General features: G+C 37.1%; 1 protein-coding gene and 1 long non-coding RNA gene across 2 annotated transcripts; both read right to left on the reverse strand.

Moving 5' to 3' along the window:
• Positions 1-8,809: 8,809 nt before the first annotated feature.
• LOC128013030 (uncharacterized) lies at positions 8,810-13,059 on the reverse strand. Its single transcript, XR_008183240.1, has 2 exons — positions 12,996-13,059; positions 8,810-12,870 (listed from the first exon to the last, which is right to left on the reverse strand). It is a non-coding gene; the product is annotated as an uncharacterized LOC128013030 (long non-coding RNA).
• A 638-nt stretch (positions 13,060-13,697) lies between these two features.
• On the reverse strand, positions 13,698-27,115 carry eef1e1 (eukaryotic translation elongation factor 1 epsilon 1). The gene is made up of 4 exons (XM_052596754.1): positions 26,975-27,115; positions 25,292-25,489; positions 18,022-18,117; positions 13,698-14,994 (listed from the first exon to the last, which is right to left on the reverse strand). The coding sequence occupies exons 1-4, from the start codon at positions 27,056-27,058 to the stop codon at positions 14,851-14,853; spliced, it is 522 nt and encodes a 173-aa protein (XP_052452714.1). The 5' UTR covers positions 27,059-27,115; the 3' UTR covers positions 13,698-14,850.
• Positions 27,116-72,089: the final 44,974 nt, after the last annotated feature.

Genomic DNA, 72,089 nt, shown 5'->3' on the forward strand with positions numbered 1-72,089 from the left:
TGAATGATATATTATGAGTATAATGCTGTCAAACGTTGTTAATTGCGATTAATCGCATCCAAAATACATTTTTTGTTTACGTAATAGATGTGTGCTTAATGTGTATATTTATTATTATGTATATAAATACACAAACATACAGAATATACTTTTAAAAATATTTAAATGTATATATTTACAATAAAAAAAATACAAATATTCAGACAGATATATTTTTGGATATATTCTTACTAGTGGGAGCAGGGCACTATAGTTCATGTAAGTGAGGATAAAGTCAACTCAAGAATCCTTCATACAGTGGACAGCCAGTAACATTGATAAAAATGTGGGACCAAAAATTATTCAAATTAATGTGAATGTTTTACACCACAAATAAACTGTGATAATGTGAATGTGTCTGAATAAATTGTGGTTTGACTGTAAATTCATAGAATTTATATATAAATATATATTTTTTTACATAAACAGCATATTTTTTCTTAAATATATACATGCATGTGTGTGTATTTATATATAGCAAATATACACCACACAAACATATTAATTAAACAAAAACTTTTATTTTGGATGTGATTCACTGTTTGACAGCACTAATTATCAACATTTATATATTTCGATTTGCAAATATATTTCCAAAACACTCTATTTGTTCACAGTTTGCATTTATATATTCAGATTTTCTGTAATTATTTTCTGTCTGGCCCTTCATAGTACAATGCTTCAGAATATAGATAATATTAATACTGGAATGTTTGGTATATGTAAGAGCTACTGAAATTAATATTTGCTCATTTTAAGAAAATGCCCTTTAAATATATATATTAATATATGTAAACTATAGACACAGATAGATAAAGTGTAATAAAATTAACACTTAAATCTGTAGCTATTTTGTTTGCTTTCTTTTCTTTAGTCTGAAAGAAAACATGGAAGCAAAATAGGCCAAAATCTTAAAAGTGACCAGTGCATGAAAAAACTGTGGTGCCTGTTTCTTGCTTTAAGTTTTTAGTCTATCCAGGCAACTGGCCCTAAGATTTAATTAAATCTTTACATTTTTAAATTAAATTTAAAGCTTGGCTTTCACAAAAATTGAATTGAATAATGTGCAGATCTTGTTTGGTGCGCTGACTGTAGATGAGCTCTTGACTCCTGGAGCGGTAAGCGAGCACAAAGTGTTTAGTAGGAGGTCTGAGATGAGCTTTACAAAACATACCCACCAGGGTCAACTCAAACACACACACACTCACTCACACACACACACATATTTCCCCCTCCTTGCCATATCAGGCCACGGAGCTCACATTACCCAATGGGTATCATTATTTTACAGTGAATGGCTTCTCTCTCTCCCTTTCCTCTCATTCTCTTGTTTACTCGCTCTCACTGTCTTTTATCTTCCTTTTCTCGCCGCGGAGGTGGCTGCAGGGACTCGGCAGGCTGGTGGTGGCACGGAACAGGTGGAGGATCTCTCGTGACCCGAAGCCCTGGCGAGAGCTCTCATCCTGGGGCTGACCAACCTGCCTGACTCTCTTGCTCTGCCTCTCTCTCCGTCAGTCAGATCCAACCCTGGGCAAAAGAGCAGGTCACCAATCCTGGTACCGTTTTACCCCCTGAGAGTCCAGCAGCACAGAGAGGAAAACAGCCATCACGGCCGGTGTCGGAGTTTGTCTGTGTGTTCTCTCGGGGGCTGAATGGAGTCCACCGGACCCCTCCTGTAGTCTGAGAATCAACATATGCACTTATCATCATGTGCTTTTCTGGAAACCCCAGCAACCCTGTCAGGCCTGTCTGGCGATGCTAAACTGTAAAGCTCTATGGGTGGAATCGTTGTGTCTTTCACAATCAATGTTCACGGCAGATCTGAGGGCCAGAGAATAGGCCTACGGACGGGCACGTGAGTTTGCACAGACTCGTCGCTGTCACTTCCCCCCGCGGATTTGCGTCGGTGTCCGAGTCAAACTGCCGGCAACAGGCGAAGAGATTCCCGAACCTGTGGAAGCACACAATCGAAGTGACAGGCCGGCGGTGGAAGTGGGGACATTCTCTGTGTGTGAGCAAAACAAGTCCGCTGGCAGCGACTCCCCCCGCCACCTCTCTCCTCCCCTCCGCAACTGAGTGTAGGAGTGCAGCGATCTCCTCTGACGCTTGTGGAAGTTTTAGCGGCCTACGGTTTCCCGCGTGGGATGCCGGGGGTGCCCAGGGGTGCCGGCGTTGGGAGCGGTGCCGTGCCGGATTAGGAACTCGCTGGCTGAGTTTGATGGCAGACCTGGAAAGACAAACCCTGCCAGGCACAAACTGCTCAACCACATGATGTCAGGAGGACGGGAAAAAAAATCTAGCCATGCAGCGGCAGAGCATGCAGACAGATGACACCCAGCAGGAAGCTGAAGCCAAATCTGTAAGCATCCACAATCCAGCTGGCTCGCCCTAGGGTACCTGTCTCACAGAGGAGACTCCACAACACCCCGTGAGCTGTCAAATTAACTCACAGATCTGGAAAGATGGAAGCGATGTGTCCCCACATACTCAACAGGGGCCACTATAAAGTGCTTTAATTTGCGGTTGCCTCTTCTGCTTATAAATTAAAAATATATAACATAATGAAATGGTAAAAAAAAAAAAAATACGACATACACATTTTCAGTTGACACAGAAAGGCAAACGTTCACATAAGCATGAGCGAGTGTGTACAGACTTTCAGTGAAGCCTGTGGTGCTTTAAAATCATTGTCTATTGCTCTGCAGTCACCTGGGAAATGTGTTAAGGAAAAATACTTTTTTTAAATGAGAATTCACCAGTTTTATAGTATTTTAAAGGTAATAGATCTCAAAATTTAGAAAATCACTTGCAAGAAAAACAGGCCTAAAGGTGCAGTGCCATTTAGAGCTGTTTGGCAAACTTTTGTGGACAAAAGCCAGTAATTTCACTAGGAATGACAGGAATGATTTCCACACAGAATTACTGCATGGCAAGAAGAAGCTGCTTGGTTTGAAAGTGACTGTGAGAGCTTTGCTTAATAAATTGAAACATTAATGACAACAGAAAAATGACCTGCAAAAATCGTGTCTTAATGTGACTGAACCTTAGTTCTAAACATTTTTATGCGTCATTGATGGAAAAGAACAACAGAAGAAGAAGAACAACAAAGCAATATAACAAAGTATATCACTCGAGAGAGAGAGAGATCGCAAAATTAAACATTGTATTATAAAAAATACACAAATAGAAACAAAAATGTAGAAAGTGAGAACACGACTCCAGCTCTTGACCTCATACCCTCATTCCACACAAAGCAAAATCACTTTCTTTTCCCACTTAGATTTTAAACAAAAGTAAATACATAGCCTACTCTCACATTTTCAGGATATGTTAATAATGGTTTGGCAAAATCCCTTTATGATACCGAAAAAACTTGAACCTCTTGGGGGGAAGTCCTGGAGGGGAATGAATTGCAAAATGTATGTAAACACACACACACACACACACACACACATACACCCAGCAGAAAAAGAAGATCACGGTCAGTTAGATATGTGTTGGGTCATTAGGAGTCTTGCAAACTACCAGTAATAATTATTTCCTCTTACCCTAAAGCAGTATTTTTTTCCAACCCCAATTTAATTCTAATACAAAAAGCCAACAAACAAGCAAACATCTCTGTTATTATTATTATTATTATTATTATTTGTAGGTTGAGACCAATTTTTGTATATTATCAAATATCATTGCACCACATATGTGATCAGTATTTATTTGATTCTGTACCAAAAACAATGCTTATTTCTCTATTTTGGTCTTGTTTGACCGCAGAATGGAAAGATCTAGTACCTTGGGAAACTGCATACTTGATTTTTTTTGTTCTTTGATGTCATCAAATGCTTTTAATGGTAACTTTCCCAAACAAATTATGGTTATGTACACTCAGCTAGCGTCAGCAATTATTTAGCTCTGATCCTTAAGCAGCCAATTAAATTATCCTACTCAATGTGTGTGAGGACATTGATGACAAATCCTTTCCCAATAGTTTTGAACATCTCAGTATTGCTCTGTTAGGACAAATGGACATTTTACAGTTGTTTAGTGATTTTATTAAAGCCAATTCCTGTTTTGTGCAGCTCAACAACATTTTGTCAAACATCATTACTGTGTTCTTGGGTTTATCCCATAGGGATAAGGGACTATAGAAATTTGATTACAGAAAAAAGAAAATAAATTACGGCTCTAGTTTGGGTGAGTTATCACACCTCTCTTTGTCCTTTCATATACTTCAGACCCAAATCATCTGTTTATTTACAGAGAAACACACCATGAAATCATATTAAAGACAATAACATACCACATTAAGTCAAGGGCCATGTTATCAAGCACCAAAGAGAATGTCACATGTTTATCTGTGAGTGTGTGGCTGGGGCAAAAGAGTCCTGGTAGGTCAGTCACAAGACGAGAGGTGAAGAAATAAAAATCACAAAGCAAAATCAATCAGTAAACAGGAATATTGCAGTTATTCACATCTTGGCTGTGTCTCAAAGCTGATAGGGGTGACTGTAGCTTCATTGTGCTGGTGTGTTGAGTTAGCGCCATAAAACACAGCTATAACCTTTCCACCCGCAGCAAACTCATCCCAAATATCTTTGATTATGGAGCAGTTCGGGCCCTCAGGGGCCACAGCGCTTCCAGTTCAAACACTTTAAGCTCAGGAATGGAAGCGTTGAGGAGAGCAGCCCAATAACAACTGTAGCGATGATGAGGGGAGTTAAGGAGAGTGATGAGGAGAACAAGAGATTATGCCGCAGTGCAATAACGGCAGCTTTGTCCCGCGTCCTCACGCCCTGCAGACGGGTGCAAATGTCGATTTCACGCCAGCCTCGAGCGTATGTGTTTTCAAAGGGCCAAGAATCAGCAGTTTGTCATGTGCGCTTAAATATAGCCTGAAAAATGAAGCTCTACAAGTGAGTCTCTAACAAGCGGATGATGGCTCATCGTAGGATATGATTCCCTTGAGCTGAATAACTGAAGGGCTGAACAGGATGAAGCATCCTCAGTCATGGATCCAGACGGCCCACAGGTCTTCCTCTGAGTGGAAAGTGAACACTTCCTCTCCTGAACCCTACAGCGCTGCACATTTCTCAAGTCACTGTTGGTGTTTCTAAAATCAGATGTAACTAATGTCATAGTATGGCAATTAACAACAAGTGTTTTTTTTTTGTTTTTTTTTATGGCGCTCACACACACACACACACACAATTTAGACACAGGTCCCAGTTGAAATGTTTGTGTCGCTGCATTTTTTGACAGCATATAACAGCAATCAAGTGCTACTTTCTCATATTTATTTGAATAGTCCTTTTCCTGATAAACACTTGCAGTTTAAAAGAAGTTATATTATATCAGATAGTCATTCTACAAGGCATACTTTTCAAGCTAATTTTACAAAAATAAATAAATCAACAGATCGATTGTTAAAAATTAAGACAAATATTGTGAAATTTGGTTGAGACACAAAAAATAAAACAGATGAATTGAATTTACTCAGTATTTTTCAGGTAAGTGTTTGCAATCAATTTATTTTAGCTACATTTAAATAAAAGTCTCAGAAATAAGTTTTGAGTAAAACCTTCAGCTGCATTTAGATTTCAGTAACAAGACTGGTACAAATTTGTCAAATTTATTTTTTGACAAAAGCTATTTGCAGTAAGTTCCATTTACACGTGTAAATAGATGCCATTTAGTGCAAATAATCGCAGATACTAACTTCACGTGTGTATTATATATAATGTGCTACAAAATGTATTAAAATCATAAATGGATGCCGTTGTATTTAGGACCTTACTTGAACCATGTGTCATGGTTAATATCAAATGAAAGGTCAATTAATGTAAGGTCAAAGAAATATATTTTATTTTGAAAATGAAAACATCTCTGAGTTGATATGTGATGGGGAAAAGGGGAAGGACGAAATCAGAAAAGGCTAAATAGGGAGGCCTGTATTGTTATATAAATAAATGTTTACATTTTCTGAAACAAGTGTGTTTGCCTGTGCACAAAACGTTGCCGTAATATAGGGTGTCTTGAGTTTATTGCTCTATTCTCCTTAAGCAATGAATAATATGCACATATATATATATATATATATATATAAAATGCATTTCATGGACGTTTTCTGATGCAACCTCTAAGCAATAATATATTCTTGTTAAATTCCGTCATGACGAAATGCACAAATATGCATGCGTGTCCTGTAGTCGTGGCAAGCATGAGTCACACTTGAACCAGAGTGGAGCTCCCTGTGATGGTGCTTTGTAGCAGAAATGTGGCTACAGAGAGTTGCACTGCTAAGTCATAAAGCCAACTTCCAAATCTTTCTTAAATTTAAGAACTCCTGATGCACTTTATTTGACAATATGTGCACTTAGTCTAGAAAGTCCTGAAAAAGTAACTACATGGGTTAAGTTTAGGGTTGGCTTAAGGGTTAGAACGTACTAATTAGCCAATTATTGTAATAAATGTACTAAGTATACAGTATACTTGCAGAATGAGAGTTAAAAAAAAAAAACTGCCCCAAATGTTTATTGTTAATGTCTGGTCTGTCTGGTCTTCAGGTAGGCTTGTTATTGAATACCACAGGGTAGGGGTTTGATTGGTCAAAGCTTGTATTTGGCAGGTGTATGTTGAGAGAGCACTAAGAGCCACAGCCTCATGCCTGCAGACAAACACGCAGCCAGTGAGCAGTGAAGGCCGTGCTGCAGGGACACAGTCATGCAGGACTAAAAGGTACATTTCTGGTTCATAAGCATGTCCTGTCAAGGTTAATCCATTAGAGACGGGCCGTCTGACTGCCAGCCGCTGCTGTGGCCACTGTATCCTCACTGAATACAGGAAACATCTTACACAGAGATGGGAAGATGTTCTGGACAGCTCATTCTGTATACCTCTTTATTACTGATCTGAAGTATCAGCAATGATTTGTGTTCTTCATACTAATGGCCAATACTGATATCTAGAGATTATTGAAGCCAGTAAAAGATATAAACTGAAATTAAAAGATTGTTTAAAAAAAAACATGCTCAAATATCAACTTGGTCTGTTACTAATAAAGAGTTTAATTCTTTTTTTAAAATTTCTTGATATACAAAATAGATATAATTAACCAGATTACTGAAAATATTTTGGTATGAAATACATGTAGCTTTATTATGTATCCTCTGAAGTTATAAAAATTATATTAAGTGGTAAAATCTATATTTTACCTTATAACAGACAGAATATATATATATATATATATATATATATATATATATATATATATATATATATATATATATATATATATATATATATATATTATAAAATGGTTAGGTTTCATCATTTTTAATAATATCAACTCATGTTTATTTGTTTTGTTAAATCTACATGATTTCTGCATTTCTGTGTTAATTACAGAAATATGATGAGAAAAAGTAAATTGTGGCTTTGAGGAAAAACTCTTAATTTCACTCCAGGTTTAAATAAATTAGTCTAGATGAATTAAAACCTGCATTATAATGAAGCACAAATTAAAAATTCACAACCGGTGTGACAAATATGCAGATTTGAACAGAAGATATGATAATGAGATGTTATTTGAGTGTTATCTGACCAGTGGCCATTAGGAGGGTAGACGAGGGCACTGCACTGCCCCTGACACATGAACCCGGATAAACAACTGCAGGCTGGACTCCAGTCTATCAGCCGTATGCCTCTGGAGCTCATAAAAGTATTCTCTTTGTCGTGCCATTTCAGTTGGAATTACTTTTAGTATCACTTCTCACAGCCCCCTCGAGACATCCTATCAGAAGACATTAACACAGGAGGTCTTAATAAAGTTCCCTGGCAAGACCTGTGGGGCAATGGGGCAACCAGAGGAGGTGGTGTATAGATGAGATAAGATACCCTCTTGTTTGTGAAGATAACAGAGAAGCAGTGCAATTTCAACTGTATCATTGTCATTATAATTTTTTCTTATGGACTGTAAATTGAGCCCTGATATCAGGTCATACTCTTTGATTTGATTTGTTCAGTTGGAACAGTAGAAATTATGCAAATGGGGGCAAAAAGTTGCCACTTGTGCAAACCACACACATTAAAATGTTTATGGGATATTTTTCACACCCAGATGATTCCTAAACAGAGACCAGCACAAAACATGCAAAAGATAAAATGGATATCATGGCCACTCATTACGATGAGTGGCCACTTTTTGAATTTGTTCTCTCATTTTAATTTAGTTGATTTGTAAGTTTACCTAAACAAATTAATGCGTTAATATGTAAAATATTGTTCTTGTTTTTTTGTTTTGTTTTGTTTTTTCATTGGTCACGTGCAAGGATTTGTGTAAAAGGACCAAAGCAAAGCTAGAGGCAAAAGAAAAGAATACAGCTTTTTGCACAAGTGCAAATTTAATAAATAAATCAATTAATAATAATAATAAAAAAAAAAATATATATATATATATATATATATATATATATATATATATATAAAATTTGAATTGATTTGCATCAGTTTTGCATCTGTTGCAAGCATTTTGATAGAAAATGATGATGTTTATGAAAAAAAAGAAAAAAAGAAGAAAAAAAAGAGGGAAAAACACATAATGGTTGTGATAAAGATGTTGACAGGCAGACTCCCATACTGCTCAAGGGAATATTCAGGCCCCCCCTAATCAATTAAATTTTACAACTTTCCTCCTACACAGATACCTATGATAGAGGAAACATTTTGTCAAAGACACAATGTCTTTGAAACAAAAACAAAAAAAAATGGGATTGCGTCAAAGCAACTGAACAACATTTATTAGGAAAACAGTGTGTCAATAATGCAAAATGGCAATTTAAGACAGTTCATCATTGAATTCAGTGATGTTATCATATCAGTCCAGTTTAAATAGTGTCTTTGCAATCATTTGCAATCAGGTCAACAATATCGCTGTAAATGAAGTGACTCCAACTAAGCAAGCCAGAGGTGACAGCAGCAACAAACAAAAACTCCATCTGTGACAGAATGGAGAAAAAACCTTGGAAGAAACCAGGCTCAGTTGGGGGGGCAGTTCTCCTCTGACCAGACCAAACCAGCAGTTAAATTCCAGGTTGCAGCAAAGTCAGATTGGCAGAAGAATCCTCTGTTTCCTGTGGTCTTGTCCTGGTGGTCATCTGAGACAAGGTCTTTACAGGGGATCTGTATCTGGGGCTCTAGTTGCCCTGGTCTCCGCTGTCTTTCAGGGCAGTAGAGGTCCGTTCTAGGTGCTGATCCACCATCATGTCTGGATACGTACTGGATCCATGTGACTGCAGTGACCTCAGAATAAGAGAGAAACAGACTAATATTAATGTAGATGCCATTCTTCTAATGATGTAGTCAGTACATCGGGTGTTATGGGAAGTGTTTCCGGTTCCGGTTTACCTAATTAATGCAGCTTAAAAATCCTTTAACGGATTTGGATATTAAAAGCAGATTAGTATGTTATGTGTAAGCCAGGTTAAAGAGATGGGTCTTTAATCTAGATTTAAACTGCAAGAGTGTGTCTGCCTCCCGAACAATGTTAGGTGGGTTATTCCAGAGTTTAGGTGCCAAATATGAAAAGGATCTGGCGCCCTCAGTTGATTTTTATATTCTAGGTATTATCAGATTGCCTGAGTTTTGAGAACGCAGCGGACATGGAGGATTATAATGTAACAAGAGCTCATTCAAGTACTGAGGTGCTAAACCATTCAGGGCTTTATAAGTAATAAGCAAGATTGCAATCAAATGGCAGGAATTGACAGTGCAGCCATCAAGTCTTAGACAGCGTTTTTTTAGCTCCTATAATTAACTAACTGAAACTAATAATGTTTTTTTTTTTTTATATATAACAGTAAGAAATTTCTCATCATCCAGTTTTTTATAATGATTATGCATTCAGTTTGTTTTTCAAACTGGTATGTTTCGTCGGGCCGAGAAGAAATATAAAACATAATATAATAACAGTGAAAGTTAACACCGTGTTTCCTGATGATATCTCCCAAGGGTAACATGTAAAGAGTAATGGTCCTAGTTCTGAGCCTTGAGGGACTCCATTCTGCACTTGTGATCGATATAATACTTCTTCATTCACTACTACGAATTGGTCGGTCATTTAAGTACGATTTAAATCATGCTAATGAACTTCCATTAATGCCAACAAAGTGTTCTAGTCTATGCAAAAGAATATTGTAGTCAATAGTGTCAAACGCAGCACTAAGATCCAATAGCACTAATAGAGAGATACAACCACGATCATATGATAAGAGTAGGTCATTTGTAACTCTAAGTAGAGAGCAGTCTCAGTTATATGAGAAGGTCTAAATCTTGACTGGAAATCCTCACAGATAAAAATTTTCTCTAAGAAGGAATATAATTGTGAGGATACTACCTTTTCTAGTATCTTGGACAGAGATTCGAGATCGGTCTATAATTAACTAGTTTTTTGGGGTCAAGTTGTGTTTTTTTTTTTTTTGATAAGAGGCTTAATAACAGCCAATTTGAAGGTTTCTGCTACATAAACTAATGACAATGAGGAATTAATAATAGTCAGAAGAGGATCTATGACTTCTGGAAGCACCTCTTTAGGAGCTTAAATGGAATAGGGTCTAACATACATGTTGTTGGTTTAGATGATTTAGCAAGTTTATACAATTCTACAATAATATAATTATTCAAGCACACCGCTCCACTGAGAAGTCCACACGCACTTTGGGTATCAAGGGGAAAAGGGGCAGGTGCTCAAGCACAACCCAAAAAACCAACCCACCCCCGCACGTGCCTGCTTCCATATTATGGGGCCAAAGCAATGAAACACCATGTGTAACCCCCAAAATTGTATAAGTACAAATGTAAATTCAAATGTTATAAGCAGATTTGATGCACAAAAGCAGACCATGTAAGGATGGGAATCATTGTATTCCACACAGCAATTAAAGTTTTTTTTTTTACCAGTATGTGGTGCTGTTCCGAGTATGGCCACTTCTCCCCTGTGCTCATGAGTATGCTACAGTATACTAGATGAGGAACTAAGTGCCTTAAGCCGTGGTCACACTAGACTTTTGATATTTTCGCATTTCACTGCGAAGCAAAGTTCAAGTTTGGTGCACTCTGACCTGCAAATTCACATGATGTGAATGCATGAGACGAATAGATGATCAAAACTTTACAAAGTGACCTCTAAACTTATAGTGATCTCTAATTTTAGCAGTGTTGTGGCATCCTGTTTTATACAACACAACCTTAAAAGATTACAAAAATCATAAAAATATTTTATGTGATATTTTTATTGCATGAGACTTATATGTGTGCATAATTGATTAACTATACTTATTACTATATTGTAATCACTTAAATAGAATGGAATTATGATGGGTTGAGTGTACTGTGAAAACCTTGGTGTGTGAGGTCATATCCTGCTCCCGCCCCTTTTCGGAGCACTGTTCAAACTACTTTTGCATGCTCAAAGTCTAGTGTGACCATGGCTTTAGAGGCGTTAGAAGGGCATAAAAAGACGGATCCCAAATTTAGCATGGTAGTCGCTCCTCAATGTAAATACCAGATCTCACAGAACATATTGCTACATAGTTGTAAGTGCTACTCTAGACTCCCTTACTAAAGAACAGTTATATGCCAATGTACCTTCTATGGTTGGCCAATAATCTCTTGAGATCCAGGAGGACATTTTCATGTCTTTAACTCCCCCCAAACCTCCTAAACCTCTGTTACCCTCAAGCCAAATCCATAACCCCTTAAATGAAAGTCTCAACGCACACATGGTGCACAAGGCCCACATATCCCTCTCAGGAGTGCGTTTTGTGCAGCTGGGACAAGGTTCCGTGCAGCAGAGAGTCTATTTCTGGAAAATTCTGTCATCCGTGTCAGTGTTAAGGTGCCATCACGGTGCCTGGGGTCACACACATGTACTTTAGCACCTTTAAAATCAGACAGCCTCTGTGATTGATGAAGTGAGCAAGGGGCATCTCGAAGACTCTGTGCACAGACCCACACCTGCGATCCTACCATCTTATTGCAAGACCAATGTTATGCACAAGTAAGAGGGTGATACAAAGGCAATGCTCGACTCTCTTTTCTGAACCATTGCATATTCCAATCACTAAGTAAGAGTGACAGGCCTTTGATGTTAGTGTTTAGCTCAGAATACCTCATTCCATGATAATATGCATAGCTGCATCTGTAAAACACTTTTGCCTCGGAGACATATTAATTCGGAGACTCACAAATGTTTTTGACAATTACACTGCCTCAAGTGGAGCATTTCCACCTAAATTTGCTTCTCGCCATTCTAAAGTAAAGCTTTTAATTGCATGTGGATCCGTTACCACCGCATAACTTTTTTCCTCTTCCTGTTTTGCTTCAGTCATGTAATTGCAGTAGACAATCAGATGCCTGCTTTATGGGCGCATGGTAGAACTGTCACTTCAAGTTGGGTGCAGATAACATGGGAGCTGTCACAACCACTTACCCTGCGCTAATGCGCCCCATGCAGCGTTGATAGTTTCATTGAATCAATCAGGGTCTTCTGTTTTCCCAGCTTCACATCTAGCTTGGCATGCAGCTCTTTATCTTGTTAACGAGACATAATGAACAGTTGGTGAAAACTTAAGGCACTTCAGGGGACATGATGAAACAAAATGCGAGCGCAGCCTGGCAAAGTCAATGTGTATACATCTATCCATTGTAGTCTGTAGCTGTGTCGATGATGCAAGTCTGTTTCATTCTAGTGGAACCAAGAATTCATGTTCTTCCTTTGGAGCACTTAACTTTCCAGAAGTGCTGCACAGTTGTCAGCCTTAAAGTCTTTTCACCAAGATCCTGCTCCATCAAAAGAAAGGCATAATTGTGTCAGAGTGCATATCCTAGAGGACTTAAGGTTGCTACTCCTTGCTCTTCTTAAAGTCCCTGCAGCCTTTTAGGAAAGCAATAGGTGGTTTGCTGACCTTGTGGCATGCTGCCATGTGAGATCCAGCGCCCCAAACCTCTTGAACTTTGAATTCTTTAGAACTGCAAGGCAAATTAATTGGCAGAATTCAATGAATGAGCAACATCGCGACTGAAATAAAAGAAGTCCACCCATGAAGAGTGAATCTCCTCTAACTCTGCATAGATGCAAAGGCCCAAAATAATTGGAGTGGCCTTTACCTCCTGCTGTGGATCTTTTGTGACATCTTTAATTTTCATTAACTTCAAGCTAAAGCAATAGTGACCCCATGACACCTGAACTGATGTTTAAAAAATGTGGAAAACTTTAGTTATAATCTCCTTAAAGACCTCCATTTAGGATCATCTGCTACATGTGGTTTGGTCATCTTTTGTGGACGTGAAATAGGCAATACATTTCATTTTGATGAGGGAATCCTCTTTTAGATTAACCGCCCAATTAAATCTAGAGACCGAAATAAACAGGCAGACAGAGACTCCACTGTGGATATCTCCATTATCTGGTCACAAGGCCTGTTCTGATGACTGCAAGATTTCTGTCGCTTCTTCAGTTTGCTATCCCACAAACACACATTGCTTTGTTTCCGCTGCGGTTCCTCTATGAACACACTGAATGTCAGATGAAAATTCTTCGAATTCTGCAAAAAAATGGGTTGTGTCATATATCCAGAAGGAGGACTCATAAAAAAGGACACTGATAGTTCTGTTTTCCCTTTTTCATTTATTGGCACAGGACAACATTCTGTTGACATTAAAGAACACAAACTTGAGCTTGAGAACAGCAGACATTTCATAAAGAAGGCTTACAGGGAAAGGAAGTATAATAAAAAGAACAGAGAGATCTTTTTGTCAGCATATGCACAGCAGATAAGTAAACGTGCAAAAACACATCTCCCTTTCATAAGATGAGGATTTTCCACCATAAAGGCTACGGACAGAGCAGCTCCAAACCAGATTGGCCACATGTTGTATGCTGTCTGAAGCATTTGGTTTCCTGAAAGATGTTTTAAGTCAACCTTTTAAGATTAATAAAGCTGCCATGTTCTCAGGAACAAGTCTCTTGGAACTGGAAAAGCTTTTTTTTTTTTTTGTCTTGAACCCTTTATATAAAAAAAATGCTTTACATTTTGTGCCAAGAAAACACAAGCACAGATCTTCAACAATGCCTGATTCAAAAATATGATTGAAATAATGATTGAAAACCTTTGACGCAGCCAGTGATTTATATAACAGAAGTGGATTAAGCGATTGAATACTTTAACTGTCTAAAAAAATTCTAAGCTATCAAATAAGGGGATTTTGGGGAAAATTACACACTAGTTGTGGATGGATTGAAAAGTACATGAAAATCTGAACACCAGCGCTGTCTGTGCAGCTATAGCTGGTAGTCTGCCCACTGCCCCAGAGGAAGAACATGACATCCTGTCAAACCTCAGAGTACTGCCCACACCAGCGCCAAGACTAGGAGAAAGAGGCAAACGAAAATGCCAAATGAGAAAAGATATGTGTGGCTTGAAATGAGGGACATCCATGTTATCTTAAATAATGACTTAAATTAACTGCTTTTCCATTTGCAAAAGTTTTATTTAACCGCAGCCACTATTCTCATTGTTGATTCTGAGGTCCTCTAATCCACATTATTTGAATAAACCTATCACAAACTACACTCATTCTTAACACACAAAAATAACACTGCTAATGGACATGAACTTGCTCACACCAAAAAAAAAAAAAAAAAGAAGGTATTTAGTCTTCTGACTGTTTGGGTTAACATTAGGTTTGTGGTGTAAAACACCACATATTGTGATCATTAGTTCAGGATTATTTGACAATCACAACTAGTTATCAAGGCTTTCAGTGGTGACCACTTGGGTAAACTCTGTTCCTCAAAACCACCACAGGAGGTAAATGGTGTCGTACGCCTGGATAGTGCTGGATATGATCAAACCACCTGGTGATATTCAGATATCGCTCTTTCTCCTGTACAGCCAATTCCACCTAAGAAAAAGTAAGGACAAACATGATAATGTGAACATTAAAGGCAAAATGAAATGTATGTAACACTAGAGGCATCCAATATAATGTCTACAAGAAGTACTTGCCTCCTTAGGCTTTATTAATCAAATGCATTTTTACAGCACTTATCTAAATTAAGATAATATTGACCTATTACAATAATTATATATATATATATATATATATATATATATATATGTTTCTTAAGACTAGACTTTTAAGGGTCTTTTACACTGAGAATGATGCAAAAAAGTGACACAAACCACTATCAAATGATTGCTTTTAGCTAATTCAGGCCTACAAGAGTTGGCAATAATAAAATTGCATTTCATACCTGGACAAAGGGTGGCGCAACTGACCAATCAGCTGATCGTCCTATCATTTTTAGATCAGTGAGAAGAAGAATGACTTAAATATTGGCACAAAGCACACACAAACTGGTAATTCAGGCCCAGTTATACCCTCTAAGCACTCTAAAATGAAAGCAAGAACACACCTAGTTGAAGGTTTAATAATAGCTATATGGATGAAACAGATTTGGGAAACACTCCAGTTGTTATTGGTGTTTATGTTCTGTGGTGCACCAAAGGTTTCTATTTACAACGTGTGTGCAGCGTTGAGCAAATTCGCCAATCACAGACATATCTATTGGTTTATTGAAGACAATGGCCAATCATAGGTGTCTCGCCGCTGAAAACACGGTTTTGAGTTCTGCAAGCTCGCTAATCCATTCATAGTTTCTAATCAAAAAAAAGTTAAAAGAAAAACAACTACAAAAACAAAAACTTTTATCAGACATAAACATGCTGCAAAGTTTCAAGAAATGACATGCATATTTCTGCCGGATTCCCTCTTGAAATAGCAATGATTAACATAGAGATAAACATAACATTGGACAGGTCAAAAACATAAGTTAAAATGTGCTTTAAAGGGTTAATTCACTCAAAAATGAAAATGATTCTGTTATTTACTCACCCTTAAGCCATCCTAGGTGTATATGACTTTCCTCTTTGAGACAAATCCAATTGGAGTTACATTAAAAATTGTCCTGGATATTCCAAGCGTTACTATTGCAGTGGGTGGGTGTTTCTCTTTAAAAGTCAAAATACATTAAATATAGTGCACACATCCATAATAAAACATCCCTCACACTGCTCCGGGGCATGAATAAAGGCCTCCTGTAGCAATTACATGCGTTTTTGTAAGAAAAATATCCTTAATTAAAACGTAATAAACACTTTTCTCTCACTTCTGCTGACTGGTGCGCACATAAGCTGTTCCGGCAGATGATGTAGGACATTGCATGCGCGAGACTATGAGATACACTAGTCACACATTTTGTTTACAGAACCAAAGTTTTCTTACTTTAGCATAGGAAACCAGTTTCCTCGAAATCCTCTGTCATTTTTCTAATTCAACTCCTAATTCATGATTTGCATTTTGTTTTGATCTCTCTCCACATTCATCACTAATCCTGCAACGCAACATCCTACATACTGATTCCGCGTATGGCAGAGATCATAGAAATATGTCACTTGAAATATGGATATTTTTCAAGCTTGGATTCGCAACTGGAGGTCTTTATTCACCTACTGGAGCTGTGCGAGGTACGTTTTATTATGGATGTGCACACTTTATTTAACGTGTTTTAGAGTGTTGAACAGAAACATCCGTCCACTGCAATAACAGAGCTTAGAAGTGCAAGGAAAATTTTCATTTTTGGGTGAACTAACCCTTTAAGACTAGATCACCCCTCACTAAGTACAGAAGCACCCTCAGTGATTTAATTCTGAAAGTGAACAAAGAAAATGGATTTCACTACCAAAAGCAGAAGTTGAGTTTTTATTAAATGAAGAAAGGAAAATAAATAGATGGTGTTATTGGGTACACCCTATTCTTGAGAAAAGAGAAAAGGATGGGGCAACAAAGAATGTTGCATTTTTATGAATGGTGTAATATACTGTTAAAAAATAATTTTATTCTATATTTACACTTCAGTTTATGTCAGTTTTATATCTCACTCTTTTGTGCAACAGCAGCACCTCCGGGGGTGTGATCTAATGCTGCCTTCACGTGCTATTGTAATTATCATAAATACCAGTTTCCTAGTCGGCAAGTTACATTGATAAGTTAGTCATGAATATTTGCATACATAACCATTTTATGCATATTGTATTATTGAACAAAGCAACAAAAAAAAAAAAAAAAGTATTTATTTGAATTAAATTTAGAAATCTTCAGCCAGCAATATATTTATATGGCTCTAATTTAAAAACTGTTGGATATTGACTTTTAAAAACTGTTGAAGTATCTCCTATACCGTTTGGCTTTAATGAGATTTCCCAAAGAAACTAGGAAGAATGAACTCATGAATGGACCATCAGTTTTCATGTGAATGCAGCATAAAGGTAAAATTTGATTTCCACAGCTTGTTCCTTTATAGGGTGACAAGGGGGAAAAAAAAGACTCTAGGAAACTTGTATTTGTCACAATGATGCAACTGGCTCTACAACTTGGATAAACAGTTGTGGAAGTAGTACTTTCTGTCCATCAGACAAAACACCATGTTTATCAAAAGCCAAACACTGTGCAACATACAGCAAAAAAGGACATTACCAGGGGGTGAATATTTTTTTTTTTTTTAGAAACTGTATGTCTAACTGACCTTATCTTCAGGAGATTTAAACTGAGTGACACACTAATGCCTTCTGGGTAATGACAACTGTCTGTCGGTCATTTAGTCAGTGAATTAGAAACACTGAAATGGAGAGATGTGATCTTCTATTCTCTTTCTCTCTAATTCTCATTTAATCCCTTTCTTCCTTTCTCAATGGGCTCCTTCAGGCTCCTTAAACTTCCTTGGCTGCTGTCCTGGGAAATGACATCACTACATGTCTCATCTTTTCTGCCGTGTCAGGTTTCTCCTGTGCTTTAAGCATCTTACTGCTTTAATTGGGCGCCCTGCATCACTTCTCTCAAACGATTGAAGTTCACTGCTGAGGGACTTACAACAATGTGGTGAATGCCGTAATACATGAGGATGTCTGCCAGGGTGAAGTCGTTCCCAGCCAGGTAAACTTTGTCCTCAAGGTACTGGTTAAGATCCTGCAAGGGAAGTATAAAAGGACGTCACTCTGGGTCTGCTGTGCTGCCAAAAATGGGAATTTTGGAGGGTTAATGGGACGTCTAAAAAGCCATTCTTAAGAATAAAAGAAATACATCTTCAGATGCATTGAACATGAACAGATTCAAAGCCTGCTTTAAACAAAGCACATTATATGGTACACCTACAATGAAATTGTTTAACGAATAGTTTAGCAGGATCACCAACATATAAAAGCACCATTACGGTTAGAACACTGTTGTTCCATTTACTGCTGTTTAAGAGATCACTGGCAGTATAACTGGGCTCCAGACTGAGAATAGAATAAGCACACACTATACTTAGCAGACTTTTTAAGTAGAATTTTCACCAACTGACAATATAATCACCACAAGTTCCTTTGCATCAGTATGATGTTTGTTAATTGCATATTTAAACCACATGCAAGTGTTTCTTTCACTGCTATATGGCATCTTTATTTGCTTTGCTTACCATATGCAAAAAAACACACAAAGTAACCCATGATAAAGTCAGTCAGTCTTGGTCTCCATGTATTACAAGTTATTCTTCCATTTACATCTTAGGTGAAATTAACCCGAGGACCTGAGATGTGACCTTTCGTTTTTGAAAACTTACATCAGTCTTATTATTATTAATGTCTCATTGTTCTTATAAAACATAAATAATAAATGGCATTCCAAAGCCATTTATTTGATTATTTGATCAGATATACAGTAAAAACATCAACATTGTGAAATATTATTAAAATTTTAAACAACTGTTTTTTTTTTTTTTTTTTTCAATCTTATTATATTGTAAGATGTAATTTATTTTGTAATGGCCAAGCTGAATTTTCAGCAGCCATTACTCCTGGATTCAGTGTCACATGATCCTTCCGAAATCACTGTAATATGCAGATTTGATGCTCGAGAAAAAAAAATATTATTGTTGAAATTATTTTATTTTATTCATGTGAAATAAAAGTATTTTGTAATTATACATGTCTTTATGATCACTTTTGATCAATTTAATCTTTAATCCATCAATTTAATCAATCCCTGTGGGATAAAGTAATAACTTATTCAAAACACAGATTTTACAGACTCAAACCTCTGAACGCTGGTGCATATATTAAATATTGGTGTATTATTTTTTTTTCCATTGCTGTTGCCACCATTTGATAAAAAAACAATAAGGCCAAGTGCAATAAGGTCCATTTTACGCAGTGCTTAAGAACACCCACTTTCTGTGGTAAAATCACTGCTTGTTGCTTTCTTGATCACCTTAAATCATCCGATCTGCTTTTACAGCTCAAACTATCTGTATTGTTAAAGGCCCCTTGAGAATGAAGGACCTAAAGCTTTGAGGTATTCGAATACTTCAGTGACTGTTAAATGAACAGAAACACTATTTCAGGGACCAATTAGTTGCGTATTCATATTGCTGCAGTACTTTACATGGACCTTAAAATAAAGTGTGACCAAATTAATTGTAATATGTTGTAGTATTATTGGTTATATGATTGATGGAGTGCAGGCATAGTACAAGTGTGTGTGCTTGTCTGAGTGTGTGTAAAGTGTGTTTCATCTGAACACTGTTCACTGCCTCCATTAGCCCTCAAGACAATGTGCTGTATTGTGCACAAGTGCTGAAGATGCTCCTGTCCCCTGAGACCTGTACAGACACACACACATACACCACCCCTGCTACAGTATTTAGGCTTTAGAAAGTTTTACATGAAATTCACTCTTGCTTTGTTCAAGGAAGAGTGGCTGGGCAGCCTACAGACACATCTGTGTTACGCTGGACCATGTAGAATTATAAGATGTTGGCCAGGGGGCTATATATTCTGTCTGAAATGAAGCTCAACATTGTGCACAGCTCTGCACTGTACCCAGTGATATGATTTTATTACTTGATTTTATAACTACTATATACCATCAATAATTTCTACATTTGGTTGGAAAGGGATAGTTCACCCAAAAATGAAGATTGTCGTCATTTAATAACCTTCAAGTCATTCCAAACCCTTAGAACTTGCCTTCATCTTTAAAACATAAATTAAGATTTTTTTTTTGTCTTTTTATGAAAAGCAAGTACAGTTGAAATCTGTTCATCATTTAAATCTATCGTGTCTCTATAGAAGACTTGTGTTCAGCCACTCGATTCATATGGATTATTTGAAGCTAAACATTTTTGGTTGGTTTTTATTTGTGTTTAAAAAAGAAAAAAGAAAGAAAAACTTTTTTATGGGTTTTGAACAACATGAGGGAAAGTAAATTGTGACAATTTACATTTTTGTGAACTACAGTATCTAAGATGCACAAAAAAGGGCATTAATGTTAATGGGACTCCAGATTTATATCCTAAAATACAATTTTTTTTTATTTTTTTTGCTGAAATAACAAATCGCTCAATATAGAAGACTTTAATTTCACACACCTTAAAGTTTTACTCTGAAACAAAGCTCTCTCTTAAAGTTGATTCATCTGATACATTCTTCCAGGATGAGATCTATTGTGGTTGTTGATGACTCTCGTCATTACTCTGGTGTTGATTCCTGTCAGCTGCAGGACTCCTTTTTCTCCTGCTTTAAATGTTGTGATCCTGCCTTACTGAGTGCAGTGAGTCGGTCAGACAGCCCATGCCGAGGGGCGTCATGTCAGCCCTTCATTACTGTTTAAACTGCCACTATTAACCAGCGATCAGCAGCACTCTGGTCAAGACCCATGCTCGGACAGCCCTATGCCACACAGTGACAGCTACTGCCGAGAGGCGTCCGTCCTGCTGAGAGCCTGTGTTAACGAGACTGCCTCTCACTGTCCACAGACAGACGTTTTCTACCTTTAATCTCTTCTGAACTGATCTCAGGACAGTGTGTGACCCCTGTTACCCTCTGAATGTCAATTAAAGCCCATGACAGACTGCGGTGTGGATGATTCAGATCCAAACCTCCAATGCTATTATTAAGAATCCCCTGTGACCACATGGGTGCTGAGTTTGGAGTGGCATTCTTTTTGGACACTCAACTGATTCAATGAGAGGATGTCATGTCAATGTTTTTAATCCATTTTAGCTGTGAGTCTTCATATATTTTTCAACATAAAAAAAAAAATGTTGATCTTATAAAAACATGATGTTCAATGACATTAACTAATTAAAGTTAAATTAAAATTAAATTAAATTAAAGTTCTGACTGTCTTCAGAAGAGGCTCAATGCCATTTTGCTTTCATCTTTGCTCCATGTAATACCTTATAAAGTATGCCGCGTTTCCACCGAAATTACTCAGAACATTTGTACCAGTAACTTTTTTCCCAGGAACCCTCCCCAGACCTGTTGCTTTCTGCGTTTCCAACACGGTGTAAAGTACCGGGAAGATTAGGCAAATAGTCTGGTGATGTAGGCCTGTCAATCAATCAATACTGAATTTGGACATGCATCCTCCTCGGTACTTCAGACTTTGCGCATTTGACTCGGGAGTGTGATGTCCGCGACAACGCAAATCCGGTAAATCTGCAAACAGCTGCGTACTTGATAACATCAGTCAGCTCGCCTTGGCTACTGCTATTTTCCTCTCTGTATATTTACAATAAAACGAAATATAATATCAAATACCACTGCCTCGTTTCGTTTTCATCTAAACATAATAACAGCTGCTGAAATTTACTTAGTTCAGGGATATGTCTATATATACAGTCATTACAATGAAACAAACTATATAAATTTGCCTTTTTTACTTTCATTTTAACATATAGATAAATAGAATACAGACCAAAGATAACATGTTAGATTTACCCAAAATGAATTATATTTTATGTTTTACCACTAAAGAGACATCAGAGCCAGCAGCACACATCAGAAGGTCTAGCCGAGGTGAGGCTGCTTCTCGGCGGATAGATGATCACTGAATGGTGGTTGAACCCAACCAATGCTGCGTGAACTCAACCAATCAGGATGTTTAGCGCCCAAGTCCCACCCCCAAAAGTTCCAGAACTTTGAAAAAGTACCACCTTCCCAGAAGGGACTTTTTGAGGGGCATTTTTTTTACCCGGAACTTTATTTAGTTCCTGGTTCCTGCGGTGGAAACACACCGAGTACCAGGCCAAAGTCCCTAGTTCCTGGGTAAAGTTCCTGCGATGGAAACGCGGTAGTAGTGTTCTTAATCACATTGCTGCTTGTCCAGAGGTTACAGGGAACAGCTCTAATTCTGCTGTTCAATTACTGCCACCTAGTGTGAGAAAGTGGATTTACAGAGAGTTACATTTAAGGGGTCATATGATGCGTTTTTTTTTTTTTTTTTACAAGCTGATCGTGAATAGATAAGATCCTTAACATTGCAATGACTGAAGTCTCAAACCTGCCCCCCTAAAACGGCTAATTCTAATTCGGCATAACTTTGATTATCCCTGTTGCTGCCAGGGCCATGTTGTGAAGATGCTATTTCTTTGTGTAATTGTTTGGCCTTCCAAAAGAGGACCCAACTAGAAATCAGCGGTTAAGATGTCTCAGAAGGGTTTAACCCAAATATTCAGGTGTGTGCAGCACATTTTATGGAAGACTGTTTCCTGATCCTGGGAAAAAAGTCTACAATCCTGGCTGTTCTGACTCACAGTCTCTAAGGGTGTACTCACACTAGCCAGTTCGAACCATGCCCGAGTGCTTTTGACCACCAAAGCGCGGTTCGTTTGACTAGTGTGAGGGCTCCGAACCGTGCCCGGGCGCGGCTCGATTAGCCGGCCCTGGCCCGCTTGGAAGAGGTGGACCAGGGCATGGTTCAGTTGGACTCGTGCGCGGTTCGCATGCAGTGTGAGCGCTAACCCTGGCGGAGCACGGAAAAGGACGCGTTGCGTCACGGTTTTGCGACGCTCCAAAACAAACATGGCAGGGAAAGGGTCGCTTTGGTCTATGGCAGAGGTGCAAAACGCATAAAAACTAAAAACTGCGAAGTCCTTGCTGCACTTCAGCTGGTACCTTGCAAACATCCTCATACGAGCAGCACGATTACGTGAAAATTTTCGTGTAACTAAGGCGACACATCTGTTTAACAACAGGCTGTGAGAGGGCTCTGGACCAAACGACACAAAATTATCCACAAAAAAAAAACAGAGCGATGGACTCCATTGTGTTCAGAGAGCGCCGCTCTTCCTGTTTATCCCGAAACCGTCGCACCATAATGACGTAAGCGTGCTCCGGCACGAATGCTGAAACCCTATATGTGAGTGCAGGCCAGAGGGGGAGTGGGGAGGGGGAACAATCGTACTCGATCCCGGTTCATGGCAACCGTGCCTAGTGTGAGTACACCCTAAGTACGTTTACATATACGTAAAGGATTTGCCACTGATGATTCAAATGTGAGTTTTAAGCAGTTTAGAGTAGCGCTTAGAGCAGCACTTGTTGTTTGTCATTTCTCCAATCACAAATGCAGACACGGTTTTACTTTTATGCGTAAAAAGACAGTACAAGTAATTATAATCCATAATTATGTACCCACTGGATGCAACAAAAGGTTAGTTTCTAATGGGTTTTATTGTTTCTGTTTTGGCAAGGGGCGTAACATTTCTGTCACATGCTTGAGGCATTCGGCCAATAACAACACACTGGATAGCTGGCCAATCAGAGCACACCTAGCTTTTCAAACCGATGAGCTTTGTAAAAATCAACACGTTTCAGAAAGGCGGGGCAAAGATGAAAAACAATATTATGTGGAAATAAAATTGTTTTTTAACCTTAAACTGCATAAACACATTTCATAACATACACAAAATAATGTTCTTTTTAGCAACATCATATGACCCCTTTACATACAGCCTGTGAACAGTTTTTGTCTGAAATGAGATGTTTACCATTTTATAAAACCTTTTGAAAGTTTTATTTTGCACATCTTATTAGATAAACTATAAAATTGAGACATCATTGGTCATTGTATTGTTTTAGTCTTTTGCAAACAAAAATTCATTTATTTGTCGTTTGTTGATTTTAAATATGAAACTTGGTGAAATGATTTGTGTGTTAGTACTTTATGAACATTTTCAGTACATTTTAAAAATACCGTGATAATACTGATGACCATGATAATTTTGGTCAATATAACCGTGCAAATAAATTTTCATACTGTGACATCCCTAGTAGTCATTTAAAACAAATATACAGAAATAATTTGATGACAGACGTTGCTCAGGCATTTCAGAAAGATCAAAACAGATGCTGTGCAATGAGATCAGCCTGCTGGTTAGTCAAGTTATCCAGTCACATCATGCAAAATCACATGACTTTTAATGCGCATGGTGGAATTTATTCAATTAAAGTGTTTCCATTGTAGTTTATCTGCATTTTTATTACTGGTTAAAAAACAAATCCTATTCAATTGTGTGCATAAAGAAACATAGCCACCAACACTGGCAAGTAATAAACACAGACAATTTATTATTAATAATAACTATATCTCAGTCTGTAAGGGCTTACAGTTGTACTTAAACAAACAAAAAAACAAACAATACGTTGACTTGCTTATTTGTATTAATCTGTTTGTTCCTAACCTTGTCCTAATGTTAGTTGGGGTTCTATGATTTCCGCTATGCAGAAAACGCAGACACAATCAAGGAATCAGGTCAGAAAAATTTATCATAGGTCAGTACACTTAAAAAAAAAAAAAACACTAGTGTCTGTGAATATTAAGCGGGAAAAATACTATTTAATATAACTGATAAAAGACACATTTTGTATATTTATAGCCATGTCATGATGCAATACGCGATATCCATACAGAGTATGTGCTTTTTGCGTATGTGCCCTTTCAGCTGTTACTTTATTTTTGTGCATTTAGAATACATTTTTGAACAAAAGTTTTTAGTAAATCATGATATGTTTGGTAAAAAGTTCTGTGTCAAATAAACATTTGCTTCTTGAACAAAACAGTAGGTTGAGATTGTATTGAAGAATACAAGGGCACAATAAGTTTAAAAAAATATGTGCATGGATAAATTAATAATAATAAATATAGCAATATTCCATAAAAAAATAATAATTGCCTATTTTGATGTCAAGGTGACTTTTAATATGAATATCTCACAGTTCTTTCACATTTAATCTTAATGTTGTCTGAAGCATTGTTGGACATACAACAGTGCAGTATTGTATAGTGTACTGTTTTACTCCAAATCATTGTCACATCTTACCTTCAAAATAACTTTGACTTCTTCTTTAGAACAGTTATCTAGTCGTGTTACTCGGTGTTCGAGCCATTGCTGGACCACAGCTCTTTGTTCAGCGCTGTCTCCTAACAGCTCAGGTCTCTGAGCCTCATGGACCAGATGGGACGCTATGGTGACCAGACCAATCAATGCGGGCCCATTATTGTTTTGGAGAACAGGGACCTACAAATGGACAAATAATAATAAACAAAAATTGTTAAAAATCTACCTGAAAGCAATCAGCAGCAAAAAACCTGATTTCCTAAAAAAAAAAAAAAAAAAGCTTTATTTTCATGACTATGAAAATTGTAGAGTCACACTGAAGGCATCAAGGGCTATTTGACCAAGAAGGAGAGTGATGGGGTGCTGCGCCAGATGACCTGGCCTCCACAGTCACCGGACCTGAACCCAATCGAGATGGTTTAGGGGTGAGCTGGACAGCAGACAGAAGGCAAAAGGGCCAACAAGTGCTAAGCATCTCTCAGGGAATTTCATTTCAGGTGACTACCTCTTGAAGCTCATCAAGAGAATGCCAAGAGTGTGCAAAGCAGTAATCAAAGCAAAAGGTGGCTACTTTGAAGAGCCTACAATATGACATATTTTCAGTCGTTTCACACTTTTTTGCTATGTATATAATTCCATATATAATTCCACATGTTAATTCATAGTTTTGATGCCTTCAGTGTGAATCTACAATATTCATAGTCATGGAAATAAAGAAAACTCTTTGAATGAGAAGGTGTGTCCAAACTTTTGGTCTGTACTGTATATAAACATTCAAGTGGTAGGTTTCGCTGTCAAGAAATTGGCAAGTGTTTCATAAAATTCACAAATTCATATTAAAGAACTAGGCTAAAGTTTGTTAAAGTTTGTACAGGTTTTCGGGTTGATGAAGAGATTTATCACTTAAACATTTCAGAATTTGCTAAATTAATTTCCTTTACTTCATATTGATGTACAGTGCTGACCAGTCACACTCACAGTTATCTATAGTTATAGTTAAGACTAATATTAACATTGATATTAACATGAACATTATACATAAAACATTTTATATGTCATTTTATTAGTGTTGTGGTCATGGCTGCAGAGATTTACATTTAAAAATGTTTACATATATATATATATATATATATATATATATATATATATATATATATATATATATAATTAGACAATGGAGGGTCAGACAGCTATTAATGACAGAATTTGATTTTTTTTTAACTAACCCTTTAAATACAATGGCCGTGAGTGTGTGTGTTTTATATGTGCATCTTTAAAAATAGTATATTATATGTTCCGAATGCTCTTTAACATGTTATCTGAAACAGCTTATAAATGAAACAGTTCTTTTATTTTTTCCACATTTCTTTCTTGTTTTCGGTGCTTCAGATCACAGCCACAGCTCACACTAACACAGATCTGACAGTAAGACTACAACTAACACATGATCGCGTGTTTAAATAAATAAAATAAAATAAATTTATGAACTTTTGAAACACTCATGCCAAAATCCTTCTTAATACAAATCTGAAATAAATCCCCATTGATTTTACACCAGTCATTCATTCATACGATCTCTAATGTGTCATACCACACGCAAACGCATCTTTAAAATTTATTACAGCCTCGTATCTCCACGTATTTGACATTCATTGTTTGATTCACCTTTTTCCCTCCTTGCGTGCTGTATTTATTTGGCTTTTTTAATCCTAGAAACCTCTCCAACGAGTTTAACTCCCTTAACGCCATCTTGATCACACCGGAAACAAAGCGGACACATAAAGCGCTCGCTGATTGGTGGAGATCCTCCAGTCGCGCCTCGCTTGCGTCATGATGGACAGTCATGTTTGTATGATCTTATTATTTTTACTTGGAACTATTAATTGGAATAAGGTCTGGTTGTTACCTAATAAATATATTCTTACAAATAAGGTCAAGGAAATTTCGTTCAAGATACTGCATAAATTTTACCCTGCTAAACATTTTCTATCCAAATTTAACAAAGATATTGATGTAAATTGCTCATTTTGTTTTTTGCAGCCAGAAACTGTAACTCATATTTTCTGCCACTGTCGGTATACCAAAAGGCTGTGGTGGGAAATTTCTAAATAACAAATTAGATTGTAATTTTCTTTTGTTATACGAACATGTAATATTTGGTTTTTTACAATATGAAAAGAGTATGGAAAAGGAAGCGTATATTATTAATCTTTTGATTATTTTAGTTAAGTTTCATAATTTTAATTTAATTAATTTTAAGATTTTGTGAAATGTCAAAGCCTTTAATTCTTTGTTTGGTCCATTGAGTTTTATTTCTATTAAATTTTTGTATTTTACATTTGTGTATCTTTAACCCTGGCATTTTATTTTATTTTCTATTTTTATTTTCTATTTTTATTCTTTTTGTGTGTGTGTGTTCATTTTCTGTAATTGTTATTCATGCAATAAAAAAATAAAATAAAATAAAAAAAACTAATTATTTTTACTTGCACATTTTTCTTTTTATAAGTTTTCATGCGGAAAAACTTGACACAATACGACTTCCAATTAAATAAATAAAATTAATTAAAATATTATATTTGAAGAGTTTGGTTCCAAAATGCGATAAACGCCTTTTTTATTCATTCATTTATTTATTGAGTTTCCGCCAAAATCAGTATTTAATCTGAACGGTATTGAAAAGTAAATTTTTAATGTTACGCAACATGCGATATCCGTGTTATACTGTCATGTTTTCTCTCTATCTTTCCAAACCGCGACAAACGCCCATAGACAGTAAAAGAAATGGACACAGCGACCCCATTGGAACTCAATTGAGACAAGTGAAGCCCATTTTTAGCGTTTTTTAGCACTTCCGTTTCTGACGCGCAGACTCAAACGAAGCTTGACGACGTCAGCAACCTGTCTGACAGATGTAAATCTTCTAGTAGCTGTGCGTGCAAACTGCCATCGTTAATTTTGCGGAGATGGTGAGCTTGAGCGGGGAGTTCTTTGTCGTGAGTGAGCAGGAGTAAGTATTCTGATTAATTATTTTGTATAGTATTTTTAAAATGTAACGCCAGTACGCCATATTAAGTTAATTGATGCGAGCTTCTCCTCCTGTCTGTACGGTAATGCGACAGAGAGCCGAGTGGTTATGACGCAATCGTTAGCCTATTTTTTACAAAAACTGTTTATACGGGGCCATAATGTAACATAGAAGGTAATGGAGCCCTTTATACATTGTCGTGTATCTTTAGAAATAAATAATAGACAAACGGAGTCTTTAAACGCCTCAGATGTAAAGTTATTCGCTGTCAAAGTGACGCCAAAATGAATGGGAGTCAATGGGAATGCTAACGCAAGTGAAGTTCTGCTAAAATATGGCAGCCCCCACCCGACTTCAACTTCCGGCCGAGTTCCTTGCCCCCTGCAAACGCCAGTCTCCCTTCTCTGCGGAATGCCATACATCCGTTCAACCAAGCACAGTGCACCAATCCACCGAGCGGCAACCTCCCGCTCTCTCTCGTGAGGACAATAAGGAAGTGACTTAAACTGCAATTGATCGACTGGCCGCTTGAGGCTGGCTGCAGAAGAGAGTCAGTCCCATAGACTCCCCATGTTAAAATGCCCAACTTTACAGCAGAAAAAAAACATGTTTACAGCCTGGTTCAAAAAATGATTTTGGTCTATATTGCTAATTTTGCCCTTCATGACAACTGTGAGGGGGGTGAATGTTTTTATAACTCATCCGTTTAATTTATATTAAGCCTTAAAGTTCTGCATAATTAAGGGCGTGGCTACTTGAGTGACAGGTGGATTGTCGTTGCTGACAATGCAGTCGCACTAGGTGGGCGTGGCTTCAGCAATCAGTTCCCGCCTTTTTGCCCATTTTCGATTATCCGGGAGAGTCGCGCGGTGACGCGCTTCCAAGATGGCGACGGCCCGCTCTGCACACTTTAGGCTTCAAAACCATAGACAGTAAAAGTAAAAAATGTACACAGCGAACCCATTGGAACTCAGTTGAGACAAGTGAAGCCCATTTTTAGCATTTTTTTAGCACTTGCGTTTCAAACGAAGCTTGACGACGTCAGCAACCTGTCTGACAGATGTAAATCTTCTAAGTGGCTGTGCGTGCAAACTGCCATCGTTAATCTTGCAGAGACGGCGAGCTTGAGCGGGGAGTTCTTTGGTGTGAGTGAGCAGGAGTAAGTATTCTGATTAATTATTTTGTATAGTATTTTAAAATGTAACGCCAGTACGTCATATTAAGTTAATTGCCTGCGAGCTTGTCCTCCTGTCTGTACGGTAATGCGACAGAGAGTCGAGTGGTTATGATGCAATCGTTAGCCTATTTTTTACAAAAACTGTTTATAGGGGGCCATAATGTAACATAGAAGGTAATGGAGCCCTTTATATATTGTCGTGTATCTTTAGAAATAAATAATGGACAAACGGAGTCTTTAAACGCCTCAGATGTAAAGTTATTCGCTGTCAAAGTGACGTCAAAATGAATGGGGGTCAATGGGAATGCTAACGCAAGTGAAGTTCTGCTAAAAGATGGCAGCCCCCACCCGACTTCAACTTCCGGTCGACTTCCTTGCCGCCTGTTCAAAACCGCTATTGAGCAGTCTATGGGTGACGTCACGGACACTACGTCCATATTTTTTTAAAGTCTATGCAATCCACGCATCATAACAGTGGCGGACAAGCTAAGCAATATCACTTTTCATAATAGCAGATGAATCACGTTGCTTGTCAGTGATCTACAGCTCTGTGTATTAAATGCCGCTCCAACTGAAAGCATGAGATGGAGATTTAGGTTAATACTAATCACAGAACCGGTGTTCTGGCTTGACAGACTTTATGTGCATCACAGTTGCATGCGAATTATTGTTCAGCCCTAAAAAAAAAAAAAAAAATATATATATATATATATATATATATATATATATATATATATTATAATAATAAATCATAATCTTTTTTTTTTTTATTATTATAACCTAAAGATGCTATGTGAAAGTTAGTGATTTTCATCTTGCCACTTTCTTGGTGAAGAAAACACTTTTTTAAAATCTTTAGAATTAACACAAAATTTTATTACTGACATCGTAATTTCTAAGGGCTACATTTAATAAAATGCCTCTCCTTCTTAATTTGTGGTCAGCCACAAAGGATAAACTACAGTCCTACTCAGCAATACTGTTTGACAATGTGTCAAATTTGCCAATTCAAGCATTTTGGAATTATCTTCCCAGTGAAGCACAACGTACTTAACATGTAAGTAGGCTACATACATACATACATACATAACATACATTATTATTTTATCATTGTTATTATTACTTATGCATTGTTAAAATTAAACTAGCAAACATCTTTGCATTCATATTTAACTCATGGATTCATTCCACTGTATTTTTTATTTTCCAGTTTATTGACATTTAGGCTACTGAGAATATATACATTTTAATTCACAATGGACCCACTCAATCAGCAAATTGTTGAGCGAGTCTTTGTTCTTTTATTGTTCCAACCACAGTTAGGATTTGTAACTTGTATGAGTGTTCACTGAAACAAGACCCATCATACAGATCAAAGAGATGCTGACTTCACAGGAAGGACCTACCGACACAGAATCCAGACTGGTTTTTAGATCCCGTATGGATGTATTGTAAACACAATTTTCCCATGTTTGTTTTCATGCAATCATAAGTATCTTCTTGATGGAGATTTAAGAAGAAAAATAATGCCTGTGATCTTGCCATCAGTCATCTCAGGCCCAACTGTACATCAGATGAAAGAGTTGCAGTGCAGTTTATAGTAGCATATATGTATTTACTCATTGTTTTTCATCTAAATCCTAGAAATTTAAATCAAAATGACAGCAAGGGTTTAGAGTTTCCCGAGTCCTGCAGCAAGTTTCCCTCTGCTTCACTTGGCTGTCTGTTTCCCAGCATCCTCCTGCTCGTCCTCCGTGCGGCGTGTCTGTTTGGATTTACACAATCACTGTATGACTCCTCCATAATGAAATGTCAGCTATCAATCAAACCGGCCTCATTAACTCTATAAGGTCCAGGTGTGGGTGACATCATGGAAAGCGAGTGCAACTTTGAAAGTATTGCATGCTTCTCGTGCATCCATCAGTCAAATCACTCTCTGTCACAGATTTTGGTTGAGACTTTTTATTTTTATTTATTTATTTTTATTTTTTTATTTGAGGAAGACAGCATGCAGAAAATGCTTCTGATGGTGCTTCTTTACCTTAAGGGTCAACTTGACTACATTTTTTACCTGCTCAAAATACTGGTAATTTAGTCAAGGTGAAATCCTTTTCATTTTAGGGTCATGCATTTTTTTTTTTTTTTTTGTCACTCCATCATTTACCTCCATTGGTTGCCATGCAATTTGCCCAAACTCAACACTTTGAATAACAAAGAGTAATAAAAAAGAAAGAAAGAAAGAAAGAAAGAAAGAAAGAAAGAAAGAAAGAAAGAAAGAAAGTTCAATTATTGTAGCTTGTCAAAAAAAAAAAATGAAATACAAAAAAAGGTAATTATAACAATTCACATATTTTAATATATTTTTTTTCATATGTTATAGTCCTGGCAAGCTAGGGGGTTTCTGTTTTTACATGAATCTTCTAGGCCTACCCAGTTCTTGAGCACAATAGGAGGGGTTTAAAACAATATGACAGAATTTAATCCTAACCCACAGATCCTAAACAGAAACACAAAGCCCTTCTGTGATGTTGTGTCTTGTTTCAGGAATATGCAAGTGTAGATCCACAGTCCAATCATAATCATACTTTGACAGAAATTGCAGATATATAAGCTTCAAACTAGATATGCCTATATTTAAACACCCCTTTATGTTATTCTCGTTCTCTCTCCCTCTTTCTCCATTCTAAAAATTGTTTATGGAAACGAATGAAAATCAAAACAGCTGGCCTAATAACACGCATAATGAGCACATATGATACACAAACTATCACAAACGATTAGGTGCCCAGGAACAAGGTAAGACTAATTCTGTTGTTTTCTGCCTCTGCTTTTGTTTGCGCGTCGCGGTACGTCAGACAGTTTTCGCCCGTAGCACTATCATGAATGCAGGCCGGCAGCGCCGCTCAGAACGCCGCTGCTGCGCAGTGCCCGGAGCTGCCACATCCAGTATGAGCCGGCATCCAGGACAGCGATCCCCACTCCCGGGAACAATCCGTAGCCTGTGGGAGTTTTCCAATGCCAATTGCGATACACAACGCGGGGTCACATTAGTTAGAAATATTGTGGGGTCATCGATGGTGCCTGTGGGGCTATTCCGCGCTCCCACTATCCCCCTCTTTCTTTATTTCCTTCCCGTTATCCTGATTTGTCTAGTTGAGCCGCGTGTCTCGTGCATAACTGTCTGCACTGCTACCTCTCATAACCTGTAAGTGCAGCGGCTGTATATTTAAACGTACAGCGGGATCGGGCGCAGTCAGATGGGCAGCGGTAGCAGACGTGCTGCCTGTCAGGAGGCATCGGGCAGATCGTGTCTCGGGACGGGACTCGGAACGACTGTGTGACAGGAAGAAGAAACGCAGGCCTGACGCCACAAGAGGCACATATCAGCTGCGGCGGCCGCATGTTTGTGATTGCTCCGTATCTCTTTCTGTCGCCGGTAATCCGTAGATTTGCACGGCACATCTCACCGCAGAGCTCGAGAGGGGAGAGTAGGTAAACGGGAGATCTTAAAAAAAGAACATGGTTGTTTTTGCATAAATATATATATATATATATATATATATATATATATATATATATATATATATATATATATATATATATATATATATATATATATAATTATAAACACGTATAGGCTATTCTTTTTGCATTTTGGTAAATAATTTGCATGATTCCCTAAACATATCAACAGAAAATTTAGAACCTTAAAGACTTTTGAAATGTACAGTTCCTGAAGTCAACATGAAATGAGGTTTTTGATTTTATTAATTTTGACGAAATTGTTTTCGGTATGAGGAGAGCTAGTCCCTCTTGTACTCAGTTGCTCGGATGGAGCATGAACTACAGGTAGGCTACACACAATTTGTAATCTGCACAGCACATTGGTGCCCAGTTCCACTAACAGATTTCTGTGAGTCAGTCGTCTGAGCTGAAAGGTTACAGAAAGTTTCGTCCTGACAATGCTGATTGGCTGATGGCAGAACAGTCACTAGCAACTGTCCTCGCAAACAACTATGGTTGCAAGTTCCGTCATTACCAGTGGAACTTACCACCATAGTGAGCTAGCAATACTTTTGCACCTCTGAGTGTCAACATCACAACAATGCAGTATGCTGTTTCCACGAAAGATCACGAAACAATAAAATAGTAAATGTATGAATTATTTCAAATAAATCACGTACAGAAACATGCATTAGGAAAGTAAAAATTGTGTTGACTTTGAAGTGCAAGGAACAAGCTATTGTTGTGTGAACACAGAGAACCTTTGGCAAAGATGCACATGCATCACACATGCATGTGTGATGCAACACATGCAAATGCACTGCAAGGAGCGAGTAAAATGGCTGGTGACAGGAATAATGGAAAGATGACGGAAATTTGTTGGCATCTCTCATCCTTTCCATCTCTTTTGTGACACAATATTAACATGTCCACCCGACAGAGGGTGAACCCTGGAGACACAGAGAATGCAGGAAAACCGAATGCAAGTGACAGCACAGTTCCTCTGTTTCACAACACGCAGAGCAGCCAAAGGCCGAGGGTCACGCTAGGGGCCTTGGATCCCAGACCGCCGCTCACACCCAGCGCCACTCATTTATGAGTTTTAATTACGCTGTGAAATCGGTTTCCTCCAGCCATGAGGGAAAAAATCTACAGGGAAGATGTTGATTGTTATATATTCTGAAAAGTCAATTCATCTTTGTTGCTGGTGCCCACTGGCCATGCAGGTTGTCTGCGAACGAGACAAATTCTTGGAGGAATCCTATAAAGTCATACTTTTTTGCATTGCCCGTCTGAGTAATTAAACATGCACACAAAATATCGGTGTGACAGACACTGTTGAACATACATTGTGCCGAACACTCATACACACAATTACATCACCGAAGAAAGCAGGATTTTTGACCAGTCATCCTTAAACCAATGAACTGGGTTATTTTTTTCAGCAGATCCAGCAGGGAGCACTGTGGGTCTTTCGAACAGCCACAGTTACAGACCTGCGACTGTGATAGAACACAGTCCGTTTAACAGGCAAAAACTTCTGTGAAAGGCAAAGACAGGCTGCAGTGTGGCTCACAGCCTACTAAATGACAGAAACACATCACGAACAGAAAGGGAAAATGCCCGTTATGTGATTTTACCTGACCAAAAAGAGCATAAAAAAAAAAAAAAAATTACATCAACAATTTGTATCTATTAGGAACACAGATGTTGATTTATTGGCATGCATAAGATGTTGTCTGACAAAAAGAATCCATAAAATATAATCATGAACACTCAGAACACTCTAGCAATTGCAATGCAATAGGCCTACTGCAATAATTTTGGTGGATGTTTAATGCATGCGTGTGTTTTAACAATTATGCATTTTTTTTACTTTAATAATTATCTGCAATTATGAATTAAAAAAACAAATTATTTTTGTCTTATAACCAGGAAAATACTGTATATAATTTTCTCTCACAGAACAAACTCAGCACAAATTTGTGTAATTTAAATGCCTTTTTTTTATATATAAAAATCAACACATCCGCCAGCCCTTGTGCATTTGATAATTAAATATTTTGCCTAGTTTGCTAATGCTTTTAGCAACCAATAAAATAAAGTGTAGTATTTATTATTATTATTATTTAAAAGTATTTTACAGATTTCCAAAAAAAAAAAAAAAAAAAAAAAAAAATCTGGACCTACAACTGACTCTTACCCCTGCCGAATATTATGCATATAAAATGCATAAATATCACTGTGATAAACCTAGTGTGTTTCCTGTTAAACTGTTTGTTTGTGTTGCAGAGGGAACAAGTGTGTATGTCTGTTTGTGTGTGTGAGAGAGAGACAGAAGATGGCCCAGGTGACAGGTCCACCCTTAGCCCACTCAGTTGATCTATATGAGCTCAACTTTATTGCCAATTTCAGCTTTGGGACAGCTGAGGCTCTGAACATCATAAACACACACACACACACACACACACACACACACACACACACACACACACACACACACAACAAAGAGGAAATAAAGGTCTCAGGGCAGACAGGCATGTCCACAAAGGGACTGTACACATTTCAACACATGTGCACCCAGAGGAATCTTTTATTGCTCAGAGGTTGCTCTTTCAGGGCTCATGTGACTTAAGGGAGCACTCATTTATGTTTAATTTAAATGTCCACATTGTCTCATATACCTCTCCTATAAGGAGAAATACAATTAGAAACATTTGTTGCCATACAAACCTAAAGAAGAGGTCACATTTTAATGAAATTTCTGGACAAAAATGGTCTATTGTCAATAGCAGTGCACAGATCAAACAGAAATCACTTTCAAATCAAGCAGGCATCTACTGGCCAATGCAATGAATTTGGGTGACCAACTTTAACTGGAGCAACATCTATGTTGGTGCATATGCACCCTTTAGCAATACTGCAGATTGCGCAGGAGATACTTGCAATACTGCACAATGTCCTTATTGAAATTACTCAGTTTTGACCTTGAAAATGTGCTGAGCAATAGCAAATACCTTCAGCTTTATTCATGAAGAGCCATATAGCCAGGTTACTGTGACTTGCTAATATGGATAACATAGCTCAGATACTTTAGTCTTGGGAGAATAGTGAGAAACTGAATTCACAAAGAATAATGTTGTGATTATGTATTTTTGTAGGCAAAACTAGAAGTTAGCTTCACACTGGTACCTTCTCCTTATTTCAGGTAGCCAAAAACCTATAAATAAAAAAATAAAGAAACTTGACGACTTGAGGATGATGACTTGAGGACACACTAAGTGCTAAAATGCTAACTTGTTTCTGGGGTTGTGACCTACCAAAATACACCCCTGCAGCACTCTATTGAAATGTCTGACTTGCGAACTTTGGTATTTTGACAAATGTAAGCATTTTTGCAGTCTCTTCTGGACAATTCTGAGGTCTCTTCTAAAAATCTCCATTTGTTGATTTGCAGATTTACTGAGATGTCAGTTATAAAATGATACAAAAAGGGTTTTGCAGCGCATGCATAAAACAGTGCAGCAAGCTACACATGCTTACAGTTATATACATGGTTAATGTACAGATTTGCATATAAAATTCATAATCATACAAAAAAAGCATCCATACAACATCATAGTAATGAACTCATTTTTTAAAACATTATTCTCAAGTCTGACCGCATTTGAGGCGGCCCTCCTTAACATATTCTTCTTTTTTTTCCCTGTGTGAAGCACGCTGGGGGAAGTCTCAGTGAGCTAGCAGGACCGCCACACTCTCACAGATTTGACAGTGCCTCCTCGGGCTATTCCAGCACGGCTGGTTTGAGAGACAGAAGCTTCTGTAGTGATGAACACCATGAAATGGCCCTGTAATGAATAATCACTTTGGTATATGTTTCAGTCAGGCCAAGACGCCATTAGCAAAGTCTGTCTCACTGGGCGAAATCAATTCACACACAAACACAGACACACACACACACTCATGTTCTCTGTTTACAACACTGTCACATCTGAACTGGATGACTGTGCTGCAAATGCAAAACATTTTGTCTTTTTATCCTTCCCAGCACTAAGTGATCAAGTCAACAGTTTACAGCGCTGACCTGAACGAGATCAGAGTGATTTCATGGCAAATAAAGAGCTTCAGTGAAAAATTCACTCAAGATGGCAGACAAGTCGAGAAAAATATTGATTATAAACATCATTCATTCTGTACCAAAGAGTATTTATGAAAGAAGCTTCCTGTGTTGGACAATGTGCCCAGTGTTTATTTGATGCTGATGTATTGTTGTGTCGTTAGCTTAGCAACATGCTAACATCAAATGGCATAGAAATCAATTGTGTCTCCTGTGCACTTCACTTTGAAAGCTATTTTTTCACACATACAGTTGCTGCCTACTGTACAAATAATTTTCTGCATTTGTACAGCCTCTTGGTTTAGGTTTTACTATCTAGAAAGCAGCTTACTAGGGCTTTTTGAGAGTGTGTGAGTAATTGTCGTATCGCCTTGATTAGGTCCATGATGTGGTCTCTCTCTCTCTCTTTCTAATTAGGCTGATCAGATGCTGCTATCATGACATTTAAAGGCCTCATTCTCTCTCCAGTCATGAAGGCCGTTGCCATAAAATGAGGTGACAGGCACACACATCAGATGAACCATGTATAAAAATTTGAGTCTTTTACTGATAGCGTTAACATTCATTTGTGCACTGTACAACTGTAAAAAAAAAAAAAAATAATAAAATTAGCTCCAAACCCAGCAAACAGTCTTGCTGTTTACTATCTACATCAACATTTTAAGGTTGCATGCTGGAATATGTTTGTAACAGTCTACATAGTGGCAATTTTTCAACAAAGTTTGATGTTAGCATGTTGCTACACTAACAACGTGATACCCTAATAAGCACAAAAATACAAAGCACAGCCAAATATTGAGTTAGAAATTGTTCATTTTATTTAGATTGAATTTTGGTAACTGATAACTTTCAGTGATAAATGAAATGTAAACACATTTTTATTAGACGTTGATCTAAACTTGTCTTTCCAAATACAAGATGAGTGTACATATTTTTTTTTTTTCAAACTTTCTATTAAAGTATTTTGTACATATTTTGTCATTATGTATTAATAGTATTTTGTCATCCATACTTTAAAGACATTAAAAGTAATTATGAAATTACATAAAAAACATGTACTTAAGTCATACTTAAGTGGGGTCCAATGTTCAAATAATTTTATTTAACATAAATTTAGACTGCAATAAACTTTCATTTATTTGCAAATAACATGCAATTAAGTGTCCAGAAACATTTAATTCAATTCAAACTTAAGTATGTTGTTTTAAAGTTCATTATTACCATATTACATACTGTACTCTTTTCTAAAGGTTAAAAAGTGTACATATTTTCACAAGAGTTAGGAATTCTGAGAATACTGTGCAATATTGCTTCATATCCTTTTGGAACGGCCCTTTTGTCTGGAGCGTGTATTTAATTCCTTAAAATGGTGTCAAGATAGCTCATAGGTGTTTTAACTAATATTTTGGTATTTGAGTTTGGTTTGAAAGCAGTGTTAATAGTGTATAGCCACAAATTTAGAAACGGTCCATCATATGAGACTCTGTATGTTTTTATGGTAGAGACTAGTGCATCCGTACTTGCCTAGACCTCTGGACCCCTGGCCACATCCTCCATCAAACCTCCATCAAATCTGAGACATTTTCACTCACTCACTCTCTCTCTCCGGCCCTTTCTCTCCGCTTCATAACCCATTTATCTCCAGATAACTTTGTCAGATTGTCAACCAAACTCTCCGGTGGGAACTCAGCCCAAAGCCTATTAAGGAGGAATAAACTCCGTCCTCACTGGGCACTGACAGGCAATACCTTTCCCGGAGCGTTACTGTGACGATGTTAACAGCGCTCTTGTTACTGTAGCCACAGCCAGACGGGCCAGTAATCACATTTCCAACAGTAAACGACAGACATATTTCATTGATTACATAAAAGAGTAGAATTGCTTTCCCCTGACCAGATGTAAACCTGGTTTAACATGGCTTTGATTGCGTTGGATGTCTTGGCATGGATTGAGGGATGCTGGATAGAAATGTATAGATTAATTAGGAGATGCGGTGCGGTTTTCTCTTTGGCCACTGTGACTCCAGCCTCATGAATAATTAGCGTGTGTTAATGTTGAGTGTTGCTGATTGAGTCAGAGCCGCTTTTGAAGAGCGGTCTGCTGAAGGGGTTATACCGACAGGAGGGAAACGGCTGCCGTAATTGAGTCAGGGAGAGAGAGGCGTAAAAGAGGAGGGAATTTTAGCCCCGTCTGGCCACTTTTAGTTTTTTTTGAACCCCTTCATGTTCTAGCCTTGGGAATAGACTGTTATTTCTCACTTGCGTGAACATCTTTGCCCCACATTTATGTCCATAATAACTGAATCCTTCTTGAGAAGATTCATTTTTGTTAAAGAGGACATCCAAATTTGACAAAAAAAAAACTTTCACATTTTGCTGCATTTTTAACAACACTTAGACATTTGCCTCTTATGTGAAATGACAGTGATGACAACAATGGCAGCCATGAACCACAAAAGCGGCAGTCGACCACCGTGTTCTTTTCTGCTCTCTCTCCAATGAAACCCCAGTTTAGCGGTGTAATGACCCAGAACTAACGGTGCCCCATTCATTTAGCTCTATCAATGTCAACGTCATACACGCTCACACAAAACCGCATACATCTGTGAAATATACTGTAGTGATACACATATGATGGAAAAGTCCATTTTCATTTTTGCGTGAAATGTCTCTTGAAATGTATTGTTTATACTGCTCTGCCTGTGACACAGTAGAATATTATAGGATCTTACTGTCCATGGTTATTCAGTGCTGCGTTCAATGATTAAGTTAGAATGTAAAACATTTAAAGGAAAGGGGAATAAAAAGCAACACAGCTCTGCGTTTTCATCTTTCTGCTTGAAATGTACATCTGTTCCTCTGTTACAGATGTGAGTTAGTGTTCTTAGTTAACTCAATTACATGAAGCTTCCTCTTACCGAGCACAGCGAGACTCTCTGACTACTACAAACAAACCCCCAATATAGCATAAAGTTTGCAAGACAGTTAAGATATTTGGGGAGGAAGTTCACTGTTGTGTGAAAGAATTAGCAAGAAGAACAACCGAGATTCAAAGATGTTGTTCAAAGCCTTTATTCTGCCTCTCTCCTTTACCCTGAGGGCACATAGAGACCATCCGTTTTAAAAGCAGCCATATGCATTTAGGTAGTTCCTATCTACTTATTTCCTATTGATATTATCCACTTAAAGAAAGGAACCACAATGATGCATATCTCATGGACTCCTACTTCCTGGAAACGATTGTTCATGACATAGTGTTGTGGCCAGCTATCAGACCTGTCAGTCATCAAGAGAAATGGACGCCATTTTCATTCAAATACTTACACTGTTACTCATAATGCTCTCCAGGGAAGACCATAATCACTGTGAATATATGAGTGATACTTAAGCACATGCCATTAATTTCAGTGAAGTGTAATTTCATTTTTACTGGTGTAAGTTGATGTATGTGGTCTTTAATATCAACAGTTTCATGCTGTGATCAACAGTATTACCTACAACATTTTCATAATAATTTTTAAAAAGCAAAGAAGCGTCTCAGAAACAATGTCAGTTGAGTTCCCATGGCTTACTACTGATGTAATAAACAGCATACTGACTGTAGTGATATATTATTATTTTTATTTATTTTTCTAGTTTTGTAATGTACAATTATAGGAATTTCCATGCACCATTAAAATATAATTCAGTTTAATAAATTGTATTATTATTATTATTATTATTATTATTATTTTATTCTGAGAAAATGTAGAAAATGTCGTTGTCCTTGCACTTTCTGTTTGACCATGTTATGCTGTGACAATTACATTACTGACTGTTATAGGTCTTGCGCAATGATATTTGCTAATTACACATGCACTGGTCAACCCTGTGCCATTTAACCCCATAACATTATGAAGAATAATTAATAACATTGTTAAAATTAATGTAATATGTAATGATTAATATAATAGTAAGTTAAAACATGATAGATAAGAATTAGAGGATTAGTAAATATTTAACAAATTTTACAATTTAACAAAGATTCAGAAGTAACTTGAAAAAAGTAAAAAAAAAAAAAAAAAAACTATATATATATATATATATATATATATATATATATATATATATATATATATATATATATATATATATATACACACACACACTTTGTTTTCTGTATTTATATTTTGTAATTAAAGAAAATACGTGAAAATCAAAAATAAAACATTGACATGGTGAGTATAATTATAGGTGTTTGAATTAAAAATCTGCAAGCACACAAATAGAAGCATCCCATTTTCTTAGGAAGGGTCTTTGTCTGTCTGTGTGTCAGGGCTCAAGTGTCCAGTATTGGCTCAGCTAGTCTTTATTTCTGTCACAGTTATCTGATCAGAGCCTCAATCTCTGTAACTACACTCTCCCTGAGTCCTGCCCAGCCTGAACCTCCTGACAACACACATATCATTATACTGTCTGAGTACTGCGCTACCTCTGAGTGGAGCTGACACAGTAATATACCTATACATCCCCTGATACAAGCACCTCTGTCCCTGTCTCCCTCTCTCTCTCTCTCTCTCTCTGTCTCTCTCTCTGTCTCTCTTTCCATTTAGTTGTACACTGACCCTGTTTTATTGGTTCCTTCTAAGGCAGAGGGGGTGGCAAATGCATTCTCTGCTCTATCTGTCTGTCTGTCGCACTGATCAGATCATTTTTTTCCACCAACTGCACATGGCAGCGTCTGCGGTCGGACCTGCGCACATCGTCGGGATGCTTGTTGCGCTAATGAGGGTGCAGATGCAAGTGGGTGAGTCTCTCCTGGTCTGAGACAAGGAGAAAAGAGGGAGGGCGGAGGGCTAGGGTGCAATAGAAATGTCAGTTCAAGAAGGAGGTGGAATCAGTGAAGCACCTTGGCCCACCCATCCCAAGACTGAGTGGACCAGGAAACGTGGTTAGAGCAATTACTCGTCCAGATTCTGTCACAGCCAATCAGATCTGATGGTATCATTCCAGTTGGCAAGTGAACCCAGATACTTAGGCCTGAATCCAGTGTTGGGAAGGTTACTTTGGAAATGTAGTAGGTTACAGATTACCTGTAATTACCCTACTTAAAATGTAATAAGTAGTGTAACTTTTCAATTACTTAATTAAAATAATGTAACTGATCACATTTGCTTATTTTTGGTTACTAATGGTTTCAACTGCTAATAATTTTCAAACATGTAAACAAGGCAGGCTTAACCTTGCAGTAGTACTGAACACAGATTACTGTCAGACTTTTGAAATCCTTCATCATTTGAATGAAGATAATAATATTTAAATTTTAAAGGAGACATCCAAAATATCTTCATTTGCATATAAATTGCATATAAATATAATAAATTGCATATCAATAATCAAGCCATTTTGATTTTCTGAGCACTATGATGTCATATTGCTCAGGCCCCTTCCACAACTGCTGACGTACTATCCCATATTAGCATATTTCCGCACTCAGATTAGTTTTTGATTTTGATGGTAATGCACCACCGAATCTGTTTATGTCTGCACAAATAATTTTACTCCTGACTGCTTTCGGAAAAAAGGAACTATTCAAGGCAGGTTTTGTTAAAACGCTAAATCTCAAGGTTGGCTCAATACCCATTGTTGTGATCCAGCTGCACCTTCAGAAGAAGTAAATCTCACAATTTATATTTTTTATGATTTTTTTGCAAATCGCCTTTGCTCTTCCATGGAAGAAAAGGGTGGGGTGAGCAGAGCTCATTAGCATGTAAAGAGACATGCACCGAAACAAGTCGCTGTGAACAAAGCTGTTTTTTGACAAGGTAAAAAGGACGTTTTTATTCAAAACCACTGAGAACATCCTAAAGAATCAACAACTTGTGTGAAATCAAATTGTTGCATAGCTACAACAGAAAACACTGGAATCTATCAGTGCCTCAGTATCAGTACTCTATGCAAGTACTGTAGGTAGACATGAACTCCTCCAGCTACGCAAGCTGTTTTGAAATGTGACAGAATTGCATTCTCAGCATTGCCACAAGGGGTGCTATATAGCCAACATATACATAAAGGTCCCCTTCTTCGTGATCCCATGTTTTAAACTTTAGTTAGTGTGTAATGTTCTTGTTAGAGTATAAATAATATCTGTAAAATGATAAAGCTCAAAGTTCAATGCCAAGCGAGATATTTTATTTAACAGAATTCACCTACAAAAAGCGATCCGTTTGGACTACAGCCTTCTAGTTCCTGCAGTAATGACATCACTAAAACCGTGTTTTGACTAACCTCCGCCCACATGAATACACAAACAGGGGGGCGTGGTTTTGTTGTGCTCCAACGGAGAAGAAGGAAGAACTGCGTTTGTGTTTGCCATGTCGTTGAAATGCTGTTATTTTCATCTCGGAGTCCAATCATCTTTATTTGGCCTTCCCAGGGACGCTGTACTTGGAGATTAATGGTTACAATTTATGTTTAACTCGGTTCCCGAAAATTATAATCCACATGTAAAACTATGTGCAGCACATTTTGCTGAGGACAGCTTGCTGAGTACAACTTCCTCAATCTCAATCAGTTTAATGCCGGATTCGCACAAAGATTATTCCTGAAAGATGGAGCAGTTCTCTCTTTGTCTGGAGAAGGCGTTGTTTATGGACCACAACCGGTAAGTGTATTTTATTATTTAAGTTGGTGTGTTTAACAGTTTCTGTAACTTATTACACAAAGGGCAACGCCGTTTAGCTTTGTTATCTAGATGTTAGGGCTGTGCAAAAAAATGAATGTGATTTTCATGTGCATCTAGTCAGTAAAAACGCTCCTGTGATTATAAGTACATCTCCAGCATGTGCGTTCTAGCCCAAGCGCATTTCCAGGAGGGCAGTGCGCGCTCAGCTGCTGTCGAATCAAAACGCAGGTACCGCTGGCCCAATCAGAACAGAGGGACTTTATAGAACAAGGAAGTCATCAGCCCGTTTTTATGACAGTGAAAACAGCGGTATACAGATAGGTGAATTGTGTGAAAAATACTGTTTTTTTTGGACGCGAAACATGAACAAATGTTATATTGTACACTGTAAACACAATCAAAGCTTAAAAAAAAGCGTGAATAATGGGACCTTTAAACTCTTCAGGGCAACTTGCTACAATTTGAATAGAATCAGTGAAAGGATCGCTGATAAAAATGACAACTCTTACTACTTTTGAATACTAAGGTTACTAATGGTCGCAATAAATCTCAACGTATACTTTGGTTTTATGCGCGGCAGAAATTTTGTCATCAGCACTGCATGCTGGAATTGTATACATAGTCACACATAGCACATTTTTTCTAACCACACATACTCTGTATATGCTCAGCTGTTATTTGCACAAGGTGGCAACACTCACCTATTGCTTTCTTTCCAATTCAAAAAAGACCCATGACAGACAGAACAAGCATTTTGTGATGGGGTTAGGAGATAATTAGGGCCGGGACTTTAACGCGTTAATTGAGATTAATTAATTACACAAAAAATAATGCGTTAATTAAGATTAATTAATTACAGAAAAAAAAATCCCGCATTTTTTATAACTTATTTTTGCACCGCGGAACGTTTCTCACTGGATGAGTTTCGGCGGACCGATTATACTGAAGCACCAACTAGCGTTCGCATATCACCACACCACATCGAGCCTCAAGGATCACCTCAACGCAAAACATATAGCAGCTAGCGTGGACTTTACACTTTATGTTGAACTATGTATTATTTTGTTGGTGCAATTGGCAGTTTATGTTGAACTCTTTATTGTTTTGGCCAAGGTTATTGAGAGTTGGACTTAGTATGTTATGGCCTCTGAAGCAATGTACTGAATGTAATTGACAGTATTGTGTTTTACTTAAAAAAACACTTTACAGAAGGTTCCAGCACCTATAAGCTACCTGAATTTCTGAAATGTACTATTTCTAAATTGTTTCTAAATATGCTATTGCTACACTTAATGGCAAAAATTGCACTGGTCTGCTAGACTTTGTTGAACAAAAATAAACAATATTTTGTTGCTTAAGCTTATGTATTATTCAATGGTATACTATAAATCCATGTGAAAAAAAATGACTTCTCACTGTTCTCAGGTCAAATTTTTATATGCGATTAATTTCAATTAATTAATTACGAAGCCTCTAATTAATTAGATTAATTTTTTTAATCGAGTCCCGGCCCTAGAGATAATTCTACTTTAGTTTAAAAAAATACAAAGACATTTTTATTACACATAACTACTGGAGAGAAATAATGCAGACATGAGTCTGAGTGCTATGAAACTTTCTAGTATGAATATGTTGAGCGTCTGTGTTTGTGGCAATGTCAAATGGAATATACTGTTGTTTGAAAGGCTATGCTTTTGGGTGTAGGTATACGGTAAGTATACACATCCAGAATTAAGTTTACTTTGGTTTAATGCAAGAACATTTGTAAAATATATATTCAATGTAGGGAGGTCTATTATATCTGAAGAGAGCTTTCTATTTGCATTCCCAGATACATTTTTTGAAACAATTACCTGAGAAAAACTTGAAATATTTCACACACAAGCATCTTTTAACATTCAAGCACATTCACCGTGCAGTAACGACCACCAGTTACATCCTGGATTCTCAAGAAATCCTCTTACTTTTGTAGTTTACCCTCTCTTTGTCTTTCTAGAAGGGTCATTATCCTGTAATGATGGGTCTTCATGGGGGGTCTTGAAGCACCCGGAGATCCTGGCGTTGTTAGTGTCACCCCTTCAGTCTCATCCATCACCAACACTACGCCACTACCACTTCCTCACTGTGCGCCAACTCCACCTCATTTACTGCGATTAGAGTTGTTATGTCCCTCCGTGTAGGACGTACCTCTGACAGGAGAAGGATACTCCCCGTATCTCTGTCTGTCTGACTGTATCTGCATCTCTCTCCCCCTGGTTTTCATTTGTGGCTTTTCTCTCAGTTTGTCTGTCTATCTCTGTCAGTCAGAAGCACATCTGATATCTTAAGGGAATGTGTATTCGACAAAGGACAATTATCACTTTCAATGAATACAAAACAGTATTTAACATAACATTTTTATTTAGATTTTTGTAACAGCACAAGGAGTAAATTAAGTTTGCCATTTATATAATGGTCGAAATAAAAAAAGAAGCTTTAAATGCTGATTTATGATTTTGTTACTATTCTTCTTCTTCTTTTTCTCCTTATTTTAAGTTATACAAATAATAAAAATAATAATAATAATAATAATAATGTGGTTGCACTTTATTTTACAGTACGTGTACTTGCATGTACTTATAGTGTACTTACAGTGTATTTATCTAAGAAAGTTCTGGTAATACAAGGTAACTACATGGGGTAGGGTTAGGTTTAGGGGTAGGTTCAGGGTTAGTACCTAATTATTACATAGTTATTGTAATTACTATAATAAGTACATAGAATGTACATGGGGAACAGGACTGTAAAATAAAGTGCTACCAATAATGTTTCTGTTGTAAAGCTTCTAATAAAATAAAACACCACTGTTCATGGTTTTCTGGTTTCACTTTAATTATTTTATTGTTCAGTAAGGCCCAGCCTAAAGTTAGTTTGTATATTTCACATGAATTAAAGTTAAAATATATGTTTTATAATTATATTTTAACATAACTTTGCTTATGTGTGGGATGAATGACTTGACAAGCAAACACTAAAATATGTAAGGGTAAAATGCAAAAACTAATCATTTTATGGCCATTAAAATAAAATTACATTTAATGACCATCAATGTGTTTTTAATTCTATGTTACATAATACTACTAACCAAGATTTATATTCGTTTTTCTCTTGAAAGAACATTGAGATTTTGGAGATGCCAAAAGATCAGCAGTGTTTGAAAACTACTTTCACAGTCAACTTTACAAAAGAAAGTATCAGGACTATGAAAATGTATTATAATGATATTTCCATAATGCACGCTTTATAGTATGTTAGTATTAATTTATTTTGGCTGTGTGGAATTCGCATCAATGATTGAACCGCAGGAAATTACACACAAAGAGAAGAGAGGTAAACAATCATTAAAGTAGCATTATAATGTTTTTTTGTAAACACATCCATGTATTTACAAATGATATGCAATCTGACACGCTGTTTGCGCTTGTCATATAACAGCACTATAATTTAAATTATGGGACTGTGTCTATTTATTTGTGCCTTTTCTTTCTTGAATATGAACTCTAAAAATAGGATAGAATGACAGTCTACAGTGGAGATCACAGATCTTTAGCTCCGGGCCTTTTACCATCCCATCAAAAAACATCTCATCCGCCTCCTCCTGCTACAGTCATATGTAGTTTTTCTAATCTTTACATTATAAATTGAAAATGACAATTGGATTAAAGCAGTGAAGAACTGAAGTCCTTTAGAAAAGAGTTTCTAGAAAAAAAACAACAAGGACTGCAATATCACATATTAGGTCTGAAACGTAAGCTCGTCGTATTGTTTGTGAAGTGCCCAGTCTAACTGTCACCAGAAGGAGATGTCTGCATGGAAGATATTATTTCTGGCTAGTGTGAGTGCGTCTCCAGGCGCAGTCTTGGCTCTTTTATTTTACGTGTCATAATGCGATGGTGGAGTTTTCCCTGCGAGGCATCGTGGCTATTGGAAAGGCGAATAACATATGTTGTGTCTCAAATGCATCTCTCTGCTTTATTCTGCTAGCGCAGATGACCAGTGAGCTGTCCAGTGCCAAGGGCTGAGGGGCAGAGGGACAGCATTCTCTGTTTGTCACTGATACACTCGTTTATCTGAAGAGAGAGAATTGTGCTTGTTTATCTGGAGAAGATGTGAGGGTAGAAATGTGGCCTACAGTAACAAGCCCTCATCCATAAATACAATAGATAAATACAATATCCAACACTGTGCTGAAACTAATGATATTTTCACACAGTATCACTTTTTTGGGATTGACAACTGCATTAATTTATGAGTCTTGAAATGCCCTGTTCACACAGCAGTTCAAAGCATCTCAAATACTGTCTAAATTACGTTAATGGGAGTCAAGCCCACCTTTTGATACGACAAGATCTCAAACAAGGCACAAGTTCCATCAAATCTTCATTAACCAACAGCACCTTTTATGTTATTTGGGTGGAGAGCAGAGCATGTGAGTCTGAATGGGAGCAGCTCTGGTGGTGAACAGTGACTGGGTCTAAAACCTTCAGATGACACACATCTTATTTCTGCATCTCTGACTCTGACGGATTCATTCACATAGGGCGAGTTTTCTGAGAATGCGTTTGTGAGTCCTGAAAATTTTCAGGGGTGAGTTTGGTTAAAGAATGCAGTTGTCACCTTACTGTGTGTGAACATAACAGTAAGGACTCAAATACAGGACTGAACGCTGTATTCTGCTGCTGTGTGAATGTGGCCTAAAAAAGTGGTACTTGCCTAGTCAAGATGTTAAGCTAGCAATGCAGTGAATGTAGTGGAGTCTCTTTCACAGATTCACAGTGTGAAAAAAGCTTTACTCATCAGGTTTATTACACAGCGGGACCACTGTCTCTACCTCCATCCTGCTGCTTTTGTCCTTTTATCTTTGAACCAAAAGAGAAAACTAATACAGACTGTTCTTTTTTTTGCATGTGAAATAACAATGGAGGAGATTGAAAGGAAAGAGTAAAGTTTAGAAAAAAGGCCTTGAGCAATTAAGGAACAACGAGGAAACAAGAGCAACATAGTAAGTCCTACAAAGCTAATTACTGATGGCATCGGATGAGTGATTTAATATTTGCCCCCAAGAATGTCAGGAGACCACTGAGTCCATGATGTCCGTCCAGCAGAAGTCCAGAAAAAAACAGTCCATAACAAATGCAGAGTGATACAGGAGCTGTAAACAAGCGTTGTGTTTTTGCCCAGATGAAGGGCCACCAGCGGCCACTGTCATCCCTCGTAAACCCGTTCAGATCATGTGGAATATCTGCGGTGATAATCACCTGCCCACAGGCCCGTACGGCCCTGTGCTCGCCTGTAATTGGAGGTCTCTTTCACATACAGTGGCACACCTAACTCCCTCTAAATAAACGCCAGACCAGGGGCTGAAATGATATGCGCTTATCTTTTTAATTTTTTTCACAGTGAATGTATTTTACCCAGGGCTTTGTCTGGGTCAGAAGTAGTTTACCTGCACTCGGCCCTGTGGTGTTTATATGCATGCATTTGTGCATGCGTATTTGAGACTGCTGACTTTAAGGCATAGACGACAAATACATTGGCTGAGCACCACTTAGCATAGCTGCTACTGAAAACCCCTCTGGCTCCTGTTGTTTTTAGAGACATTTGATTCACATGATAATGCACGTATACTCTATATATAAATGCTTAGGAATCCACATGAATTCCATCTGCAGTGTAAAAAGGGAATATAATTGAATTCAAATACTGTGCGTTCACGCAGATAACAATTCTATATGTGGTCAACTTAATATATTTAGACATTTAAATAAATACATAAATATAACACATATATTGTATTGCAGAGCACTGGGGATGCAGTATTTAACATGAATCATGCCAGTCTGTAAATGAACACAGTGCTGCTCTTCACTTTGAAACATGCAGCACAACGTTTATTTTTATTAGTTTTTTATCATATCCTGTGATATCATAATAGCGATTTGATAAGACAGATGATTTTGTATTCATTTCAATTAATTGTGCTGCTCCATTTCTTTATTTGGAATCAGACAGAAATAACATAAGAGTGTGCTCTCTGCTCTCTGCATATGCATCTGCCTTCTGAATTAAATTATGACCTGAAACACACAACTGATTCCAACAGAGTTTGGTGTTAATATTAAATAAATAAATAAAATTAAATTAAATTTATGCATTTAGCAGACGCTTTTATCCAAAGTGACTTAAAGTGCATTCAGGCTATAAATTTTTACCTATCATGTGTTCCCAGGGAATCGAACCCCCTACTTTGCGCTTGATAGCGCAATGCTCTACCAATTGAGCACCAGGAACACTAAACACTAGTGTTAAAGTATTATTACCAAAAGTATTATTATTTATTTATTTTTTTTTTTTATTTATTTTATAAAAAAAATATATCCATATTTTACTTTTTAATTTCTCCTATTCATTTTTCCATGCGTGGCCCTGGTCTTCCAACTGTCTGATGATACTCTAAAGGTCCTTTCACACCAGTCAGTCATTGAATGCCATCAGCTGAAAAATGCCATCAGTTAAATTGAAACACTTAAACTGAGTGAAGTGAGCAATGTTTCGATAGTCACAGTGTCTACAAATGGCTTACAGTTGTCTTTGCATATTAAGCTGTGGTAGAAGAAAGTGTTTTTAACATCAGAAAAATTACACACGTCACATTTAAACTCTCCAATTTGAGATGATAAAGGTAGTTATTTCATGCCAATGTTAGGTTGATGTGACTCACTGTCTGTATGGGTTTGTGATGGTGTCGTAATGAGCAGTAAAGAAAGAAAGCCCTGTGAATTCATCCTTGACCTGTGAGTATGCATCATTAACTCCATTTGTCCCTCTGCAATTAACACTGCCTGCTTGACGGCCCGTCCACTCCCTCGTTTCTTCCACACATCCATCTCTCCATCACTCCATGTACTCCCAGGTTAACCCCAGCCTATTTCTCCACCCCCCATATTACCCATCAACCACTCCTGCTCCCCATGTCTGACCTGATTGTGAGAGTTCACGCTCCTATTGTGGTCCCCAATTCCTGCTCAGTCTCCATCTCCATGGCAGCCTTCATGGTTGTCACAGTGACAGGGCTGACCCTGTTGTCTGGGGCAGCCATTCGGTAAAGAGTTGGAGGCCATTGGCCACTGGCAGGGGACGAGCCTCATCCCCTGATTACTCTGATCTCCGACCTCATGCTAAATTTCAGCTCATTTACTTACACTAACAGAGCCCCACTGAACACTAGTAAATGGGTACAGTGACCATTTAGAGCGGACCAGTCTTCAAGGAATAGGTCACCCAAACTGTTTAATTCTGTCACCTCCTGTTGCCTCATTTGCTCACTTATTTATTTATTTTCTGTGGAACACAAGATGATATTTTGATTAATTTTAAACATAAGGACAGTTTTTACCCCCCCCCCACCCCCCCCCCCCCCCCACACACACACACACATCACTAAAAATATATAAATTATTCTTGTTTATAGGGCCTGGCCCATGAGTAGTGATGTCATATAAGCGTCATAGAGCTGTTCATATATTCAGTAACACTTAAATGGCAAAATTATTGTTTTGTAATTTAAAGAGACAGTTCACCCAAAAATGAAAATTCTGTAGTTATTTACTCACCTTCATGATGTTCCAAACCCTTAAAACATTAAATCGAACACAGATTAAGATATTTTGGATGAAATCTGAGAGCTCTTTGACTCTGAGCAACACAATTACAATGTTCCCAGGTCCAGAAATGTAGCAAGGACATCGGTAAAATAGTCCATGTTACATCAGAGTTCAACCGTAATTTTACAAAGCTACAAGAATACTTTTTGTGTGCAAAGAAAACAAAAATTACATCTTTATCCAACAATTCTTCTCCTCCTCCTCCCGTCTGCAGTGGTGTTTCACCATTGTGGAAAGAGTAGCAGGAAGCATGCGCTTGCTTCTGCTTCATGTACACTTTACCTGAATTTACCCTATGTGAATTCTTAAACAGAAATGTTATGAGATAACTGCTTAACTGCAATTTACTTCTAAAGCCGCTGACATTTTGTGTGTTTCCACATGTTGTAGCAGTAAAAATCTGTAAAATTTTAGTAAATGAAGATCTAAATGTGGGTCTGTTCCTCACACAAAGCAAAATGCTACAAAGCATTGACATGGCTTCAGAAGATTTTATTTTACAAGTCACTTGGACTAGCTGTGTTTGGTGTTTTCATGTCCCTTTTTGGATTTGAAACAACATATGTGTGAGTAAATAATTAAAGGTATACGCAAATTTTCATTCATCATTTATCATTAAAGGTTAAAAAAGTAAATTTTCTATTTTTATTTGAGTAAACATATCATATAACAGTGCTATATTTAGAATTCTACAGAGTACCACTTCTTTTCTCTCATTAGCACATCATGAAGAGTCCACTGAAAAAGAACTGCCATAAGCTGAACCAAGAACCCTCGGAAAGCGACCAGAACAAGAGGAAAGCAAAGTGTTTGTGGTGTTGAGGGACTCTTTAGGCAGTGCCAAGAGCTAACACACTAATTATATGACTGGTACCCCACTCACAGACACTCATCACAGTCCTACTGAGAGCCCAAATGAAGACTGTGGAGAACAGAGAACAGACAGATGGCGAAGAGACAAGTAAAGGGAGGAAATGCAAACTGCTGGAGAACACAAAGAAAAAAGTGGTGGAAGAGGTCATGATGACCATGCAGCAGACAACAAAGTTTAAGGTTTAAGGCCATTTGAGACTTGTTGGAAAAATGCAACTTGTTCAACCTATTCAAATCATGCAAACATCATACAAGAAACAGAACAAACAGAGACTTAAAACCATTTATTATCCAGTAAAAATAATAATGTTCTCATAATTTGGCCAACATGGAAAGTACAAACACCTGTGAATGTACACTATTTTCAAATTACTATGATCTGGATCTAATTCTAATCATACATGCCACACAAATATATTGTAATGCATCTAATGTGAGCATCAGTGACCAAAATGCATGTTTGCGTGCTGACAGCGGTGCATCCTGCATTCGCCTCGGCTGTCAAAAGAAGAAAAGAAACAGAGGCTTCACATTTGAACAGGGCATTTTGGCGAACGCCTTGTTGATGGCAGATGACTGTTTTTAGACTTGCCGTTCCTCCCCGGTGACAGATTAATAGCTATCCCCTCGATATCATTATGACACACTTTCAGCATCAAGGACAATCCAAAGAGCAATGGAGCAAAAATATAGAATGTAATATGTTTTGCTGTACCTCAGGGAGACAGCAAACCCTTGCACGGCGAGTCTGTATCTGAGACTGTCCCCAAGGAAAGAGCCGGCCAAAGCACTCCAACCAAAGCAAAAAAAAAAAAAAAAAAAAAAAAACTTTTACTTGATCTCAATTCAATTTTCATGATGATTCCTCTGGAAAATTAGAATTGAGTTAATTAGCCTGAGAAACATTGTTTTGAGTGTGCGTCTGTATTTTGACTTTCATGTGTCCGGCACTCACGTAAGATTTTGAGGAACGGATCTTGAGACTGTTTATTTATAGCTGGTCTACTTTCTTTCTGAGAAAAATGGTCCAGTTTCTCTGTGCAAAACCAGCATTTAAACTTGAGGAAGAAATATCAGTAGCGTGTCCGTTTTCGTCATAAAATGTCTCCTGAATGTACCCCATAGCAGAACTAAATGACATCATAACACACTTTCTCTTCTCTTTCAATCTCTTTTTTGATTCTTATATAGCCAGCTGCATAAAATAAAGCGTAACCGAAAAAAATGACCCACAATAAATCGAAATGTAACACTTCCCTGAGTCAAATATATTGTTTTATTGATTACATGTGCAACTGCCAGTAGTGAATATGTTAAAAGCAAGTATTTCCACATCTGTCATGTCTACGTTCTCCAGGTTCTCAGTAGCTCTGTGTTCCGTCGGGAGGTTTGGATGTGCTGCTTTAAATGGAGGGTGATGACAGCACTATGGAGGTGCTACAACAATGGAGTTCTGTATGAAGCCTTAATTCTCTGACAGCAGATCCTGTTTTCCTCTTTAAAGTCCGTCTTCTAGAGGAAGTCCTTTTCTACACACACAAATACAGAGTCGCAGCCTCAATCCAGCCTTTCTCCACACATCCAGAGCACTCCGGTTGGATCTGATACACCTGCCAGGCCTCTCTGTTTCATTCCCAATCACACAATGGATTTCCAGTTCTACTGCTGGCTTCAGCGTGTGTCTCTGCGGACATAAACGTGACCTTAAATAGTTCTTCATTTCTTTCCACTGCTTCTCTCTGCCAGCTATTCTTTCATAAAGAGGATCAGGGCTCACAAATGTTGTACCTTAATGGCCAGCTTTCTGCATCATGAAAGAACCTTTGTTGTCCTCTGAATAGAGAGGTTTACCTTCAAATCTAAATGAAATAGCACATTTCAGTACCATTTCATTGTACATTCATTTATAATAATTAGCGTTGTCATTTGAATGTGTTAATTTTCTGTGATTAAGTATATTAAAATAATGCAATAAAAAATGAAGGCAATCTATCTTCCCCCTGACTAATACATAAAATTGTGATAATTAGGGATTTTCATACCATCAGTGCAATTCAGACTTGCAGTACTTCTTTGAAGCTGCTATTCTTCTCAAAACCATTCATACTAATAGAATAAAGTACAAAGTGAGGAACTCTCAGAAGATTTGCTCTCGCAAAGCTCAACAGAATTAAGCCACATTTAGGGGTATCTAAGCAAAGTCAGAAAACCTTTAACTTGTAGCGGTGTTTTTACTATGTCATATGTTGTTTCGTACTGCATTTTTTGATTTTCCACTAATGTACTTTTTTCTCATCATGCAGTGGAGTAGACTCTTTTGAAATAGAAGTAACTTTAGCATGCTTTTAAAAAGAATACTTAATCGTAAAAAAAAAAGAAAAAAAAAAAAAGAATGCTTAACAACATACTTAAGAAATGAATACACCTAAATGCAAGTTTAATAGAATGTTTTCAGACTCCTGAAAATGAAATTATAATGTTTTAAATAGTTTAAATTTATATTAAATGCAATTTGTTGAATTTTGGGGTGCTTTTTGACTATTAGACTTAAGTACATCTTTATATGTAATTTGATGATTATTTCTATTATCTTTGAAATATTATAATTTATGGTAAACAACAATATACTTTAATGTCATCGCTTCTAAAACCTGCACTCAGAAATTGCAAGTAAATTATATATAGAGTCACAGAGAAACAGCATTTTTTTTTTCAGCAATAATTTTGTCATGCATTTAAATGTATTTAATTATGTAGTTGAAATTCATTATACATATTATTATTATTAATGTTTTATATACTATCAAATGCTGGTTCAACATGTTTAAAGATTGTGTTTTTTACAGTTTGTCATGAATTTAAGTGTATTTGTAATTGCACATTTGTAATTATGTAGTTGCAATTCAGTATACATAATATATAAATGAATTTATCTGTAATACTATCAAATACCCAACAAATGCTGATTCGACATGTTTATCAAGCGCCGACCAAGGCCAACAGATGGGTGACAGGTTGACAGTTGTAGCAAACTGATAACACACTGTCAGCATATCTGTTGTGTTTACCTGCATCTGTCAGTGCAGTGTGAATTGGTTTGAAGAATAATTTAAAATATATTTTCCCTTAGGTAGCTTCTATGTCATTATGTTAGTGTAGCTAACTAGATTTTTTTTTAAAAGGAGAGCCTGACAGTATTATCAAAATACTCATAAATCCAAGGTAATCGAGTAGAGTGAAAAATGTAAAAGCCTTTATTCACATGGCTTTAAAATTTAAAAATAACACATTTGTGTCCCGACGCCTTGCAGCTAAACTCGCCATTATCAGGGTGTCAATTTACAAACAAGGTTCATTTAAACAATCAGTTCATCACATGGCATAGTCACCAGAACATGTATCAAAGCAACAATATGAGAGTTAATTTTAATTATAATCATTAAATCAATTCCCAATAAATTCCCAATAAATAAGTCCTGTCTCCTCTCCTTATTAACCACAGAATATGCTCTTTACCCACTATTTTAAATGTACTGGGGTTACCATGATTTTTATCTCTAATGTAAAGTCATGGGATATTGAAAATTACAGATTTTATATAGCATTCTTACATTTTGCTAATCTCAGCTTTAATTTCCTTTTAGTCATCCTTATGTGAAAACAACCACATGGACACTCCAACCTATACACCACGAATGAAGTATCGCAGTTAATAAAATAATTTACCTTAAATTTATGGTCTTAATTTAACACATTTGAACATAACCAAGTGCTTGAACTTCTAGAGAAAAGATGAAATGGAAGGAGATTCTGATAGAACTTCCCCAAGGTGATAATCACTTATCAAGATTCCAAGATTTCCCAGTTAGTTTATGTATGTATTTATGAACTGTATGTACTGTATTTTGTAATAAAGTAAACTGAATTTTCAGAATGACTTTACTGTTTTCTTTTTACCAATAACTAATCTCTACTAATGCTATCTTCATTGTATACTTTATGAATCACACTGTTTTTATATCCCTGTTCTTTAAATCTTTGAATCACATCTTGGGCCTTGATGTTGAAATCCTCCTCCTTATCACAAATTCTTTTTAACCTTTGAAATTGTCCATAGGGATGCTATCAGTCATCCTTAATAGATGAAAACTGTCTGCTCTTAGGATAGTATTCCTGTCCGTTTCTTTTCTGAAAATAGTTGTTTGCAGTTTACCTTTATTATCTTTAAATATTTTTATCCCTTAACAAGTCCTTGGGGTCCAGTTGACCAGCTGAGAGATTCCTTCATTTTTTAAAAGTGTTCCCTTCATTTTAGGAGCATGAGACTCTGTGACTTTTCCTTAATAATCTATCTAAACACACACACACACACACACACACACACACACACACACAAAATCTGGACTTGATTTGGTTGTTGTAAAGGTGTGTAAAAAAACCAAAACCAAAAAAAAAAAAAAAAAACACCCCATTGTCATTGAAAATGAATGGGAAAAGTGAAAGACTTTTTTTTTTTTATATTTGTCAATAATAATAATAAAAAAGATGTAAATCCAGTATAAATCTGACATGTTTTACATTTTTGTAAAGTGCTGGAAATAGAGCACAAATGGAAATTGGAATGAACATTCTATCTCATGCACACGCACACACCAACAAACACACACTACACGACTACAATAGAGTGCATTTTTATAGAAATTGGCATATAAAATTAACAAATTTGGTATACATCCGAGAATTTCCACTCATAAATGAAGGACTGGTGGTACTAAAGCACAAATGCAACATGGAACAAGTGTGTCACACACACACACACGCTTACACACCCATACACATGTGTGTTATAGGTGTACAGGGCTTTTTCATAAGCCAATTTATGGCCTTGTTGAGTAACTGTGCATTTAATAGATAAAAAACTATCAAATATCCAAAAAATACAGCATAACTTTTTATTCTTATGCAATCACTCTGTAAAAGTTATGGGAGAGGCTTCCCTCTCCCTAGACACTTCCTCCAGCTCTACTCCAGCGGCTCTACTCTGAGCTCTTCCTGAGTGGCCAAGCTCCTCACCCTATCTCTAAGGTTGTGCCCAGCCATCCTACAGAGAAAGCTCATTTCAGCTGCCTGTATCCGGAATCTTGTCCTTTTGGTCATGACCCACAGCACATGACCATAGGTGAGAGTAGGAGCGTAGATCATCTGGAAAATCGAGAGCATCTTCTTACAGCTCAGCTTCTTCTTTACCACAACAGAATGGTAAATCGACCGCATCACTGCAGAAGCTGCATCTATCCGCCTGTCAATCTCCTGCTCCATCCTTCCCTCATTCATGAACAAGACCCAAAGATACTTGAACTCATCCACTTGAGGCAAGAGTTCTACACCAACCTTAAGGGGACAATCCACCCTTTTCCATCTGAGAAGCATGGCCTCGAACTCGGGAATGCTGATTCTCATACCAGCCGCTTCACACTAAGCTGCAAACCATCCCAGCACACACAGAAGATCCTGGCTTGATGAAGCCAAAATTACAACATTATCTGCAAAAAAGCAGAGACAAAATCATGTGGTCTCCATACCAGACACCAGGCCCCCTGGCTGTGCCTAGAAATCCTGTCCATAAAAATAATGAACAGAACCAGTGCTGCTGCTCCAGTCACACAGGGACCAGACATCCCTTAGCAGAGGTCCCTGGACTCCATATTGCCAGAGCACCCCTCTCAGTATGCCGCGAGGGACATGGTTGAATGCCTTATCCAAATCCACAAAGCACATGTGGATTGGTTGGGCAAACTCCCATGAATTCTCCAGCACCCTGGAGAGGCTACAGAGCTGGTCCAGTGTTCCACGACTGGGACGAAAACCACATTGTTCCTAATGAATCCAAGGTTTGACTAACAGCCAAATTCTCCTCTTCAGGACCCTGGCATAGACTTTCCAGGGAAGACTGAGCAGTGTGATCCCCATGTAGTGGGAACACACCCTCCAGTCCCCCTTCTTCCAAAGAGTGACCACCACCCTGGTCTGCCATTCCAGAGGCACTGTCCTCGACTGCCATGCATTGCTGCAGAGGCATGTCAGCCAAGACAGCCCCACAACATCCAGGGACTTGAGGTACTCAGGGCAGATCTCATGCACCCCCAGTGCCTTGTCACTGAGAAGCTTCTTAAATACCTCTGTGACTTCACATTGGGTGATGGACAAATCCACCTCCAAGCTCTCGGCCCCTGCTTCCACAATTGGATGACATGTCATTGGGGTTGAGGAGATCCTCGAAGTATTGCTTCCACCGTCTGATGATATCCCCTGTTGAGGTCAACAGCTGGCTTCCCCTTAGTGAGGTGCCGTACAGGTTCGTCAGATCTTCTTCGAGGCCAACTGATAGTCTTACTCAAAGGCCTCACCAAACTCCTCCCAGACCGGTGTTTTTGCCTCCACAACTATACTTGGCCTGCCGGTACCCGTCAGCTGCCTCAGGAGTCCCAAATGCAAGCTAGGCCTCCTTCTTCAGCTTGATGGCATCCCTTACTTCTGGTGTCAACCACCGGGTTGGGGATTGCTACCTCAACAGGCACCGGTGACCTTACGGCCACAGCTCAGAGTGGCCGCGTGTACAATGGAGGTGGAGAACATGGTCCACTCAGACTTAATGTCTCCAGCCTCTCTCGAAATCTGGTCGAAGCTCTACCAGATGTGGGAGTTGAAGATCTTACAATACTTTTGAGTTTCCTCCCTCGCCATCAGATCCAACTTACCACCAGGTGGTGAGGTGGTGATCAGTTGACAGCTCCACCTCTCTCTTTACCCAATTGTCCAAGACACATGGCCGGAGGTAAGACATATGACAACAAAGTTAATCTCCAGCCTACGGTGTCCTGGTGCTACCTGCACTGATGGAGACCCTGAGACCCAAAGGATAGTGAGAGACCCGATAGGGCAGGGAAGCGACCCTCTAGTTTACTGGGGTAAACTCCAACACGTGGTGGCTGAGTAACCCCACACCAGCCCCAGAGTGGTAGAGAGTCCAGCCTCTCTCAAGGGGCGTGGTTCTTGTACCTTGTAGGTGAGCTCAACTATCTTCAGTCGGTAACTCTCATCCTCCCACAAAAGCTCAAGCTCCTTCCCTGCCAGCGAGGTGACATTCCACATCCCTAAGGCCAGTTTCTGTGTCCAGAGATCGGGTTGTCAGGGACACTGCCTTCCCTTACAATTCCTCCCACAGATGGTGGGTCCACGGGAGGTCGGCCCTGCATTGCTCTTTTGGGCTAAGCTCGGCCAGGCCCTGTGAAGGGAGGCCCAGCCACCAGGTGCTCGCATTTGAGCCCCAGCCCCAGGCCTGACTCCAGGGAGGTCTTTGTTTTTATAGCCTTCATAAAGGGCATCTGAACCGCTCTTAGTCTGACCCATCACCTAGGACCTGTTTGCCTTGGAAGACCATACCGGGGAATATAGCCCCGGACAACATAGCTCTTAGGATCATTTGGGTACTCAAACCCATCCACCATTATAAGGTTACAGTTTAAGGAGGAGCCCATTGCTGTACCCCTAATTTGTTTATATAACTGATCTTGAAAAAAAAAAAAACAACAAAAAAAAAAACATTATTTTTGTCCATTATGCAAGTTGTAAAATAAAACTAACCGGTGGTTTCTCTAAAGGTATTCTCATTTCTAAATAATGTGATAATGCTTCAACACCTTTTTTGTGATCCATATTTATATATAGTGATTCCAAATCCACAGTAGCCAATATAGAGGTTTCTGTATTTTTTATTTCCTTAATAATATCTAATACACACGTTTTATCTTGAATATAGGAATGCAGTTCACTAACCATTGGTTTTATAAAGCTGGTTCTATAATATACCCATTCCCACTTATTGTGGGTCTCCCTTGTGGACTTTCTAACTGTTTATGTATTTTAGGCAATTTTAAAAAGTAGGAAATTCCAAGGCTCTTTACAATAAATAAAAAAAAATAAAATAAAAATAAAAAACGTTAAACTCCTTTCAGTCGGATCAAATTTCAGGAGCTGATAACACTTACAATTCTGAAGTTGTCACAAGGCCTCTTTATACTGATCTCTGCCCCAAGCCACAACAGCACCTCCCTTATCCACTCTTTTTATTACAAGATCACCACTGTTTAAAAGCCAATCCAAAGCTTCAGCTTCTTCTTTTGAATGAATTATATTGTTTTCTTCTTTTAGAAGCAAAAATCTAAATTTTTTTTTTTTTTTTTGGTCTCTTGTTTCTCATTTTCCTCCTGACAATAGCCAATAGATTGCCTATGGGGTTCAGGTCTGGTGAGTTTACTGGCCAATCAAGCACACCAACACTATGGTAATTTAACCAACTTTTGGTGCTTTTGGCAGTGTGGGTAGGTGCCAAATCCTTCTGGGAAATGAAATCAGCATCTTCAAAAAGCTGGTCAGCAGAAGGAAGCATGAAGTGCTCCAAGATTTCTTGGTAAACAGGTGCAGTGACTTTGGTTTTCAAAAAACACAATGGACCAACACTAGCACCCCAAATCATCACAGGCTGTGGAAACTTAACACTGGACTTCAAGCAACTTGGGCTATGAGCTTCTTTACTCTTCCTCCAGACTCTAGGACCTTGGTTTCCAAATGAAATAGAAAACGTGCTATCATCAAAAAAAAAAAAAAAAAAAAAAAAGGACTTTGGACCAATTGCAACCGTCCATTTCTTCTCCTCCTTAGCCCAGGTAAGATGACAATAGTAATAATTAATATAGATATAAATTATTGAACCAAAAAACACTACACATAATATCATAGATTACAATTTGCAACTAGACGGATGTACTGTTACTTCCTCTACAGTCAAAAATCTGGGTGTTATATTAGACAGCAACTTGTCTTTGAGAATCATATTTCCCATGTTACAAAAACTGCATTCTTCCATCTTAGAAGCATTGCCAAGCTACGAAACAAGTTGTCTGTTTCTGATGTAGAATAGCTAGTTTATGCATTCATGACCTCTAGACTGGACTATTGTAATACACTTCTAGGTGGTTGTACTGCTTCTTCAATAAACAAGCTACAGGTAGTCAAAAATGCAGCAGCTAGAGGCCTTACCAGGTCAAGAAAATATGATCACATTACCCCAATTTTACAGTCTCTGCACTGGCTACCTATTAAGTTCCGTATCAGTTACACATTATCATTACTTACCTATAAGGCCCTAAATGGTTTAGCTCCTGCACACCTAACTAGCCTTCTATCACGCTACAATCCATCACGCTCCATAAGGTCACAAAACGCTGGACTTCTGGTAGTTCCTAGGATAGCAAAGTCCACTAAAGGATGTAGAGCTTTTTCACATTTGGCTCCCAAACTCTGGAATAGCCTTCCTGATAATGTTCGTGGTTCAGACAGACTCACTTTCTTTAAATCTAGATTAAAAATGCATCTCTTTCGCCAAGCATTCAAATAATGTATCTTAAATTGTGAGTGTAGTTGCATCTGATCAAATGCGCATTTTTATTCTTTAGCTTGGGTTAAACTAATTAGTTTTACTTTGTTGGATCATCAGCTATGCTAATGATGTCTCTATTTGTTTCTATGTTTTGGCAAGGGATTTACATCCCGTGGTAACTAGGATTTACACAAGCTCCAGTCTGGATCAGAACACCTGAGAAGAGATGATGCTGACCCTCAGAGAACCCCATAATCAACAACAGCACTAACAAATATTGATACAAGTTTGATTGCATCATATAATAATTATTAATTATTAATAATATTAATTATGTTCATCATCTGGCTGACTACGTCTTGTATTAATTTTCCTACAAATCCTGTCATATGTGCACAAACTGACAGTCACCACTTTACATATTTTAGAAACATAATTTTCTATTAAAGTTGCTTTGCAACGAAAGTGCTATATAAATAAACTTGAATTGAATTGAATTGAATTGAATTGAACTCTAAGTGTGTTTGTTAATTGACACCCTGATGAAGGTGTTAGCCATAATGCGTCGGTGCACAAACGTGTTGTTTTTAAATTTTAAAGCCATGTGAATAAAAGCTTTTACATTTTTTTCACACTACTCGAGTGCCTAAAATTTATTAGTATTTTGATGATACAAAAGAATCCCGGATCTAAAGAGCACCAATTTATGGATTTTTTACACCCCAGCAGCAGTTCTTTTTTTTCATCATTTTGAATGCATGAGCTTGACAGTCGTTTAACTACTTTAAATTACAAGGAGCTTGTAGTTTCCCGAACATTGTTATTAATCATGGCTCATGTGTGGTCGATTGCACATTTTTTTGTGAATAAATACACATATACCTAAGTAGCCACATCAAGAATATGGAAAACTGCACATTAAGTGCACAGTTGTTTGAAGTGAGCCTCACCACATGATTTTCCATATGAAAAATGTGGATAGCGACAAAAATTTAAAATTCAGATCACTTTCCTTGGGGACTCCCATTTACAATGCACGGCTATAATGTATTTGTTGTCTTTACCACTTAGCCCAGCCATTGAACATCATTAGGTAATGTGCAGTCGCTGGTCGAGAAAAATAAAGTGTTTATCATCATTTGCTGTGGATGTCATTTGAGTGCCCCAGACTGACTTAAAGTGACTTCACTGTGCTCTATCAGAAACCCTGGCGTACTGCCCAACTCATCCCATTCATCATCGGACCTACAAACTGGTAGCTTGTGGAAGAACATCATTAGTGTGGTCTGTTTATAAAGGAGAAAGCAATAGCATTTGAGAAAGTATACGACAGCCTGCGGAGAGATACGTTAGAGGCTGTTTACGCTCTTTAGCATCATTTGCATTGAAATACGATTAAAGCAGTTGTGTCGAAGACCCGCCACCTTATAAAGTCAGTGGTCCACGTTAAAAAAATACTTCCATTAATATCAAACCAATGCATGAAACTTTAATGAGAAATTTCTACTTGTACTACATTCTAGTACTGATAAAAAAAATAATGTTATTTGATATTTACCTATGCATAGATTTATTTAAAGTGACTACCCCCCCCAAACAAAAAATAAAAAATAAAAAATAAAAATAAAAAAATACTGTCAAGACTTACTGACCCTGAAGTCATTTCAAAATGGTATGACTTTCTTTCTATTTAAATATTGAAATAAACATCAAGCTGATGTCCTCATGGAAGTTAATTGTCTGTCTCTTTATGAACATCCTTTTCAGAGTCATATTAATTTTATATTTACAATACTTTACTTAATCCTCTTCATCCTATGTGAGACATAAGGCATATTTTTATAGTCACTTAAGTTAAGTTATAATGACTTAAGTCAAAGTGATTGTAGTTCTGTTCCTTAAAATACAAGAGCATTTTTAAAAGTTACAGAGTTCAAACACAGAACTAAGATGAAGCGCCTACTGTTTACTTTTTTATTTCATTTCATTATTTGTCCTACAATGAGGGTCAGTGAGTCTGAGAACACAGAGTTTCTGAAAATGCCATGCTACATTATTTCCATTAGCTTCAGTGAAACACTGCAGATCATTTCCTATTAGTTAACGGACTAAGAACACAAACCTTCTTAATTACAGTGTGGATGATGCTCCATATGCCTGTCAAGTAAATATGCAGCTAATATTGTTGTGCAAGAAGTAAATGTATCCAGATGGGAAATAATAAAGGCTAATATCCCTGGCTTACTTTACAGAGTCCTAATATTTGTTATATTGGATTATGATTATTGAGGCCAGCAAACTACATAGAGGGCAAACCCCAGAGTCTAACACTGCCCTGAAGCAAACTACATAAAATCTTATTTCGCTATTTTGTTAGCCACATAGACAGACTATCCATGTATCAGACTCTTAATAACATATAGATGTACTAGACATATGAGACTATGTACTAGACAGTACTACACCCCCATTCTGCTGTTTCCAGATATCAGCACTAATATTCACTGACATTCACTCGAAGAGCAATAAACTGGATAAAATCTTAAATTATTTGTAAGTGCTTGAAGGAATAGTTTAAAGAGTTTTCAGTAGTTTTGAAAATGAAAATATTTTATTATAATATTTTAAATATTTTATTATAAACTCTATGCTGTTATTTTTCATTTGAAACACAAACAGGGGGATTTTGTTAATACACCTTCAGGACTTTAGAATTTTTAGAATTTTCTAATATTTTAATGCATTTTTAAAGAAGGGTATAAAATTACTTTTTTTCTGAAACATGTCACGTTTTAACTAAAAAGGTAAATGTGATAACAAAATGTCCTTATACCTTAAATAAGCGACTGTATGCATCTTAAAGGTCCCGTTCTTCGTGATCCCATGTTTTAAACTTTAGTTAGTGTGTAATGTTGTTGTTAGAGTATAAATAATATCTGAAAAATTCTAAAGCTAAAAGTTCAATGCCAAGCGAGATATTTTATTTAACAGAATTCGCCTACAAAAAATGACCCGTTTTGACTACATCCCTCTAGTTCCTGCAGTAATGTAAAACAGTTTTTTGACTAACCTCCACCCACATGAATACACAAAAAGGGGGACGTGGTCTTGTTGCGCTCCGATGGAGAATGAGGAAGTGTTGCGTTTGTTTTTGTCGCCATGGCGTCGAAACGCTGTTATTTTCATCTCGGAGTCCAATCACTTTTGTTTGGCCTTCCCAGGGACGCTGTACTTAGAGATCAATGGTTACAATTTATGTTTAATTCGGTTCCCGAAAATTATAATCCACATTTAAAACTATGTGCAGCACATTTTGCTGAGGACAGCTTTCTCAATGTCAATCTCAATCAGTTTAATGCCGGATTCGCACAAAGATTATTCTTGAAAGATGGAGCAGTTCCTTTTTTGTCTGGAGAAGGCGTTGTTTATGGACCACCACCGGTAAGTGCATTTTATTATTTAAGTTGGTGCGTTTAACAGTTTCTGTAACTTATTACACAAAGGGCAACGCTCTTTAGCTTTGTTAACTACTGCAGATGTTAGGGCTGTGCAAAAAAATGCACATCTCGTCAGTAAAAACACTGTGATTATATGTACATCCCCAGCACATACTCCTGCCCACTTGCTTCTCAAAACTAGCCCAATCGTGTTTCCAGGAGGGTCTGCTCTCAGCTGCTGTCGAATCACAACACAGGAACCGCTGGCACAATCAGAACTTGTTACGTATTTCTGAAGGAGGGACTTTATAGAACAAGGAAGTCATCAGCCTGTTTTTATGACAGTGAAAACAGTGGTATACAGATTGTGTGAAAAATACTGGGTTTTTTTACATGCGAAACATGAACACATATTGCACACTGTAAACACAATCAAAGCTTCAAAAAGTGCGAAAAACGGGACCTTAAAAAAATAAAAATTAAATTAAATTAAATAATAATAATAATAATAATAATTTACTCTAGTTTTCAAGTTTTGTTTTAAGAGATATAAAGAAATAATCCCACTGTAGCATCTTTTAAAAAAGGTAACCTATTATGAAAACAATATACTTAAATAAATGTACATACGTGAAAATTTTATTTTTTTTATTTTTTTTCTCAGACACTTAACTGTAAATGGAAGTTTTTAAAATATTAAATTAGTTGTAACTTTTTTTGACCTACTTAAGTAGGACTTAGGTCTATTTTAATATTTCATTTTATAATTGTTTCTATTTTCTTTGCAATGGGGTTAAAATATACAAAAATATATATATAAAAAAATATTTTTAAGTTGTACTTTTGGAATTTCCAATTTAGAAAATTTTATGCCATGTATTTGCCACACATTTGTGATGACAAATTTACAATTTATATATTTAAAATGTATTAACTTTAAATGTAATATTGGATAACACACTACAGTTCAAATTATAATCAAGTATTTTACATGAATATGAAAATCATCAATACATGAAAACAAGTGTACTTCTTTTAACCATAACAAAACATTCAAACATAAATATTTAAAAGTGTACTTGGAAATAAAAATATTAATTAATAATATTATATGATCTAAGAGTACAGTTTTTAAAAATATATTAATCAATAATGTCAGTGTAATTCAATACAATTAAGCTCACTTCTTTTTTTTTTTTTTACAAAGCAAGTTCTATCACCACTGCCACCATCCTAATTAATTACTGATAAATAAAAGTCCCACCCAACCTTTTTTGATTGAACATCCTGTTTTATTAAAAAATGCCATATTACAGTATACAATATATACTGTCATTTTTTTCATGTTGAACGTTTTCACTTTAATTAAATCTGCGGTGAATTAAGCAGTAAATTACATATATTGTACAGAGAATCTTGAAAGCTTTGAATCATGTACTGTAGAAGCTCTTGCAGATGTTCCTGCCTTCATATATAAATGAGTATGCATTCAAATATGCTTTGTTACATGTGCATAGGTGTATCTTTCATCATTTTCCTTTATCTCTCTTTGTGGCCTTCATTCCCCTCTTTGGCTCTGTCTCTGTCTGTGTAATAGAAGTGGACTGCATCTCCCAGTCTCCTGGACTCTTTCTTGCTCGCAGGCAAACATCCCTGAGCCTTTCAGAGCACAGCATGCACCAAAGTCTGCAGGCTGCGATTGGAGCGGATGGCTCTCTGTTCCCGCGCTCTCTGCTGCCCGCCATCCTGACACGCCGTTGTTTAGAGTCTGTAAGATCTTGACATATGCCTCAAATCATTTGCTCTCGCTGAGCTGTGTCCCATTCCTTGCATGTGACGGGAGACAGCGTATGGCCATCTCCTGATCGAGATGGGAATAAATAGAAGGCATGCCACACATACTTTGTCTTCTTTTTACAGTTCTTAAAAAAAAAAAAAAAAAAAAAAAAAAAAAAAAAAACACGTGATAAAAGTCAGAGAACATGGAGCTTTTGTAGTGGTTTGTGAATTCACTTTTTGGCACCACAAAGTAAATTATCCAGAATTCCAAGCAATTCCTTTTGGCTAATGCCCCGTTACTCTTTGACCTTTTAACTATAGACAGCCGCTGGCATTTAGTGTCATAACAGCTGAACGTCATGGTGTCTACTAACGTCAAGCCACCTTAAAATATTAAGGTAGTCGCAGAAAGTTGCTAACTGTATAAAGCAGCCCTTGTGGAAAAGAAGTACACTTTAGCATACTTAAAAAAGTACTTATTCTCAAAATAATAAAACATAATGTTGTTTTCAAACTATTAGACAACATTTAAATTAAAATGTATTTAAGCTTCCTTTTCAAAAAAAAAAAAAAAAAAAAAAAAAAAATACAATTAGACAACATAGAGAGTGCTTTAGAGTGCTAGATCAACTTAAATAAGACTTATGTACAACTGTTTATGTAATTTCATAATTACTTTATTGCATTATGATTAAAGTGTGGCTATGATGTACTGAATTTATGGTAAAATAAAATACTGTAATGACATTTCGGTAACAATTTATTTTAGGGTCTCTTAACTAGTTGCTTATTACCAAGCATATTACTAGAATATTAGCCATTTATTACTACTAATTAAGCACATATTAATGCATTATTCAACATGGTCTTATTCTACATCCCTAATCCTACTCACTGCCCAAACTCAACAACTGCCTTACTAACTATTAATATGCAGCAAATTAGGAATTTATTGAGGTAAAAGTCATATTTCAGTTATTAGTGAATATATATTACCTATTCTAGAGTGTTACTGACATTTATATTGAAACTGGTATGTCACACATTTAAATGTGTAATTACACATTTGTAATGATGAAGTATTATTAAGATAAACTGAAAATTAAATGTTATATTTAAAATGCATACTCTTAAAATTTTATTCAAATACTGTACATGTCCTGTAATAATTAACTTGTAACTATGATTATTGAAAAGCACATTTAAAATGTCAACTTTTAATGTGATATTACAAAGTATATATATATATATATATATATATATATATATATATATATATATATATATATATATATATATATATATATATATATATATATTTATACTTTGCAAGGGTGGTCTTAAGAAAATACTTCAAAAGAGCTTTGAATCGTTTCTGTTCCTTCAGGTTTCATTTATACAAAATGTCTTAAATGGAGATCATTAGCTGTATTTTAAAGCTTCATTTACTTTTTTTTTTTTTTTTTTTTTCAGGTTACATTTCACTTTTATAAATGTCTTCGTAGTCTGATCAAATAATAAGTCAAGGATATCATTTTGGAAAATCACGACTGTAATTACTTATGGTTCATTCACCACACTGAAAATGAAAGGTCAAGTTATGCATGTTGCTTTATATGAGGTACAGTATCACACAGTGTGTATTCTGTATACTGCACATTTTAGCAAATGTATAAGGTCATCTGGGTATTTCATGCATACAGATTTTTTTTTTTTTTTTGCATGCTGAGCACAGTCTACACTATATTATTAAGAATGGGTTTAAGATGTTACTGTATAGCATATGCAACATGTCATGATAAATATCTGTCAACCATTAGAATTTTTTCTGTATCGTTTATATCATGCTAGATGTTTGGTGTTCATTGGACAGGACTGCTTCACATTATATACGTAAGCGTGAAACAGAGCGGGAAGTTTCCCAAACAAGTCAAGATGAGGAAGGACTTGCCATTAAGGGGTTGTTAGCATTAATGCAAAACAGAATGTAATTGTTTACCCTCACCAAGCAACATCACTACTTTAGCACAGTTTAGTGTGATTAATCCAAATTCAACTGCAGTCACAGGTGTGCATATACCCATATTAGTTTCACTGTTGTGAGTATTTTTATTTTTTTTATGTGTTGCATGTGGAGCTCTTTTTCTTTTCTTTTTTTTTTTACTGATGCCAGACTTAGTCATAAATAATCTTTTCTTTTTTCATCCGTCAAATTTAAAAACAAGATTAATTTGTCATTTAATTTATCAAGTTACTTAAATCACTACTTTAAATGTTACTTAAAGTTATTTAAATCACTGGATTAAATAGACATTACCAGGAAAAAAAAATAGGGCTAAACCCTGAAAAAAAAAAAAAAAAAAAAAAACACAGAACAGAACAGTGAAAAAAATTACTGCCAAGGTCTGCATGTGTGCATAGTCTACAATTAAGAAAGATTTAAACTTTTGATATATTAAATTGTAATTAATTTTATTAATTGCCATGTCATGTAATAAATTTAATGAAGATTTTTAATTGATTCAAAATTTTATTTAAAATGTTTTTGTTTTTTTGCAAAAATAACTATAATTATAACTATAATCTGGTCATACCACCAACCCCTGCACTGTATTCATTCTTTTTGTCTGTCTCTGAATGATTTCTTTGTCAGCCTAATTCATGATATCCTCCACTATCATTGATGTGTCGCTCATTCCTCCTCCAATTCACAGCACTACTAGAATAATAAAAAGCCCAAACCAATTACCAGCTAAATGTTCCCAGTATCCAGATGTTGAGATGGGAATGGATTGGGGATAAAAGCCGTGCACGCGAGAGAGGAGAGCGATGTAAAAATAGGTCATGGAGAGGAACGTCTGATTGCTAGAGCATGGCTGCAGCATTTCATGCTACATTAGTTCGCTTTTTGAAAGCTAATCTGTGTTTTCTGCTTAATTTCATGGAGGTGCTACCTGGTGCTGTGGTGGGTTGGTGGAGTGGAGACTATGACATGTATTAAATCCCCTGTGAGGCCGTGAGCCTGTGGAGAACCAGTCATGTGCGTTGAGACACTCTGTCTACATGCATAATGAGAACGTGTGATAACAGTGAGATGCCATTATGGGTTTATGCGACACTGCTGTTATTGTATTGTACTGCAATGCAGGTAACAGAGAGGTGTCATAGATCTTTGGACTACTTTATACAATAAAACACACAAGGGCTCTCATATTTAGATTACCATTAGGCTTTAAAAAGTACCTGCAATGAATAAAAGATGCCACACAGCATGAGCTGGCTGAATAAACTTTCATTATATTACAGTACACTATTTTAAAAACTGGCTTCCATTTAACTCATGAACTAGCCACAACCCAAAGGAAGAGGAATTTATCAAAATAGAATTGACAGAAAATCAATAACAATTTAAGTGGCACAACACAACAACAAAAGTAAGGGTAAAAACAGATCACACTTTTCATCATACAGTATATAAAGCCAGCAATTGCTATGTTAAATGTTAAAATTACATTTTACAGATGAATTTACGTGTAGAATGAGTGTTTCAATTTGTTCTTTTCAGATGTTTATCAGATGTTTGAACTCAATATGATGAACAGAGTGCTACGGTTTCCAGATGATGCAATCTTTCACAGATGTCTCAGCATCTAATGAGCACAAAGGCTGCATGTACATTGCAAGTCCCATAGATCTAAAATTTCATCACATTCTTCTTTTTGACTTCACTTACAAACAGCTGTGTTTACATTTCTGATAATATTAGTAGAAATATTTTACACTAATACTGTCAAAATGATCAGTGAGGGTCTATCTGGATTTGGTTGGGTAGAGCAGTTTTATCTCCCTTTTTGAAGCATTTTGATCCCATTGCTAAATAACAGCTGGAAGGGATATTATAAGAGTTAATTTAACATACAGAAGTGATAGACCTTCTAAAATAAACGTACTGTAGGATTTACCATGCATTCATTATTATTGTTGTTGTTATTATTATTATTATTATTTTACCTGGACAAGCTTTACCATCTATTGCCATCTACTATCTAAAGAAAGCTGAAAATCACACTTAAGTACAATTAAGTGCACATGGTAATATTGTAAAACTAAATGCTTTACATTAAAGTACATTATAAATAATCTTTATGTCATGATCTCAAGTAAACATTTTAATGTGTTGACTGATTATATGATTATAATATAATAATAATCATGTTATGTAATAATAATAATAATGATAATAATAATAATATGATAATACTATAATTTAACAGTAATGTTTTTATATTACATTTTAATTTAAAATATAAAAGTTCTAAATTGTAGCTTCATCATTACAAATGTGTAATTTCAAATATATTTAAATACATGACAAGTCTGATAAGGTGACATTACAATATATTAGTTCTCTATCTGTTGGTCACTACGAGTTATGTCGTGACGACATTACCTGAGAGCCTCAATCTGCTCTAACTTTAAGAGAAAATGCCAATTAATTTTAGCTAGTGGATTTTGCATACCTGAGCCACCCCCCTGTGCATACAGGTATAAATAGGTGACAGGTGCATCGACTCATTGACCTTGCTTTGGAGCCGATGGGTGAATGATTTGTTCTTAACAAAGCCTTTTTGTTTTGACTGGAAGAAATAAGATGTTCCTGGTTTATCGTGATGGCTCCAACAGTGGTGTCCCTGTTGATTCAGCGATTCCCCTTGGTGCCTCAACTAAAAGAGCAGTTTCTCATCATGGATGGTGCACGTCATTTTAAAGATGCTGTTCCGTTCGTTTTCTGGTTGCGGTCGTTACCTGTCCTCTCTCGATTGGGCACGAGCGTTGCTTTCAGTGTCTGGGGATCCAACAATCTGAAGCTGCATTTGTGGATGACTCATGCATTCATTGTGAGCGTATAAGCATAACTTCACTGTGCTCTCACCTCTCTCTCTCCTCAAGGGGGAATGGCGCGGCACCATCTGTCTCTACCTGTCCTGTTACCCTGTCATGAGCAGGGGACCACCGGCTATATCTCTGGGAGATCTGAGGGTCACAGTGAGGTCTCC

This window comes from Carassius gibelio, chromosome B24 (assembly GCF_023724105.1).
Source record: "Carassius gibelio isolate Cgi1373 ecotype wild population from Czech Republic chromosome B24, carGib1.2-hapl.c, whole genome shotgun sequence".
Lineage (NCBI taxonomy): Eukaryota > Metazoa > Chordata > Actinopteri > Cypriniformes > Cyprinidae > Carassius > Carassius gibelio.

Coding starts and splice junctions, on each gene's coding strand:
- eef1e1 (XM_052596754.1), bottom strand. CDS start 27,058: ATGGCGTTAAGGGAGTTAAACTCGTTGGAGAGGTTTCTAGGATTAAAA. Junction 25,490..26,974: donor GCACGCAAGGAGGGAAAAAG/GTGAATCAAACA, acceptor GTCCATTTGTAG/GTCCCTGTTCTCCAAAACAA. Junction 18,118..25,291: donor AAGTCAAAGTTATTTTGAAG/GTAAGATGTGAC, acceptor CTTCCCTTGCAG/GATCTTAACCAGTACCTTGA.